Source organism: Triturus cristatus, chromosome 10, assembly GCF_964204655.1.
Source record: "Triturus cristatus chromosome 10, aTriCri1.1, whole genome shotgun sequence".
Classification (NCBI taxonomy): domain Eukaryota; kingdom Metazoa; phylum Chordata; class Amphibia; order Caudata; family Salamandridae; genus Triturus; species Triturus cristatus.
Genome location: NC_140593.1, coordinates 12,027,769 through 12,099,857, shown reverse-complemented (window position 1 = coordinate 12,099,857; position 72,089 = coordinate 12,027,769).

Below are 72,089 nucleotides of genomic sequence, written 5' to 3'. Positions count from 1 at the left end.
TCATGCAGGCCTATTTAAGGAAATGCCGCCTCAGGCTGTGCTATTTTCTGTACTATCCAGAATGGCACTTGCTCACGTCTAGTGGGCATTCTTCCCATAACTGGGTTCAGCATTTGTGGGGCGATTTTTGTCGAAGTCCCTTGCGGTTGAGCAGCATGAGTGACCTTTGAATGTTGAATTGTAAGTGTTCACATTACGAACTGTGTAAGATTTCTGTACAGTTTTACTATCTCTCTGTAAAGTGTACTTACGTCTGCTGCTAGCAATGTACCAATTGCTGGATGTGGTGTGTAAACAGCTAGTATCAGCCAATATGGTTTGTCTCTGCTGAGTGAAACAAATTTCACATTTTCTGTGGTGTGCAGGAGGGCACCTTTAAGCTAATTATTATGCTCTTGCTAAATTAACAGGACTTCTGAGGCCTCATGTGGAGTGTATACTTCAGGTGTCTCATCTGGAATGTAAGAATGAAACAAATGTGTGTGTGCATACGCAGGTGGGAAATCGATCCAAGAATATAATACCTCTCTCCTGAGTGCCTCAAGTGCCTCAATCACAAAGGTAACATTGATGGGATGCCATAATCTACTAATATCATACTAAGTGCATGTCTGCAATTTTCTGAAATGTTAAGAGTACCTTTCTGCTCTGCTTTCTCTGTGCTAGCACCACTCATACCAGCATCCCCATTATCAGACATTATGAAAGGAATTATTTAATAAAAAGAGATAAGGTTTTGCAGAACCTGGGGAACTATAATCTTTCAACCTACAGCCAATACACAGGGTCTACCTACTCAGCTACTTTTTGAAGAAAACCACATGATATTTATATGGCACAAGACTGGGTAAAAGGTCAGCGGTAGAACAGTTATGCTGAGCAAGGTAGGACAAAGGTTATTCTCTACTTAGGCCTAGTTTGTGGCACATTACAATAGAGGTTTGACCAGATTTTTTTTTTAAGTTCTATGGAGGCACTGGCATAATCATTCCGGAGGTAGAGTTCCTCCTCAAACTATGCTGTTTCAGGAATGGTGTAATTGTGTGATATGACATGTTTGATACATTTTGATCATAGTCAACTGGTTTTTCTCACTGTAACAACCAGATCAGCTGCACTGAACTAACACTCAGCATTCATACTGGCTACAGGACAAGCCAGATACTTTATTGCCAACCTGCTGAGATCTGACCATTGGTGCATCTTTCCATATCAATATATCCTGGAACATACTGTGGATGGTCATTGGTGCTCTGACTTATTCAAACTTTTTTGTCATTGCCTCTGCACTAGATGTATGCCCTGCTGATTTAAACCAATACATTACATAGGCTAGGTCCAGTCCTTTGGTTGCTATTGTCGCCGGTATTCTGGTTGATGGTATTGTTAGCTGCTGGGACACAAGAATGCCCTCTCTGGAAGTTGAAGGTGGCACCCAAAAACTGTGGGATGGGACTCTAAGTTCTTCTTCCAGGTCTCTGGCATGCTCAACAATGCACCACTTGTATTTAGAAACATCCCCTTCAGAAAAAGGAATGAAAGTGGGCAGACTTTTTTAGTACCATGGATCAAGTAGTGTGGCACAGATGTACTGTTGGGAATAGAAGATGTCCTATTGCAGGATTGTATTTCAAGTAAAGCAAACAATTAGTCTCTCAACCAAGGCATGTGCTTCTTTGTTTTCGTTCACACCTCCGGGGCAAACCTTTCAGAAACCTTATTTACGTAGTCTTGCAGCTGATGTAACTGTCAGATCGATGGTTGCGATCTCCCCAGGAACAGATGACCAAGCCCTCTATTCCCTCTTACCAAACCCAGTGACAGATGGAGAACAGCTGCCCCTGAATTTAGCCAGGGGGGAAAGGGGAAGTGGATGACAAACACAAGAGAGACTGCCTCAGGACACTGGTACTTCTTGATAGACTTTCAGTGGAAGATACCTGAAATAAAACACATTTATTAAATTCTTCTTGCCTCAAAACTATGTTAGCTTCTTTTTATTTATTTCACCTGCTGAGTATCTTACCCTTTTTTACCAGAGACTTAGCCTCTCTCTATATGTGTTTGCCTTTATTATTTGATCAGTCTTCAGAGCTTTTATGTCCTAAATTAATTACTCTAGCCAGAGTCTTTTCATGTGATGGATACGCCAAACGTCAGGTTGTAAGACGTTGTGCCCAATTCTATTCAACAGAAACTAGCTTGTCTCTTCTGTAATGTAAGGCTGTTCATAAGGGCAACCAAGTCACTCAAATCTCAAAGTTGCTTTTAATGTCAATAGAAAAGTTTCTTGAAGATTGTCATTTAATAGCCAAAAAGCAGTTTCTTTGGTCAACCAGGATTCAGACTTTGAAGTATCTGGAAATGTATATCTGCTGACTCTCAAAAATAATTGAACCTGAACACGCTTACTTAGAAGGGGAGAAGGCTTCTCTTCACAGAAGCTCTTCTCCAACTCGAACGTCTTCTCTCTTTGGGAACTTTAAGGCTGACTGGATGTCCGCTGACTGAAAACGTGCACTGCAAGAACATTGAGAAAATGCACGTAAAAATTCACTCTGAGCATACAAAGGAATAGTCTCTGGATACTTCCCTAAAAGGAAGATAACTCGGGCCTCATATCGCCAATTGAAAACTCTCCTCAGGAAAAATACGGGCGCCTTCAAGACAAGCGTCCGTTACGGAGTTTGAAATCAGTTGAAGTGCGCCGCGCGGCTCCCGCGCAGGCGCATTGTAAACAGTGAAGTGTCTCGCGTCTGAAACAACTAGACCAAGAACACTTCCAGGAAGTCGAGGAGCTGATCTACCGAAGGATGGAAGAAACGCTTAATCCATATAAAATGGATTTTAGAGAAGTCTTCCAAGTTGGGGCCAATCTCAGCCATCGTGGATACTTTACAGGACACTGTCGAACTAAGCATGATTTTACATCATCGGTAGAAATAGTAGTGCAAAACCATGGCGTCTTGACAGTACCCCCCACCAAAAGACGTCCCTTCAATCTTGGCTTGGTAGGGTTTTTCCTGTGAAAGTCTCGAATTAGTCTGGGAGCATGAACGTTGGTATGTGGCTCCCAAGATCTCTCCTCTGGACCAAAATTCTTCCAACTGATCAAATAATATAGTTTACCTTTTCTGAAGGTTGAATCTAGAATCTCATGTACCTCAAATTCCTCCATAGAATCTACCACAACTGGTTTTGGGAGAGGGTGGACTCTCAAATTGGGCGGGTTCTTTTTTAGCAAGGAGACGTGAAACACTGGATGTATTTTGAAATGGGATGGCAAATGGATCTTAACTGACACTGGATTTACCATTTTGCTTTCTTTAAATGGGCCAATGAATCTGGGTTGGAATTTTCGATTTTCTTTTAGTTTAAAATGTTTTGTGGACAACCAAGCCTTGTCTCCAGGTTTAAAAACTGAACTCTCTCTTCTCTTCTTATCAGCCTGAGTTTTATAAGAGTTTTTAGCCTTTTCAATATTCTCTCCAGCTAGAATTACAGATCTTTGAATCCTATTTACAAATTCTTCTACTGCAGGCACAGGACCTTCTTCTTTCTCAAGGATTAAACTGGGGTGTCAACCATAATTTAGATAGAAGGGTGAGTAACCAGTAGTGGAATGCTTGGCATTGTTATAAGCGAACTCCGCTGACCACACTAATTCTGACCACCCAATTTTCTGATCCATCAAATTAAGCCTGAGGTACTGCTCCAATTCTTGATTGACTCTCTCCGTTTGGCCATCAGTTTCTGGATGAAAACTGGTGGAAAAACGAGCGTCAATCCCTAACTTTTTTGTGAAGGACTTCCAAAAATGGGAAACAAATTGCGATCCTCTATCGGAGACCAACACCTTGGGAATTCCATGCAACCTTACAATATGTTGGTAAACAATTGAGCCAGTTCTGGAGCCCTAGGGATATTCTTCAATGGAACAAAATGTGCCATTTTAGAAAATGTGTCTACCATCACCAAAATAGTGTTAAATCCTTGACTAGGAGGGAGATCAACAATTAAATCCATTGAATCTGTATGCCAAGGATGTGGCGGAGTTGGCATAGGCATCAAAAGCCCTTGGGGAGCCCTACGATCAGACTTTCCCTGCAAACATCTCTTGCAGGTGGCAACATACTGTCGTATTTGAGGTTTCATGCCTGGCCACCAAAAATTTCTTTCCACCAATTCCAAGGTTTTTTGTACTCCTTTATGCCCAGCCAATAATTCATCGTGACATAACTTCAAGGCCTTCTCTTGTAGCTCCTTAGTTGGAAGATACAGACGATCTTTTAGATACGGAAGACCATTCTTGATCTCTCTCTCCGACTCTTCGTTAACCCAGTGAATCATCTCTTCATTGGACATTGCTTCTTGGATTTCTTTTGAAAAGTCAATTTTTAGAGTGGACACAATAAACTTCTCTTCCGGAATTATGGCCTGTTCCTTTTGATTGGATTCTGGGTAGTCCGAGTTGATTCTTGAAAGGGCATCAGCTTTAACATTACTTGTACCTGGTCTGACTGTAATTACAAAATTAAAATCTGCAAAGAACAAAGACCAACGTAATTGTCTGGCCGTTAATGTCCGAGCTGACTTGAGAAATTGGAGGTTGCGATGATCGGTGTACACAGTGACCTTGTGCATCGCTCCAAGCACATAATGCCGCCATTCAAGAAAGGCACTTTTCACAGCCAACAATTCTTTATCTGCAATTGAATAATTACATTCAGGAGGAGTTAACTTTTTAGAATAATAAGCCACAGGGTGCAGCTGGCCAGTATCCTTGTGACGTTGAGATAAAATACCGCCGATAGCTACATCGGAGGCATCTGCTTCTACATAGAATGGTTCATCTGCTCTTGGATGTAACAGAATCGGAGCTTGCGTAAATGAACTTTTCAAAAACTGAAAGGCTTCTTCAGCTTCTTCATCCCAAATAAACTTAACTCCTTTTCTTAACAAACGTGTGATAGGACTTACTTTGTGAGAAAAATTTGAAATGAACCTTCTATAAAAATGTGAAAATCCAATGAAGCTCTGAATCTCTTTCACACTTTTTGGGGAGGGCCATTCTTGCACTGCCTTCACCTTGGTATTATCCATGCTTACTCCTTCTGGAGATAATACAAACCCCAGAAATTCCACCTTTTCGACATGGAACGCACACTTCTCCAGTTTCACGAAAAGATGGTTCTCAAGTAATCTAGTTAAAATCAATCTGACATGGGTAACATGCTCTTCAATGCTGTCAGAGAAGATCAAAATATCGTCAATATAAACGACAGCAATTCTGTCCAAAAATTCTCTAAGGACGTCGTTTACAAAATGTTGGAATGCCGCTGGTGCATTGCATAACCCGTATGGCATCACTAGATACTCAAACAAACCATAACGGGTTCGAAATGCTGTCTTCCATTCGTCGCCTGAGGCTATACGAATTAAATGGTATGCCCCACGTAGATCCAATTTGGTGTAGACTTTCGCATTCTTCACTTGATCTAGCAAAACTGAAATTAATGGGAGAGGATATCGATTCTTTATTGTCACTTGATTCAAAGCTCTATAATCAATGCAGGTCCAAAGCTCTCCATTTTTCTTTGGAATGAAAAATAAAGGGGACGAGACTGGAGATTTAGAGGGGCGTATAAATCCATTCGCCAAAAATGTATCCAAATAGCTTTTGAGATATTGATTTTCCGTTTCCGTCAATGCATAAATTCTACTGCAAGGCAAAACAGCCCCAGGATCTATGTCAATCTTACAGTCATAGGGACGGTGAGGGGGAAGTTTTTCCGCCTCTCTTTCATCAAACACTGGCGACAAATCCTTATATTCCACTGGGATCTCTTTAGTTTCTAAAGAGCAAATCAAGGCTGGACGACTAGCTAATTTCCTCGCTCGTGACTCTTCCAACGACTTGTGCTGTTCGCAAAAACAATTCTCTTTACAAAAGGTTAAATCCATTGTAATTGTTCTCTTCTCCCAGTCTATGCGAGGATTATGTTCTGTCAGCCAAGGAAGGCCCAGAATCAGCTGAAATTGAGGAGCATCAATCAGATTTAACGTTAATATTTCAGAATGGCCATTTAGTCCTGTTAATTTAATCAGTTCTGTTTCATGAGTTATTGGTCCAGAAGACAAGTTTGTACCATCTACAGCTCTGACAGCTTCCATAACCAGTTTCTCCACAAATTTGATTCCAATTTGCCGGGCATATTTAATATCACAAAAGTTTCCGGTTGCCCCAGAGTGGATCATCACAGAGACCTCTCTCACTTCTTGATCACGAAATCTTGCTGTTAAGGATACCACTAAATGAGGAGTAGAGGATTGTAAGGTATTTACCACTTGCTGTACATGTGGAGCTGACTTTAAATTCGCTTCCACCTGTGCAACTCCATTTACAGGTGAAGCCGGTCTTTTCCCTGCTGCGTTGATTTTGGTTTTTTCGGGCAATCTTTTACGAAATGACCAGAGAGGCCGCAATAAAGACACAGGTGTCCCGATCTTCGTCTTTCCTTTTCTTCTTTGGATAAAGGACCTCTTATTGATCCTATCTGCATTGGTTCTTCTGAAGATGAATTTTCTGAGGGCTTATTTACTTCTGTCTTCATTCGATCAAAACGAGGTGGAAGCGGGCGAAAGTCTCTTCTTCTTTCATGTCGACGCTCACTCAAACGATGATCAATGTGCAACACCAAGTCTATCAGTTCAGAGATTTCGGTAGGTCTTCTGGGAAATCTGTGCCAGGGCGTCCTTAAGCTCATCTTTTAAACCCCTATAAAATATCGCTGCTCTCTTAGCATCCGGCCACTTTGACTCCACAACCAATTTATTAAATTGGGCCAGATATGCTACCAAATCCCGATTGCCCTGCTTTAACTCCAGTAACTCATTGTCTGTAGCTTGTGAGGCTGAACGCCGATCAAAAATTCATAAAAATTCTCCTTTAAAGTCATTGAAATTGTATAGTATTGGGTCATTTTGCGTGACTAAAGACATTGACCAGGCTGCTGCATCCCCATTCAAATACGACAGAATGAAAGCCACCTTTGATTGATCTTCCACAAAAATGACTGGCCGACACAAGAAATGTAGAGACCATTGTGTCAAAAATATTTGCGCCTTCTGTGGGTCCCCACCAAATCTCTCAGGAGGCGCCAATGGAATAATTGGTGAGACTGCATGTATAACCTGAGTGGATATGTCTGTAGGGGATAAGTTACTTGGCAAACTTTGCTGACTCTTAAGACCCGAACCAGAGGCCATTAATGCATCTAATTTTTGTCTAATTTGCATAGATTCCTGACTAGATCTCCTAACTTCCTCTTTTAATGACTTATTCTCTTCTAACACACCATCTAGTTGCTTCTGCATTCCTTCCAAAATGGAAGCTAGGGCCGTCAAATCTACCCCGTCCACCATTCTGCTCAGGGGGAGATCTATTCTCCTCAATTAAGAGGACGGCACTTCAATCTGTCAGATCGATGGTTGCGATCTCCCCAGGAACAGATGACCAAGCCCTCTATTCCCTCTTACCAAACCCAGTGACAGATGGAGAACAGCTGCCCTTGAATTTAGCCAGGGGGGAAAGGGGAAGTGGATGACAAACACAAGAGAGACTGCCTCAGGACACTGGTACTTCTTGATAGACTTTCAGTGGAATATACCTGAAATAAAACACATTTATTAAATTCTTCTTGCCTCAAAACTATGTTAGCTTCTTTTTATTTATTTCACCTGCTGAGTATCTTACACTTTTTTACCAGAGACTTAGCCTCTCTCTATATGTGTTTGCCTTTATTATTTGATCAGTCTTCAGAGCTTTTATGTCCTAAATTAATTACTCTAGCCAGAGTCTTTTCATGTGATGGATATGCCAAACGTCAGGTTGTAAGACGTTGTGCCCAATTCTATTCAACAGAAACTAGCATGTCTCTTCTGTAATGTAAGGCTGTTCATAAGGGCAACCAAGTTACTCAAATCTCAAAGTTGCTTTTAATGTCAATAGAAAAGTGTCTTGAAGATTGTCATGCAATAGCCAAAAAGCAGTTTCTTTGGTCAACCAGGATTCAGACTTTGAAGTATCTGGAAATGTATGTCTGCTGACTTTCAAAAATAATTGAACCTGAACACGCTCACTTAGAAGGGGAGAAGGCTTCTCTTCACAGAAGCTCTTCTCCAACTCGAACGTCTTCTCTCTTCAGGAACTTTAAGGCTGACTGGATGTCCGCTGACTGAAAACGTGAACTGCAAGAACATTGAGAAAATGCACGTAAAAATTCACTCTGAGCATACAAAGGAATAGTCTCTGAATACTTCCCTAAAAGGAAGATAACTCGGGCCTCATATCGCCAATTGAAAACTCTCCTCAGGAAAAATACGGGCGCCTTCAAGACAAGCGTCCGTTACGGAGTTTGAAATCAGTTGAAGTGCGCCGCGCGCCTCCCGCGCAGGCGCATTGTAAACAGTGAAGTGTCTCGCGTCTGAAACAACTAGACCAAGAACACTTCCAGGAAGTCGAGGAGCTGATCTACCGAAGGATGGAAGAAACGCTTAATCCATATAAAATGGATTTTAGAGAAGTCTTCCAAGTTGGGGCCAATCTCAGCCATCGTGGATACTTTACAGGACACTGTCGAACTAAGCATGATTTTACATCATCAGTAGAAATAGTAGTGCAAAACCATGGCGTCTTGACAGTAACAAAGGGAAAGCATGACCCATTGCCTTTCCCCCTTGGTAACTTCACACTTGAAAACCTCAAAAGTTAGTAGCATCTGTATCAGGCATTTGACTAGGCCCCATGTTTCCACATCCATCGCCATAGCTTTCCCAACTGCATCCCCTCCTCTTTCAGTGACATAGTCATTTATCTGTTCGTACTGCTCAAAAATTGCAACATGTAATAGGTTGAGTTTCAACATGCTGGCACCTCCCATATCAGGTCTTTCACTGTTGCTCTATTATGATGCTGAATAATCAGCAACTTCTTCAGGACTTTAAAAGAATGGCTGGAATGTGTGTAGATTCGTCTGCATTTGGTCAGTATGTTGCTGACTATTTCTTTTTTTTTAGAAAGTCTTGCACCATCAGGTTGATGCAATGGGCCAAACACAGGACCCTGAAATAGAGCCCATTTGCCATGGCCTTGACTATGTTACTGCCATTGTCTGTGACAGCAAATCCAATTCTAAGACCTCTGAGTCACAGCCATTCATACACCTTGCTGTTATATTCATTCAAGATGTTTACGGTTATAGGTGATTTCTCCATGGCGAACAAGGCCAATTTTGCATGATGCCAAACTCAATTAAAACATTCTTAAGGTGCAAGACCTGTAGATATCTTTTGCTCTACCCCCACAAAAGAGATCCAGTGTGCAGTTATACACATGTAATCAGTCACCTGACAACTGGTCCACATAACTATCATCTGGTAGATAGTGTGAACAACACTTTGCTGCAAAGCTTGTCAAACCAACTGCAGCACATTGTGATGCAGCACTGGAGCACCAACTCTGGAAAAATATGTCCATCTTGGTACTTTTTCTTTTGGGAAGATGGCTGCCACAAACTCTAAGAATTGCACTTTTTCCACAAAAGAAAAAGAGAAATGGTCCAGCACTAACAGTTTTTCTAGCTTCCCAATATGCAAACGTGCTATTGGGTGGTTGCACTCATAGGGCCCCTCCTGCCTGAACATGACCTTAATACTTGCCTGTATTTTCTTCTTTTCTGGGGCCACTGACAGACAGTGGAATGTGTTCTTCTCTCTGCTGGACACACAGAGGCAGCTGGATCCCAACGATCCCCAGAAACCATCTGATGAACACTGAACCAGAGACATCAGTGCTCATCCAATAATCTCAAGGGAAGGGGGTCTGGGAACAAAGAATAAACTAAAATAAATAGTTAAATTTAAAAGCTAAAATAAGAAAATAAACAACTAGTGCACGTTCATGATGGTGGAGAAGCAAACTTTGGGTCACAGAACAATCTGGGACATCTGTTCTAAAGCTAGGAATGAGTATGGAGACCAGCTCCTGCAACAGTAGTAAAAAACATCAAAAAGAACACAAATAATCAATGACATAAATCATGCATAAACCTCTGCATTGGGTCACAATAAAAGAAGTCTTTTAGAATGCTTAGAATGAATCAGAACTGCACTCACATCACATGGTGCCAAAAATAAATACACACACAATATTGTGCCAAATATAAATACACTCTCACACAATATTGTGCCAATGAAGATTATACATAAGCACACCATACATTCTTATTTCTATGAGATAAGACATAATCTGTATCCTTCAGCTGAGATATGTCCAAGGCTTGGGAGCATTACCAAGACCTTCTTTCAGCAAGAAAAAACAGACTCAACAGGGTAACTGTAAACACTGCAATAATAATATACACTTCTATCAGCAAGACCTATGCATGTAAGTACACAAATGATATAAGTAACAAAAGACTAAAATCCAGGCAAAGTGCGTAAAATGAGCTGAGTGGGAACGAGAGGGAACTGTGATATAGTAAACACAGTCAGGAAGTCTCTGACTGCGAAGAGTTTCATGCGCAGTTATCCAAGATCTCCCTGATAACCAGAAATGAGCTGGAAGTCAAAACAATGGAGTTCCACTGAGCAAAAGAGTGAAATGTAACCCAAAAAGAATTTAGACTTATCTGCGAGTAGCAGAAGCAAGGATGGAACAGGGCTCGACCGACCAGCACCTGCAGAGAAGAGCCGTCACGCTGCAGGATCTTCAACAGGAAACTCAATGCGAAGCACTGAAAACGACACACTGGCTGAATACACAAAATGCCCATCAGCCTGATGGTCACAACAACCAACAAGAAGGCATAGCCACAACAAAAAACAAACTATCTCAAAAGCACACTGGCTGACTACATAAAATAGTCACCAGACACTTGGTCAAACAACAAGCAGGAGGTATGGAAAACACATGAAGGCCATATGAAGAAAGCATACTGGCTTCCTACATAAATTGGCCATCAGGCACGTGGTCAAACACCAACAAGCAGGTGGCATAGAAAGCAAAGTGCTCATACAGGACTATGGCAAAAGAACAATGACAGGCTACACAAAATGGCTACCAACCACATGGTCACAACAAGAATCAGTAAGTAGGTATTGCCACAACAAAGAAGACATGCAGGCCTATGGAAAAAGCACATTGAAAAGCTACACAAAATGTCCACCAGACACATGGTCGCAACCGCAACCAGCAAGGAGGAATGGAAAACAAAGAACACCTGCAGGCACACGGCAAAATCAAACTAGCTGGGTACAAAAATGGTCTCCGGCCACATGGTCAAAAAACAACAAACAGGAGGCATGGAAAACAAAGAACACATACAAACCCATGGACACTGACTTTATAAAAATTGACCCTGGTGACATGGCATGCAGAACAAAGACAAATGGTGGAGTATGGCAAACACACTCACACACTGGTAAGACAAAAAGAAAAGGCATGGTAATTGGTAGGGGTGGGCGGAATTTTCTAAATCCACTTCCGCAAATTATCACGAAAATGTTTAAAATTATCGCAAACAAGCGGAAATATCGCGAAGATGCGGAAGTTTTTTTCTAGCATGTTCGCAAGATTTTCTGCATGGTTGCGGGTCGCCAACTTACCCATATGGTTGCTCGCGGGCGCGGCCATCTTGTTTTGAGTCGTCTCGCGGTGCATGATCGCGAGAAGAAAGACGTGATCGCGCGACGCATGACGTCACTGCGGGCGCGAACTGTCGCGAGACAGCGCAAATGGCTAAAAACAATACAACATCTCATGGAGAACGCGACCGGATCAAGAAAACTTGTCAGCGAACGCAGGGATTCAGTTAAGGCGATTGCGCGCGCGCGAGAATGTATTATTTTACAGCGCGAGAAAGAAACAAATTATCGCCAAGCTGCGGAAAGCGGAAATTTTGACATTTTCGCGCTCTCCGCGGAACGCGAAAATGTCAAATTATCCCAATTTCCGTGACCGGAACTAAATTTTTGCCCAGGCCTAGTAATTGGTACCATGGGCGACAACAGCATGCATTCAGCAATGCAAAAATTATTATTTTTTTTACAAAACACATCCTCGAAAGACATCAAATGTATTAGTCACCTATACACTTTTTGCAGAAAACTAAACATAAAATTCCCCAAACTACACATTTTGTAATTTATTCCAATGCCTTCCACGGCCTAAATTATGTTTCAATTCACCAGACACCACAGAAACAGTTCTTTCATGCACCCATAACTAGTAGTGGGCCTGCTGGTGGAAAGGCCCATTGGCAGACTAGGCCACATAGTAAACTAAATGAATTTTACAGATTCATTAAAAAAACTTTGAAAAAATGTACTAGACTGTGTAACATTTTTCCTTTACAAAAGAAGAAAACATTTTTCAAAAACATAATCAAAATAAATGTACAAATAATTCTTGGTGCATGCCCCAATAAAACAAATAACACCCTTATGCAACAGTTGATGAATTTATTTGTGAAATCTCAAATACAAAGTTCTTAAATCCAATGGTATATACTCAGCAGACAAGGAGAGTGATCCTTTCAGCTCCGAATGCAATTGAAAAGTGACCAGGAGATAGACAAAGCACTGGGAGGAGCCTGTGGACAGGAAGAGGAATTTGGACTTTCTGGGGCAGTTCCTGCCTGCTGGAAAAAAAAGCTTAAAAAAAGGCTTCTCTCACAAAAATAACAACTCCAACAGGACATTGGAGAAGCAAATCCACTCAAAAAGATACTCAGCTGCTTTTCAAGCAAACAATCTGCTTGAGCAGTTTGCAATCAGCACTACATTGGCGCCATCATGGCTGGAAGTCGTACAAGCAAGCGTGAAGTATCGCACAAGCTTGCTAGCATCCCGAGTTTATCCTGGAAATTGTGAGCAAACGCTAAAACAAAACTTTAGCATGCGTATATTTTTAAAAATTACTCTTCCTGGCCGGAAAGGCAGAATTTAGAAACTGTGCATTGCTCCACGGGGTGTGGAGTGCCCAAATTCACCAACAGTACCCAACAACCCATTCTCACACTCATACAATCCTGCATCTACCCACACAACGCTTCAAACTCTTATGCCCAACCATCTACTACATAGAGTTCTTGTACCTGCTGCACGACAATCCACTGAACCTACTTTTTCTCATTGAAAACTGACTGAATCCCACATCAGTACCTGACATAGCCACAGCCATCTCCTCCTGCTACAAGATCACCATTGAAGCAGATTTCACAATTCCATCTGTAGGATCATCAACCTCTACAGAAACTTCATTCTCCAACATGAAACACCATTGTTCATGCGCCAAATTACAGCCAGCTTCAACATAAATGGCACTTTCATCTACATACCGACAGGACTGTGTACCAACCATCATAGCCTCTAGGGGAGAGGTGTGGCGCTGCGGCCAGGGTGACTGATGCTGGAATCTGGGGATCACGGTTCGATCGCCAGCAGCAGATTAGCCCAGCACCATGTGACTCTGAGCAATGGCTTGCTTAATCTTCCCGACTGACCCCGGCGACTTGAGACCCTTACGGGTGATTGTTCGTGCTTTACAAATGTGGATTATTATATTATTATTGTTGCACCTCACACCCCCTTTAGGCTAGCAAATATTTCCTATTCAGAAACCTGAACTTTCACCTGAGAGACCACACAGATACCAACTCAAAACCACTCATCAAAGACTTTGAGAATGCTCAGTCTCACCCAGCAAGTAAAGGGACGTATCTACGTTGATGGACACTGCCTGGATCCTATTTTCACCACTTTTGACAACATTTGAGTTGGCAAGCCCACACCAGGCTCCTGGACAGCCCACACCCATGTCAAGTTCAGCATTCCTGTTGCGGTCCAACACACAAACATCACCATCAGACCAGCGTCAACAACTGAAACAGCATTACTGACAAGAACTGGAACACAGCTCTCAACTCCCCAAAGTCATCAAGAATTACAACAGTTGGTTCATCTTCTATGCCGACATCCTGTACCTCCTCAAATGAAGCAATACACAAGATCTAGACCACAGGCCAGTTAGTACATGGAGTAACATAGACTGATGAGTCACCACTGCAAATAAGTGGAGAACAAATGGAGAATCAGCCAGGACAATGCAGATAGAAGCACGTTCAAAATTTCCCTGAGATGCTACCACCAAATGATCCAGACCAGCAGACATGGCAGACTGCATTAAGGTCAGCACCAACAGTAGTAATGAAACCTTTGCCATCATGAAGAATTTCCTCACCAGCAGCTCCCTCCAGGACCACTGAAACAAACTCTGTCACTTCTTCAGCAATGAAATTACCACCATTTACAGCAACTTCAATCCATCACTGGACCCAACAGACCTAGCTAAATGTCTCCCAATCTTATCCAAAAAACAATGCTAAATACATAATATAAAATCACCCCAGAATAAACCACAGCCACAATGAAGTCTATTCACTCGGAGGCATCATCTCACCTCTGCCTCACCACACCTACTGCAGAGGACTGCATTCCATCAGTGCAATGTTCACATCCATTTTCAATGCCTCCACCTCTTCTGCAATCATCCCAGATACTTGGAAAAATGTAACTGTCCTCCCATTGCTTAAGAAACTTTTGGAGGACCCGTCAATGCTCACAAACTACAGACCAATGTCCTTGCTAACATTCCTTGCCAAAATCTTAGAGAAAATCATTACCAGACATCTCACCAAATATCACAATGACCACCAACTCCTCAGACCCACCCACAGCACAGAAACTGCCCTGCTCCACAGCACAAATGACATCAGCATAATTGTGAATAAAAGAGACAGGGCAGCCCTCATCCTCCTGAACCTCTGCACAGTGTTTTTTACTGTATTTTACCCCATCCTCATCCAACACCTATTACACTTTGGAGTCCCAGAACACAAACTTGATGTATCTGCTCCTTCCTAACTGGAAAGTCCCTGTCAGTCAGCCTGGCACCATAAACCTCAGATGCCCTTATCTGTGGATTTCTGCAAGTATCCTCCCTGAGCCTGGCATTTTTCAACACATAAATGATCGCTCTAACCAGCATCATCTGATCTCATGAGATACGTCCTCTCCTATGCTGACAATGTGCAACACATTCTCCTCCTTACAGACAAGACACACAGTACCAAGATCAAGTACAATGCCTGAATGAAGACCAGCTGTTTGAAGTTGAACATAGACAAGACTAAAATTATGATCATTGGAAAAAGCACTTCATGGTTTGGAATCCACCTGGTGGCCAACAGAGATAGGACCAACGTCCATCCACACCACCAATGCCAAGAATCTAAGGATTGTTTTCAACATCAAGCTCGACAAGACCACCAAAGTCAAAAAAGTTACTGTCTCATGCTTCTATACCCTCCAGATGCTAAGGGAGATTTTCAAATGGCTCCCAATCAGATCCCTAGTCACAAACTATGGAACAACCTCTATGCTGCCATCAACAAAAAACTCACCAGCTGCTGCAAACCATTCAAAACTCAGTGGCCAGAATCATTCTCAACCTCCCATGCTGAACTTATATCATACCACACCACACCTGAAGGAACTCTACTAGCTTCCCATATACAAATGAACACAATTCAAACTCTTCAGTCCCAAATTCAAGGCACAACATAACATTGGGCCAGCAAAACTCCCATCTGTTTTGACAAACCTTCCACACTTCTCGGCTCAGCCAGACTCCTACTTGCACACATACAGGAAGCCAGATCTGGCAGCCAATCCTTCTCCTACATTGCTCTTAAAGCACAGAACGACCTGCTGCTGCACATAAGCACCTCCTTCTCACTTCTTGAATTCCACAAGAAACTAAAGACATGTCTTTTCCAGAAGTCCGACTAAGACCTAAGTTTGGCTAGACTCTGACCTGCTCGGTGCCAGGATACCCTCCTGGGTGACACTACACTAAAATATTTTCTTGCTAACACGTCAGAATTTCCAATTCTGTTAAGGACACAGAGGTGAGGATTATGCTTCTCCTTCTTTGCTGTTTATTATTGCAAACTGAACATCAGCCAAACAACATAGGCTTTTTTAGTAAACCACATAACATAAACCTTAATCATTACATCATATCTCCTGCAGCAATCAATTTATCTGATCGTATTAAGTGTGTCAGCTCCATTTTAAAGTCCTCTATCTTTACCTCATTGGCTAACCATAACTTGGAGATCCGCCGTCCATCAACTGGATACCACTGTGACACTGTAACTGGAATGGAACTTTGCATATGCAGACTCAGTAACTGGAGTCAACCATGAGACCAGGGTCTTAAAGAACATGAGAACCTGGAAGTTCCATTTCATCTCATCTTGTTGTGCTTCTGATCAGAATCTGGAAAGAGACAAATAAATAATACCCATGACAAGTAGGGTGAAAGGCATCAAATGCATACACCATTACAATGAAATAGGATAAAATTGTCATTTAATAATACACCATTACATGAGGGCGGGATACCATAACAACATTTGGTAGGAAATGAGGATGGAATAATCCTCACCTCAGTGTCCTTAACAGAATTTGAAAATTCTTGATGAATTAACTAGAACATTTTTTATTCTATGTCAGGACCGGAAGCCTCGGATTTTGCATGTTTAACGCTGCTGTAACACTATTTAGGGTACATCTAGAAGTGGCTTGTAATAAAATGTTTTAAACTTAGAATCATCAGACCATTCCGCTACTCTCATTATGTCCTGGAGGTGTGTATATATGTGAGATTTGAAAGCTATGGTGCCTCTTACTGAGTGAGCTTCAAATCTGGACATATTGATTCCAGCTTGGGAAAAAATCAATTTTACCCAGCGTGCCAAAGTAGTAGAAGAAACTATATGAAAAGGGTTCTGAAGGGCAATTAATTGTTGAACTCCACTGGATTAATGAAGATCCCTCGTATGGTCTTCGTACGCCTTTCGACATTGCACAATGCACAACTTGGTATTGCCTGGAAAACTAGGGCAAGTTTTCTGCCTAGAGAGCATCTTTGTCGGTATTGTTATTGTAAAGCATATCCCTTCTGTGGCAACAACTCAATCTCATATGTCGAGTGCTTTCACAACCAACACTTTTCTGCAGGAAACTAAATATAGAAGGATTGTCAATTTGGTAAAGAAATGTTTTCTAGATAAATCTGAGTTGGTCGGCCATCTCTGTAGAAATGTTAGGATAATGTTGACATCCCACCCAGAGGATTGCATATTTCAGATGGGGAGGATTAGCTAACCAAAACCCTTGCACCAATTAGTTTACCCCCTTTGAGGGAGTGACCTACTAACATTTCAAACTATTTGTTATTCACAGAATGATGGGATAGGCTACTGGAAGACAAGTCTGCTAAAAAGCTGATGATAGGATCCAAACCCTGTTTGTTTCATCAAACCAAAAAATTCCTCCAAGTTGAGGCATATCATTTGTGAGTAGAGTCCGACCAGGATCACGATTTGAAAGACACAGCTTGGTGATAGATCTGGCAGGAACCAGCGTTTCCTGAGATGGACCATGCCATGAGGCGTAGTTGGCCCTGGGGAAGAAGAGGGTGTTGTAGGCCCACAGAATTTAGAAGAAGATCTGGGAGTGAGGTAATCTGGATTGGGAAATCACAGACATCTCTAGAAGGACCATGAACCAGGGCTAGCTTTCCATAGCGGGGTGACTAGAATCAGTACTGCCTTCTGATGGAACATTTGTGCTGACACTCTTGGGATCATCAGGAATGGAGTGAAAATGGCAAGTATGGGAACTCTTCAAAGTTGAAGGAAAGCATCCAAGGCTAGGGCCATGAGGTCTGTTCTGTAAGAGAAGAACCTCTCTAACTGAGTGGATAGCCAGATGCAAATAAATCCTTTTGACGCAGACCCCAGCAATCATGTAGATTACAGGTTAAAATGCCTGTAGTCTAAAACTAGATGGTATGAATTGTCAGGTTTCATTATGGGAATCAAAGGATTGTTCATGGAAGAGGTGCAATTTTCAATAACACCTTGGTATTAAAGTTGATCTAAGATCTCTCTGACTTGTTTCTTTGCATCATCTTTTATTTGGTACTGCCTCTGAGGAGTTGTAGTAGTTTTTAATGGGGATTTCATTTTGAGGTGACTCAGCATCCCACCCTAAATGATTGCAGTATAATGCGGGAGCTAACGCTAATGCCTACTCCTGCGCCTATGTATGTTTAGGTGACTATGGAACGAGAACGGTAAAGGCTAGTAATAGTACATCTTGTATCAGTTGTTTTCACAGTCATGTGTTCATTCAACGTTGCTGACATCTGAAATTCCATCAGGTTCTGGTGAGCTATTGTTACTTCTGCCTCACTATCTAGCATCGTCAGAGCCCATTCCATGTTCAATAGTTGAGTCCTCAGTAGCCTGGGCATTTCTAATTTTAAGTCCAGCTCCTTTCTTATTTTTAAATTGAGGTTTAGTTTTGGGTTTTTCTTCTTGTTTAATAATGTAGTCTGAAGTGTGATATGTCTCTCTTGGCTCGACTCACTCTTCTGATCTGTGTTCTGACCGTCCTCCCCTCTCCGACTTTTTCGATGAGCACTGAAAGCAATGAGAAGAACTTGTAATAGTATCCTGATACCTGTCAGGTTTTTTTAATATTATCACTGTTCCTTTTATTGTATTTTTTATTAGAGGGCACCTGTTGAGGAGACTCACCCCATACATGTGATGCATTCTGCTTATTAATTTTTCATTGTTTGTTATCTCATTTTGTTTCTGAAGAATCTGGTGCTTGCTTTGAGTTATCCTTTTCAGAATGCCTCGCTGTGTATGGTTTTCCAGGTCTAGCTCCCAAGTTATCGTTATGCAGTGAAGCATCTGTTTCTTTGATAATCTTTGGTAGTTATCCATCCTGTTGTGCAGGAGTGACTTCCCTCAGGCGTTGGCATATAGCCACTGCTGTTGCCTCCCCTTTTATGTTAGGTAACATAATTGTGGATACCTAGGCAAAATTGCCTGTAAATATCATCACTAAGTCCAGGGCAGGTTCTGCCCCGTACTCATTCTGTTTTTGTTTCAATACCTACAGTATAACTTCTATTGAGGGGGTACCATGAATTCTGGTATAAACAGCAGCAAAACCTGTACCCCAATGGGTACAATCCTCCATCAGGGGACCTATTCCCATTGGCAAGCAGGTCATTATTATTCTATGTTTTTGATGCAGGCCTATTTTAGGAAATGCTGCCTCAGGCTGGGCTCTTTTCTGTACTATCCAGAATGGCACTTGCTCACGTCTAGTGGGCATTCTTCCCATAATTGGGTTCAGCATTTTTTGGGTGATTTTTGTCAAAGTCCCTTGCGGTTGAGCAGCATGAGTGAGCTTTGAAGGTTGAATTGTAAGTGTTCACATTACGAACTGTGTAAGATTTCTGTACAGTTTTACTATCTCTCTGTAAAGTGTACTTACGTCTGCTGCTGGCAATGTACCAATTGCTGGATGTGGTGTGTAAACAGCTAGTATCAGCCAATATGGTACATCTCTGCTGAGTGGACCAAATTTCACATGTTCTGTGGTGTGCGGGAGGGGACCTTTAAACTAATTAATATGCTCTTGCTAAATTAACAGGATTTCTGAGTCCTCATGTGGAGTGTATTCTTCAGGTGTCTCATCTGGAATGTAAGAATGAAACAAATGTGTGTGTGCACACGCAGGTGGGAAATCGATCCAAGAATATAATACCTCTCTCCTGAATGCCTCAAGTGCCTCAATCACAAAGGTAACAGTCCCACCCATTGATGGGATGCCATCATCTACTAATATCAAAATAAGTGCATGTCTGCAATTTTCTGAAATGTTAAGAGTGCCTTTCTGCTCTGCTTTCTCTGTGCTAGCACCACTCATACCAGCATCCCCATTATCAGACATTATGAAAGGAAGTATTTAATAAACAGAGATAAGGTTTTGCAGAACCTGGGGAACTATAATCTTTCAAGTTTGAATAAACCTACAGCCAATACACAGGGTCTACCTACTCAGCTGCAGCGGCAGCAGATTTTCCCTTTCAACTCCAAACGTCTCTGGTTTTAATGTGAGTAGGAGTCTCTGAGAAAGCAAGACAGATCTACACAGATTTGATCTTTAAATAAGACCCAAACCAAAGTTGGCTGTGCCATGTCGTGTAGTTCCTAAAAATACTTAGGATCTGTGCGTTTAGACAACATAAACTAAGGGATTGGTGTCCATACTGATTCCAGACATAACCAAAGGGTATTTTAGCCTTTAGACCAACTAGCTCACAGAGCCACTATAAGCCCCCTACTTTACCAAGGAGCGGATAGTTTCTGGCAACTATCGAACATGACAAACCTTGATCCTTCAGGGATCATGGAAACAGTACAGTACTTTTCACTCAGTCACTCGTGCTCACTTGGTCTCATAGAGATACACAGAATAAACGCCGGGGACTTTTTCAATAAGCATTTATTGAACCAGCGTCATTTTAGTATAAAACATATGTGTTGCAACAATCAATAGACAGAAGCTAATGTATGACATTACAAGCACCAACAAAGTAAACAGAAGGTAGAATCCTACAATGGTGCTAAAATCGTGAATATATTCAGGCATATATAAACATGCCAATGATCCAACATACTCCTATTATGTGGAGCATATCTAAGTATACCTAAGTGTACCCAGCATGTTTGTGGGTGTAAAGCCAAGAATCCCCTAGGAAATAGCCGACCCCATTATCTGATGGGAGCAAATGAAGGACCCCGTCTTGGTCTTGAGTTGGACATCACACAAGGGATGTCAGACCACTGCATGCTGGTGCTTTGCATGCTGGGACTTCAGCATCATGTGTCAGTGTCGAAGCATCTCCTCTGGTTACCCAGTGAAGATGTGGTTATTTTATACCCAAAACGTACCCTCAGGTAGGGGTGGGCAGAATTTGCGTAATTGCGTTATGCAAATCTTCGCGAAAACATCACAAATCTCCACAAACACGTAGAAATATCGCGAAGACGCGGAAGTGCTTGTCTCTCCTGTTCGCCATGTTTTTTGCATGATCGCGTTGGAAATGTGTCGTTAACTTGCCCATGCGGTTGCTAATGGGTGGGGTCATCTGTTTTTCACTTGTCCTGCCCGCTCGCGATTCTATTTCCTGTTCCGGGTCGCACAATGCATTCTCGCGCCCGTTTGCGATAAGTATTTCCTGTTCGGGAACGTGTATTACATGTTCTTGACGCTTTCTGCATGCTCGGGGGCAAAACATCGAGCTAACTTGCACATGCGGTCTCAATGGGCACGGCCATCTTGTTTTTCACTCTATTGCTATGGTTCTGGGGCCTGCTTTTCAATCCTCCCTCTATATTTTCAATCCTTTGTTTCTGGAAACTTTTTTTAATCTTTTTTATTTATTATCTCTCTCTCTATTTTCCTGATTCTATATTTTTTGTTTTTGTCTACTTACCTGTTTTTTTAATTTCTTCTACTTACTTTTTTAATTTTTACCTTTTCCTTTCCGCCCCCCACCTACCCCAGAACCATGGCAAAGGGCCACAGGGCTCATCGCAGCCAGAGCCGCGACCGCCTTCCTTGCGGAAGGCGGCGCCCACAAGGGGTGCAGGCACGGGCCTTATTTGGGGACGTGGAGTTTGTCGCACTGGTTTTTTTTGTGCAGCGCCACCTCCCCTTAACCCTGGCAGCAGGCGGTAGGCCTGGGTCCGGGTACGGGCTCCGGGAGCATCAGCAGCGGTGGGGAAAGGTGCGCCAGGCAGTGTTTCGCTGCTCTGGTGTCCGGCGCAGCCAAAACCAGTTGATGCACCGGTGGTCCGATATCCTGGACTGGGAGCAGGACCTGCTTGACCTGCTAGGAGTGGAGGTCCCGGGTCTTGGTGAATAGCTATTTAATTATTACTACTTTGTGTCTGTTCTTCTGCTCTGTGTTATATATTGCGAAGATATTTTATTAACGACCAGCTAGAATGCTGCAGCTTACATTACAGGTAAACTATGTTTAAAAGTCTTCTGTGATTGTTATGACACAGGTGCTCTGCGCTACTATTCTTACTTATTTGCAACTTTGTGTTTGCGCTCATTTTGCATGATTATGTTAGAGTTTATTTTAGAGAACTTAAGTTAGGTAATGCTAGAGTGACTCTAGTCCTTCCCTTGTCACTAAGAGAAAGGGGTGGAATGATACTTAGGTTTAGTTACTTATTATGAGTTTGTAAATTTTTAGTGGTCTGCGTGACGCCCCCTTTGCAACATCACGTGCTGCTGAGTGCTGCTAGTGCTTACCCCAGTCCTTAGTAGAACCTTTGTAGTTTGTTCAGTGAGTGGTAATAGACTTAGCAGAACATCAGCATCAACCAACCAACATTTTGGTCTATGCAAAAATGTAGGCATGTGTCCTCCATTTATGCATTTTTGAGGTCAAAAAGAAGTGGAAATGCTAACTTAATGAACAATTGGCACACATGGAATAGCTGGGCTTGGTCAAGTGGTATGTGCTACTTAGGCTTAGTTAGTATTCTGAAATCAGAATGGAACACTGGATTAGTGTTGATAAATAATAACTAGTCGGTCCGCGAATCCCCCGATACTACTTGTCGACCAGATTAGATAGGTCAATTTTAGTGCAATGGTTGTTTACATAAATGTTTTTTTGACCGCCTTTTAAAATTATTTTATTTGTTTCACACCAATCATCAATGTTTGTCTCTTTCTTTCTTATATCTTTCATGATCAGCACCCAGGGGCAAGAAGACGGGGTCAGAGTCGGCGGGAGCAGTTGAACACCAGGGACAGGAGAACCAGGACGAGGGATCTTCTGCTGGTCCCAGTAAGTCTTCCTGTTTTTAATATTAATAATTCTTATTCACTAACTTTTACTGCACCGTATTTTTTCCGGACTATTGTTTCCATTTCCTAATGCTATTTTTTACCAACAATTATCCTTCGATCTAGACTATCTGTTTCTAAATTCTTGTTATCCGTGCCTCTAACTAGAAAATGCGAGGTGGGTCGCACACCGCTCGTCATACTAGCAAATAGCCCCATAGGATTCTGGAGGATGTAGTGACAGCGGCGGGTACACCTATGCCACGAGTATATAGTTAAAATGCCATCCCTGGACACGTGTTTCGAGGTAATTGCCTCTCGTCAGCAGGGAGCAGGTAAGTATGCGGGGTGCCAAGTAGACTGACAAAAAATTATCAGGTATAGTACCTCTCACGGCGCGCGGGTGCGGGATCCGGGCTCGTCAACCCATGGCTCAGGGAGCTTTAAATACAAAATGCGAGGTGGGTCGCACACCGCTCGTCATACTAGCAAATAGCCCCATAGGATTCTGGAGGATGTAGAGCCTCTAACTGCCTCTGCAATGACTCTCTGTGCTACTACCATTAGTCTGTCTATAGCTACGCTTGCCCAGTTGGCCACTCTTTATTTAAAAGGTTTTAAATAAAACTCAGATTCACCAGTAGCTCCAGTCATTGGGTACAGTCCATTAGATTGTCCTCTTGTACTCCTTCTAATCTTCTTAATATTGAGGCTTTCTTAATCTTGAGGCTTTTTGACAATTTCCACCAACAAAATGCCCAACCAGATTTTACTACTTTGATAGGATAGGACATACTACTACTGTTGTAGGGATTTTGCACATACAGAACTTTGCACAAGAAAATGCGATATTGGTGATGGGAGATTGGACCTTCCTCACACCTCAATCAGGACCTACGATAATCCCCTGCCCGACTAGTTTTAGTAGTGTCGCATAACAATTAGCACTGCGAACCCCCCTCAAGATATCCAATGAGTAGACAACCCAGAACATAGCACTCCCGACCTCGTAGTCGTGAAAGCAATGCACATGCACACCCTTCCTTTCGCTCGCTCACTCCTGTAAGTCCATCCACACCAAATACCACCGTGTCTATGTAAGTTCAAAAGATTTATTTGCAACTGACAAGCTCTGTACGTTGTTCTATAATGTAGCACCAATAGCAAAAATGCATAAGATTAAAACAATAAACATTGTTACACGTAGTTACACTTACAACAACTACAAGTCCATAGAACAAAGAAAAAAAAATGTGAAATCAAGATAACTGAACAGTGGTGGAAGCACCACCATCCCCTTGGTAGGAACATAGTTTATATAAAATTATAAATGAGGATCCCTGAGCGAATTCTGGGGACCCCTCACCTTAGAAGAAGCTAGTACTGGTTACATCATAAGCTCTTCAAAGCTCTGGTTCGTAGAAGGGGATCTTCCATCTGTTATGAGAACAATGTTGCGCGTTAGTATATTGCAAGCATTTCTCAGTCATGCCAAACAGTGTAGCATATAACTACTAATGTCTACTCTGCTACTACCTGATTTGTACTAGTGATGTATGTTGTATATATATGTGTTACTATTAACTCATTTTTCAATCTTGCTAGTGAAAAATAGGGGAGATATGACACCTAAAAAATTGTGTAATGTTTTTTCAAAGCGCACTACCAACCACCAGTGCTGGGGCCAGCGGCAAAGGCGACGCGGCTGCTGACGGAGGAGAGAATTAAGCAGTTGCAGGAGGAGCTACAGGGTTGAGCCAGCAGCAGTGGCGGGCAGTGGTAAGTTAGATTCCTAATCCTTACTTATTGACATTACACTCACTGCTAGGGTGTACTGTATACTGTACAGTTGAGACTTGCTAACTAAGAAGTTGTTGTGGACGGTTGCAGACACCCTTTACTTAGCATTAGTAAAAGCATTAGCCGTGGGAGTGTTGAGTAACCAATGGCCTCCTCTATCTGATTTCAACTCAGCTGTGAAAGTTTTATCAAGAAGACTAAAAGTCAGATCAGATTACCTTGATGGATGGGTTGAACGAAAAGGGAAAGAAGAGTGGAAGGAAGAAGGACAGGCGAGATTTAATATTTATATCTGGCAGAGAAGGATACATGGGATGTATGCATGCATAGGTGGCTGATAGGAATCAGATGCATGGTTGGTTGAATGCCTGAAACTCCCACAAATGTTAAATTCCAAGAAAGTGGGAGGATAGATACATACCACAAATGTTATGTACTGTGCTTGCAAGTGCTACCGTGCCACTATGTGTAGAATTAATTTGTCTCACTGCTTTGCTAAGAGTATATTTTACAACAGTCTTGTTTTTTCTTCTTGATATTTAGCTACTCCTTCCAAGGGAAAACCTGACAGTAAGGAGTTGGCAGCCAAGGCCCGGCGCCGGAAGCTGGAGGCCATACAGAGTGAATACCATCGGCTGGTGGTTCTGGAAGAGGAGGAGGAGGAGGTGGCAGCAGCTGCAGCCTCCTCCAATGCCCTGGGCCCCAGCCACCACCCTCCAGTGTTACGGCTCCACCGTCTGGCAGCTGCCTGCCGCCGCCCCTCCTTTAACATCACTGCTGCCCCCCTGTGGATGCAACTGCTGCGCATTGTAGCGCCGTGTTGCCCGCCTAGAGGAGCAAGTATGTGTCCTCCAGAGTCGAGCCTGCCGAGCATAAGACCCTGTTCATTGCCCATTTTTTATTTATTTTTTTGGTGTGTGGGAATCGGGTGTTGGGGTTTCTTTGGACAATTGGACATTAGGTTGGACCTTTTCTTTACATACATTGGTTGGGGTTAGGGAGAGGGGTGGGTCAGGTGTTGTGGAATTTTTTTACATAGTTTATTTTTGTTAGGGGATTAAATAATATATTTCTACTTTACATACAAGGTTGTTAATATTTTCTGGGTGGGGTTACTGTTTTACATCACACTGGTGCAGGGCCGCCCACAGCCAATGTTTGATTTAAATAATTGGCTGACTTTGTAAGACACAAACAGATAGATGCAGCACCCCTCACTGAGTGACTTGTCCTACTAGTACTGTCAGTCTCTTCTACTCTATGCATTCTGCAACTGGACTCAAAGGGGTGTGTGAAATTAAATTAATGAAAACATGTCCATTATTAACCCCTTCAGCGCGGCACGGATTTCCGCGCCACGCTGAAGATTCTGAGAGCGGACGGGGCCATGACGGAACGGTTCCGTCATAAGCACAGCCAAACCGACGTGCATGACGGAACCGTTCCGTCATGCGCGTCGAAGGGGTTAATTATGCCTCCCTTAAACTTCTCTTTCGTTTGCTTGATGTTTAACTTAGGCACAGAGATGGCTGCATGGTGATAATGGTTTTCTTTCTTAACATGCCATTGTTGTGGTGTTAGTAGTAGTAGTAGAAACTGGCAGCAGCATTTGCGAAAAAAGAAAATGAGACAGTCAGTAGCCTGAGAGAGACTCTTCGAGGAATTGTAGAATGAAGTACAGTACAGAACTTACTGCCAAACAATAATATGCCAAAATACAACAAAACATAATGGTGGTGGGGATAGCCTAGTAGTACATAGAGTTATAAACTCTAGTGGTGTCGAGTCACTTGACTAGGCCTACAGTACAGTGGACACAAGCGTAACTGTTAGTGCTGTGTAGGAGGATGACAACAAATCCATTAATCCAATTGATGCTGGCAATTAATGCTGATGTATTAGGTTCCTTTGGTAAAAAAATTAGCTCACAAATATATTGCTCATGGGTGGGCAAGCAGAAGAAGATCCTCGCGCTGCCTTGAAATTGAAGTACTATTGCTTTTGCCACATCCGCCCCAGCAAGCGGGTGATAAATTATTGGTGACCATTTAATTAAGTCACACCTCAATAAGTCACACAGCTCGGGGGAAGAGGGTTAGGGTTTGTTGAATGGTTGGGAAGGGGGGTTTGGGGAAAGGTTTGAGAAAGATAAACAGTACGCATGGACAAACAACAAATGACAGAATCTTTGTAGACTACCATATCCATATCAATATGTTAAGGGAGAAAAAGAAAATGCATGCATGTTGATGATAAGGAGACCCGGATTACATACAGTTTGTGTTCAGTTTTACCAGGCTTACTTTTACAGATAGCAAAGAACATTTTCAAATATCTGTAGGGATGAATTATAAACAGAGAGCAAACCTAATGATAATAATAACAACAAGAACACACTGTTGTAATGATTGTAGACAAAAAAATGAATAGAATTATTTAAAAGATTATGTAAGTACTGTTACTGTGTTATCCTGGTCAAATGGGAAGTTGCATCTCGGCATTTCTCTTGGTCCACCCTTCCATGGATGCTCCGTCCATCAACCTTGGGCGATGCCACAGCCTGCCTGGCAGATGTAGATTCATTGGTAAGGTAAGTGTGCATTGATTTCCCAAGTATAGCACAGGGTAAGGCTTTGCCTGTAATTTTAGATGGAAAAACAAAAGGGATATTGAGAAACCAAGTTGAAAAAAATGCACACATTATGGTGTAGTGCAACACGAACACTTTCCAAGGCAGCATGGATGCATCATTTCTACTCTAGTCTGTTTCCAGCATTAACCTACAACACCAACAGGACAGAGCAGGCCCACAGTGATGGCACCCTTTGCACATCCTCCATTTAGCATACATTTTTTTAAAGAGTTGGACAAAGCACGTATACAGCAACATAGCATTTTACAATGTAAGTGACTAAATCAATGCACTGCAGTCATACCACCGCTACACTCGACTCCACCGCTACACAGACATTTAGGTGTGCTGTGGTTGTTGTTTACTTGTTTACCTTTAATGCAACTCATGAAATGCCCTGACTTATTCCATCAATCATGTCCGATCCTTGTACTGAGTGACTTTGAAGATACTATGTCACTGGGTCATCATGATGGTGTTGTTCAACTCAGTTTGCAGTGTACCGAATGAGTCCAGATTCCATATTCAAAAATGCAATGGATAGGCCTGCAGTAGAAGTACAATTTTGTTATTAAACAACAAGAGTGGAAATATTGACTTAAGTCACTGTTAGTGTGTAGAATAAATACTAGTACATTTTGACTTCACTTCATGCACAACAAATAACAAAAACACAAACACCAATCACTCAGAGTCGGTGTCCAATGCATGCCATTCATTACCTGTTCCTTCTTATCTTAAGTGAAGGGGCCGTCTCTCCCGCTATCATCATCATGGTGTTGTCCTACTCAGTGTGCAGTGTACAGAATGAGTCCCCTTCCTATATTCAAAATGCAATGTATCGGCCTGCAGTAGAAGTACAAATTTGTTATTAAAAATACAAGAAGGGAAAAATTGCCTTGAGTTACTTTTAGTGTGTAGATTATTACTTATAGTACACAATGAAGTAACTTCATGCACAACAAACAACAACAAAATCACTCAGTCAGCATCCAGTGCATGGAATCATTCATTACCTGTTCCTTCTCATCTTCAGTTAATGGGTAGTCCATCTCGGATCAGAAAGGATGATAGCTATAGTAGTCATCATCCTGTTCCACTACTTCTGGAGGGACTAGGAAAGATTTTCTTTTTTCCTCTATTTTGCATCATCCAATCATCGTCTGTCTTCTTGAGGGCAATGGATTTAGGGAGATTCAGGAGGATGGAGCAGCAGGATTCAGAGCAGTGTACTGTGAAATGCAGACATCTGAAACTCGTATATGGCAATAAAAAGAGTAGAAGACGTGGTGATGGATTTGTTGTGATTCGAAGTTTCTAACCAGAAAGACAGACACACAAATACAAGAAAATTAGGGAGGAAGACAGTAAGAAGTACAAGACTTATTGTCAGGGAAGTATAGCTCCTCCTCAAACTCTGAGGTTCAACCAGAAGTAGGTAATCATCATCTAACCCACCACTTCCATAAACTGAGCTGCTGTCCTCATCTTCCTCCCTTGATTCATGTATTGTGTAATTCAGTGGTATAAAGTGCTGATTCATTTTGTTCATGGTTAACCTCTCCACGTTTTTGGGTGAGAGACTGGTCCTTCTCACTGTTACAATGGAACCAGCAGCACTGAAAACACGTTCAGAAGAGATACTTGCAACATGGCAGCCAGATAGTTTATCGCCAGCCTGCTGAGCAGTGTCCATTGGCCCCTTTTCCCATACCAATACCGCAATGGGTTTTTATCAATGTACACCTATGTTGGGTCATCCAGATAGGCCTGGACCATCCGCTCAATGTCCAGGGGTGCTTACCAATGCCTTGCTGTAAATACCAATTGTTTAATGATTTTCTGGGCCTAATGATTAGGCCTGGGCGGTAAATTCCATTCCGTTCGCGGAATTTGCGAAATTTGGGTAATTTCGCGTTACGCGGAGAACGCGAAATTGCCCAAAAATCTGCGTTCCGCGACTTCGCGAAATCTTTTGCTTGTTCGCGTTCTCAATATGCGTGTTCGCGAGATATTTCACCCCGAGCACGCAAACAGCGATCGCGAACAGGAAAAAAGTATCGCGAACAAGCAATTCCGCGTGTTCGCGGAATTTCTGCGTGTTCGCGGAGATTTTTTACCGTTTCGCGGAGATTTGCGTAACGCGATTACGCAAATTCCGCCCACCCCTACTAATGATCCAGTTCTTGCTGTAATTGATAGTGGTGGTGAGTGTTCTGAGCCAAACACACTGCCCTCAGGCTCTGAAGTTGAACTTGATGCTGGATGCCCTGCTGCAGTACTTGTTGTGGGTTTATCTAGCGGGCTTTAAATTAGCAGCCGTTCATTTTCCAACTTACTTGCTGACTCAGCTATCCAAGTTTTGTACCGGGCAACATCCATTTCTGAAAAAGTAATTAATGTCTTCAGTGCCCATTTTGTCAGTGGATCCAGAATTGTGGCACAAATTTAACGTTTTTGTGACAAAATCTTAATTTGCACCCTTGTATTATCAGCTAAGCGACGGGCTAAGCTCTCCACCAACTCATATGCTTCTTTTTTTTCCAATACACCTTTGTATGCTTCAGATACCTCCTTCAGCTGATGCTCTAGCACTTGCAACAATGGGATAGCTTGACCCATAGTACAGTCCTCCTTGCTGACTTCATGTGTGAAGACCTCGAAAGGAAGAAGCATCTCAGTCAGGCATTTAACTAGGCACCATTGGTCCATCTGAAGGGTCATGCATTTCACAGTAGCATCCCCTCTTTGCATGACATATTCATTGATTGGCCTGTACTGATCAAAGAGACTGTCAAGCATGTAATAAGTTGAGTTGCAACGTGTTGCCACCTCCTGGATGAGTGCTTTGACTGGAATTCTATAGTCACGTTCAATGATCCTCAGCTACTTCCGAGCTTTAAAAGAATGGCTGAAATGAGTGCATATTCTTTGGCAGGTGGTCAGTCAGTTGCTGAGTATGGCTTCTTTTTTCAGAAAGTCTTGAACTATAATGTTAATGCAGTGCGCAAAACACGGGACCCTGAAATAGGAACCAAGCTCCATGGCCTTAAGTACATTACTGCCATTATCTGTGGAAATTAAACCAATCTTAAGCCCTCTTGGGCGCAGTCATTCAAAAACCTTGCTGTGAAACTCTTCCAATATGTTTACAGCAGTATGAGATTTCTCCATGGCGAACATGGATACAGTTGCATGTTTCTGAGTAGCTTTGAAAATCTCAGCTGTGTCAACAGTACCTACTTCAGATAGCTTATCTCTAACCTCCGCAAATGAGACCCAGTGTGCAGTGATGCACATGTAATCAGTGGCTTGGCAACTGGTCCACATGTCTGTTGTCATTTGGATATTGTGAACTGCACTCTGCTGCAAAGCTTGTCCAACCAATTCCAGCACATCATGATGAAAATGAAAAAGGGAGAAGGTCCAGAACTAACATTTAAGCCAGCTTCGCATTGTACAACCGTGCCGTTGGGTGGTTGCGTTCGTACTGCCCCTCCAACCTAAGCATGCTCCCAATAGTAGGCTGGATTATTTTCCTTTGTGGTGCAGTTGTTTTCTTTAACCCAGTTAGGGTCAACAAAGCACTTTGTTTCATTGCAGTACTACTCGGTCGCCTTTGTGTCTCAGCCTGACTCTGACTCTTCCTGCGGTGTCACTGAGATGTTGCTGAGGATGTGGGTGGTACCACTACACTACTGGGGACAGGGCTAGAAATGTCTCCCTCTTGTTCACCTTCCACAGCGATAATATCGTCCCCTGATTCTTCATGCCCAACAGCAATGGGTTGAGTTTTACTTTGTTCTAAGCGAAGTAGGTGAGCCTACCACACGATAGTGTGGTGTATTTTGAGAGATGACTTGTTTGGCTTCCGGTACCATAGTTTGTACCAAGCTTACGCCACCTAACAGCATGTCAACAAATTGAGCATATAGCAATGTTCTCCTCCTTACTGCTAACCGAAAAGAAGTCCCAAACTGGGAGGAGAACTTTCTGGTGCTGCTGAATGTGCCACTTTCACTACCAGATGAATTGGAGGGTGTGCTTGGAATGTGACTCTGTGCAGCTACACTGTGACTTCTACCACTACCTACTGAGGTGGTGGTTGAGCTGGATGTAGGTCCCTGCCTTTCCTTTGCATCTGCAAATATGGAAGCTGAAGGTTGTGGTGGTGTTACCTGTGTTGGTGGTATCCGTGATACATCCCTTGCAGCCATTTTGGATAGGGTAATAATGTTGGTCTCCATCTCCTTTGGGCCGGGAGTGATGTCCGTGATGACCGGCTCATCATCATCATCATCCCCCTCTTGTACATCTACCTCCATAACTCTAAGGCTTTCTGGAACCTTCCTTTTCACTAGCCTTGTCTTGTGGCGTGCATCAGTCTCAGGCTGAGCTGGTGGCTTCCAAGTGGCATCAAGATAATCAGAAGCGGGGCTTGAAGAAGAAGATGATGGACTAACCCTCCTTTTCCTTTCTGGGGGTCTGGAGGACAATGGATCTTCTGAATCAGTGGTTTGCTCCATTTTTACTGCAGGAAGCTCGATTTCCTGAAATACCCCTACTTCAGGAGGATTAAGTACTATTGTGGGCTGTTGTTGTGGCTGTTCTTGCCGCTGCTGCTGTTCTTGCGGCTGCTGCTGTTCTTGTGGCTGCTGCTGTTCTTGCTTCTGCTGCTGTTCTTGCAGCTGCGCCTGCTGCTGCACACTTATCTGCTGAGTTTCCGCCTGTGTTGATTGTGTACTACTTTATGATAATGACATTTCAACATCGCTGCTCATTAATAGACTGGCTACCTATGCGACACTCATGGGCTTGGGTCTAGGGTGGTAGTGTTGGCCCACTGGTACGGAGGGGCTGCTCCCAGCTTGGTTCCCGGACAACGCTACTGCAGGCGTAATTTTTTTGGTCCCAAAAAACACATTGGCCGACACACCAGTCGTGGTTAGTGCCAGTTTCTTTTTCTGTCCCTTCTTCTCACCGGCAACTTTCTTGGTACTGGAGGTCCAATGTTACCTTTCTTTGGGGCCATCTTCTTCAGCTGTCAGGCAGGACGCAGGTGCACAAGTTGCAGAGATGTCTGTGGTCACACATAGATGTGATGTGGTGCACAGCAGGACTTCTGTCTGGCAGTACAACGGATGATGTTGATACCTCCCCCTCTGTCTTTTTGTGCACCTAAAAGCAAATAAGCCAGGAGAAGAACATCAGTGAAATGTTGCATTTGTTGTTGTGGTTCAATTACTACTATTACAAACAAACAAATAGAAGATATAGTGTAGCCATTTGTGAGACATTGGCAACAAGGGCTATGGTATACTACTTACTGTGTACAGTATACACACACTACACTCTCAGGAAGGGTAGGAAAGAATAATAACAACAGCCAAAATGCAAATGTAATGGAAGGGAGCTGCTGCTGGCAAAGGGGATGGATGGAAGCAGTAAGCCAATAGGAAAACCATGCAGGCCCATATTAACTCCCACCAGAAAAGGCCACAAGCCACATGGACACTCACAAGCAACAAGCTGGAGGCCTGGGAAACAATGAACTGCCAGAAGCCCTATAAAAAAGTCAGGCAAAGGATGCATGCTAAACCACACTGCTTTGCCTTTTTAATGAAATAAAATGCAAAATCGAAAATACACAGGGCTAAACAAGGTTTGCAGGGTGCACACCAACACACCAGGCACACACAACAAAGGCATTTCTTTCACACACTCCCAAAAACAGAATTACCCCCCAAAAAACACATATTCCAACTCAATTCAATGCCATACATGCCCTAAATGATGTTTAAATTCAACAGAACACGCAGATACACTTATTTAATGCACCTGTGGCTACCTGCTCTGAGCCTACTCATGAAAGCAGGCCTGTGGGCAGACAAGGCCACACAAGCTTGCGGGCCTCGGCTTCAAAATGACCACCAGCCACATGGCCAGGCCCACCCAAAAACATGAAACAGAAGACCGACAATACAGGCCTATTGCAAAAAGCAAACTGCCTGCCTTCACAATGGCCACCAGCCTCATGGCCAGGCCCACAACAAGAAGCCTAGGCCACAAAGGAATACCATGCAGGCCTATATGCCAAAAGCAGCACACTAATAACTCCCACCAGAAAACGCCACCAGCCACATGAAAACTCACAAATTACAAGCAACAAGCAGGAGGCCTGAGAAAAAATGAACTGACAAAAGGCCTATAAAAGAAGCCAGGGAAAGGATTCATGATAAACCACACTGCTTTTCCTTTTTATTGAAATAATATGAAAGAAAACGAAAATCCACAGGGCAAAACAAGGTCTGCAGGGTGCACACCAACACACCAGGCACACACAACAAAGGCATTTCTTTCACACACACCCAAAACAGAAATACCCCGCAAAAAGCACATTTTCCAACTCAATCCAATGCCATTCATGCCATAAATGATGTTTACATTCAACAGAACACACAGAAACCCTTGTTAAATGCACCTGTGGCTACCTGCTCTGAGCCTACTGATAAAAGCAGGCCTGTGGGCAGACAAGGCCACACAAGCTTGCAGGCCTAGGCTTCAAATTGGCCACCAGACACATGGCCAGGCCCACCCAAAAACAAGAAACAGAAGACCGTCAATGCAGGCCTATTGCAAAAAGCACACTGCCTACCTTCAAAATGGCCGCCAGCCTCATGTCCAGGCACACAACAAGAAGCCTAGGTCACAAAGGAATACCATGCAGGCCTATATGGCAAAAGCAGCACACTAATAACTCCCACCAGAAAAGGCCACCAGCCACATTGACACTCACAAACAAATCACAAGCAACAAGCAGGAGGCCTGGGAAACAATGAACTGACAAAAGGCCTATAAAAGACGCCAGTCAAAGTTTGCATGCTAAACCACACTGCTTTGCCTTTTAATGCAATAAAATGCAAAAACGAAAATCCACATGGCAAAGCAAGGTCTGCAGGGTGCACACCAACACACCAGGCACACACAACAAAGGCATTTCTTTCACACACAACCAAAAACAGAAATATCCCCCAAAAAACACATTTTCCAACTCAATCCAATGCCATCCATGCCCGAAATGTTGTTTAAATTCAACAGAACACACAGAAACACTTGTTTAATGCACCTGTGGCTACCTGCTCTGAGCCTACTGGATGAAAGGAGGCCCGTCGGCAGACAATGCCACACAAGTTTGCAGGCCTAGGCTTCAAAATGGCCACCAGCCACATGGCCAGGCCCAGCCAACTACAAGAAACAGAAGACAGACAATGCAGGCCTATTGCAAAAAGCACACTGCTTGCCTTCCAAATGGCCACCAGCCTCATGGCCAGGCCCACGACAAGAAGCCTAGGCCACAAAGGAATACCATGCAGGCCTATATGGCAAAAGCAGCACACTAATAACTCCCACCAGAAAAGTCCACCAGCCACATGAAGACTCACAAACCACAAGCAACAAGCAGTAGGCCTAGGAAACAATGAACTGACAAAAGGCCTCTAAAAGAAGCCAGGCAAAGGATGCATGCTAAACCACACTGCTTTGCCTTTTTAATGCAATAAAAGGCAAAAACGCAAATCCACAAGGCACCCCCACAAAAGAGATCCAGTGTGCAGTGATACGCATGTAATCAGTCACCTGATAACTGTTCCACATGTCTGTCATCACGTGGATAGTGTGAACAACACTTTGCTGCAAAGCTTGTCAAACCAACTGCAGCAAATTGGGATGCAGCACTGGAGCAGCAACTCTGGCAAAATAGGTCCATCTTGGTAATTTTCATTTTGGGCAGATGGCTGCCACAAATTCCAAGAATCCTACTCCTTCCACAAAAGAAAAAGGGAAGAGGTCCAGCACTAACAGTTTTTCCAGCTTCCCATTACGCAAACGTGTGATTGGGTGATTGCACTCATAGGGCCCCTCCTGCCTAAACATGACCATAATACTAGCCTGTATTTTCTTCTTTTATGGGGCAACTGACAGACGTTGGAACATGTTCTTCTCTCTGCTGGACACGCAGAGGCAGCTGGACCCCAACGATCCCCAGAAACCATCTGATGAACACTCAACCAGAGACACCAGTGCTCATACGATAATCTCAAAGGAAGGTGGTTTGGTAACAAAGAATAAACTAAAATAAATAGTTAAAATTAAAAGCTAAAAGAAGAAAAGATACAACTGGTGCGCGTTCATGCCAGTGGAGAAGCAAACTTTGAGTCACAGAACAATCTGGAACTTCTGTTCTAAAGCTAGGAATAAGTATGGAGATCAGCTCCTGCAGCAGTAGTAAAAGACATCAAAAAGAACACAAATAATCAATAACATAATCACGCGTAAACCTCTGCAATGGGTCACGAAAAAAAGGTATTTTAGAATGCTTAGAATGAATCAGAACTACACTCACACCATATGGTGCAAAACTAAATACACACACAATATTGTGCCAAAGATAAATATACACTCACACAATATTGTGCCAACGAAGATTACACATAAGCAGACCATACATTCTTATTTCAATGAGATAAGACATAATCTGTAGCCTCCAGCTGAAATATGTCCAAGGCTTGGGAGCATTACCAAGACCTTCTTTCAGCAAGAAAAAATAGAGACGTGACAGGGTACCTATAAACACTGCAATAATAATATACACTTCTATCAGCAAGACCTATGCATGAAAGTACATAAATGATATAAGGAAGAAATGACCAAAATCCAGGCAAAGTGCGTAAAATAAGTAAGGGTTGGTGGAAATTGCGTAACCGCGTTACGCAAATCTTCGCAAAAATGCTAAAAATCTCTGTGAACACGCGGAAATATCGCAAAGACGTGGAAGTTTTTGTCCCGCCTGTTCGCGATGTTTTTTGCGTGATTGCGTTGGAAATGTGTCGCCAACTTGCCCATGCGGTCACTAATCTGCGCAGCCATCTTGTTTTCACTTGTCCAGCGCGATGCTATTTCCTGTTTCGGGTAGCGCAATGCATGCTTTCGCCCGTTCGTGATAAGTATTTCCTGTTCGGGAAGGTGTATTGCGTGTTCACGACGCTTTTTGCATGCTCGGGGTGTAAATATCTCGTGAACTTGCCCATGCTGTCGCAATGGGCGCGGCCATCTTGTTTTTCACTCTATGCTATGGTTCTGGGGCCTGCTTTTCCATACTCCCTCTATCTTTTCAATCCATTGTTTCTGAAAACTTTTTTTTGATCTTTTTTATTTATTATCTCTCTCTCTATTTTCTCTGTATTTTCCTGATTCTATATTTTTTGTTTTTGACCACTTTTTGTATGTTTTTACCTTTTCTTTTCCACCCCCGCCTGCCCCAGAACCATGGCAAAGGGCCACAGGGCACAGGGCGCATCGCAGCCTGAGCCGCGACCGCCTTCCTTGTGGAAGGCGGCACCCACAAGGGGTGCAGGCACGGGCCTTATTTGGGGAGGTGGAGTTGGCTGCACTGTTTTTTTTTTTGTGCAGCGCCACTTCCCCTTAACCCTGGCAGCAGGCCTGGGTCCGGGAACGGGCTCCGGGAGCGTCGGCAGCGGTGGGGAAAGGTGCGCCAGGCAGTGTTTCGCTGGACCTGCTAGGAGTGGAGGTCTTGGTGAGTAGCTATTTAATTATTACTACTTTGTGTCTGTTCTTCTGCTCTGTGTTATATATTGAGAATATATGTTTTTCTGACCATCTAGAATGCTGCTGCTTACATTACAGGTAATTTACGTTTAAAAGACTTCTGTGATTGTTATGACACAGGTGCTCTGCGCTACTAATCTTGTTATTTGCAACTTTGCGTTTGACTCTAGTCCTTCCTTTGTCCTGTCACTAAGAGATAGGGGTGGATTGATACTTAGGTTTAGTTACTTATTATAAGTTTGTAATTTTTTAGTGGTCTGCGACGCGTGACTCCCCCTCTGTTACGTCACGTGCTACTGAGTGCTGCTAGTGCTTATCCCAGTCCTTAGTAGAACCTTTTGTAGTTTTGTTCAGTGAGTGGTAATAGGCTTAGCACTAGCAGAACATCTGCATCAACCAACCAACAATTTTGTGTATGCAAAAATGCAGGCATAGGTCCTTTGAGGACTAAAAGAAGTGGAAATGCTTACTTAATATACAATTGGCATGCCTGGAATAGGTGGGCTAGGTCAGGTGGTACGTACTACTTAGTTAGTATTCTGGAATCAGAATGGAACACTGGATTAGTGTAGATAAATAATACCTAGTCGGTCCGCAAATCCCCAGATACTACTTGTCAACCAGATTGGATAGGTCAATTTTATTGCAATTGTTGTTTACACAAATGTTTTTTGACAGTATTAGAGCAGTTCCAGTCGGACAGGAGGACCAGAACGAGGTCTTTTCTGCTGGCCCCAGTAAGTCTTACTGTTTTTTATATTAATAATTCTTATTCACTAACTTTTACTGCACCGTATTTTCTTCCCGAACTATTGTTTCTGTTTCCTAATGCTATTTTTTACCAACAATTACCCTTCGATCTAGACTATCTGTTTCTAAAATCTTATTATCCCTGACTCTAACTGCCTCTGCTATGACTCTCTGTACTACTACTATTAGTCTGTCTGTAATTAAGCATGCCCAGTTGGCCACTCTTTATTTAAAAGGTTTTAAATAAAACTCAGATTCACCAGTAGCTCTAGCCATTGAGACCAGTCCTTTGGGTTGTCCTCTTGTACACCTTCTATTCTTCTTAATCTTTGAGGCTTTATTAATCTTGATGTTTTTTGACAATTCCCACCAACAACATGCCCAACCAGATTTTACTATTTTGCTAGGATAGGACATACTACTACTGTTGCAGGGATTTTCCACATACAGAACTTTGCACAAGAAAATAGGATGTTGGTGATGGGAGGTTGGACCTTCCTCACACTCACACCTCAATCTGAACAGAACCAACCACAATCCCCTGCCCGACTAGTTATAATAGTGTTTCATTACTATTAGCTCTCCGAACCCCCCCAAGATACCCAATGAGTAGACAAACCAGAACATAACACTCCCGACCTCTCAGTCGTGGAAGCAATGCACATGCACAGTTTGCACACCCTTCCTTTGGCTCGCTTACTCATGTGAGTCCATCCACACCAAATTCCACCGAGTCTATGTAAGTTCAAAAATTGTATTTGCAACTGACAAGCTCTGTACGTTGTTCTATAATGCAGCACCAACAGCAAAATGCATAAGATTAAAACTATAAACATTGTTACACTTAGTTACATTTACAACAACTACAAGTCCATAGAACGAAGAAAAACAAATACAAAATCATGATTGATAACTGAACAATGGTGGAACACCACCATCCCCTTTGTAGGAATAGGAATATAGTTTATATAAAATTATAAATAAAGATCTCTGAGCGAATTCTGTGGACTACTCACCTTAGAAGAAGCTAGTACTGGTTACATCATAAGCTCTGCAAAGCTCTGGTTCATAGAAGGGAATCTTCCATCTGTTAGGAGAAAAATGGTGCATGTTAGTATATTGCAAGTATTTCTCAGTCGTGGCAAAAAGTGTAGCATTTTGGATAAGCAATATGGACTAACACCAGAACTCCATAACAAAGTGGCTTGTTTTGTTTGACCTTGTACGCAGCGCTTAGACAGTAGCAGTGTGAGCTCATGTGGGCTCAAAGGCGTCACTCTTTATACAACAAGCTGCGAGGTAACGACACGTGTGGTAAAAAAAAGACACAAAGGTATAATGGTAGCATGGCTCGGGCTAACTAAGCAAAGACTAGAATGACCGTAGGGACCACATAACTACTAGTGTCTACTCTACTACTACCTGATTTGTACTAGTGATGTATGTTGTATATGTATGTATTATTATTAACTCATTTTTCAATCTTGCTAGTGAAAAATAGGGGTAGGTGGATATGACACCTAAAAAATGTGTAATGTTTTTTCAAGGAGCACAACCAACCACCAGTGCCGGGGCCACCGGCGAAGGCGATGCGGCGGCTGACGAAGGAGAGGAAGGATGCAGCAGTGGCAGGAGGAGCTGCAGGGGGTGAGCCAGCAGCAGTGGCAGGCGGTGGTAAGTTAGATTTATAATCCTTACTTATTGACATTACACTCACTGCAAGTGTGTACTGTATAATACTGTACAGTTGACTTACTAAGTAAGAAGTTGTTGGGAACGGTTGAAGACACCCTTTACTTAGTATTAGTAAAAGCATTAGTGGCGGGAGTGTTGAGTAACCAATGGCCTCTTCTATCTGATTTCAACTCAGCTGTGAAAGTTTTATGGAGAAGACTAAAAGTCAGATCAGATGACCTTGATGGATGGGTTGAACGAAAAGGGAAAGAAGAGTGGAAGGAAGAAGGACGGGCGAGATTTATTATTTATGACTGGCAGAGAAGGATTTGTGGGATGCATGCAGCATGCATAGGTGGCTGATAGGAATCAGATGTATGGTTGGTTGAATGTCTGAAACTCCCACAAATGTTAAAGTCCAAGAAAGTGGGAGGATAGATTCATGCCAGAAATGTTATGTACTGTGCTTGCTAGTGCTACCGTGACGCTATGTGTAGAAATAATTTGTCTTACTGCTTTGCTAAGAGTATATTTTACAATAGTCTTGTTTTTTCTTCTTCATATATAGCAACTCCTTCCAAGGGGAAACCTGACCGGAAGGAGTTGGCAGCCAAGGCCCGGCGCCGGAAACTGGAGGCCATACAGACTGAATATCGTCGGCTGGTGGTTCTGGAAGAGGAGGAGGAGGAGGTGGCAGCAGCTGCAGCCCCCTCCAATGCCCCGGGCCCCAGCCACCGCCCTCCAGTGGTACGGCGCCACTGTCTGGCAGCCACCCGCCACCGCCCCTCCATCAGTGCAGCCCCCCCTGTGGATGCAACTGCCGCGCAGTAAAGCACCGTGTTGCCCGCCTGGAGGAGCAAGTTCGTGTCCTCCTCAGTCAAGCCCGCCGAACTTAGACACTGTTTATTGCCGCTTTTTTAATTATTCTTGGGGTGGGTGGGAATCAGGCGTTGGGTTTTCTCTTTTGAACAATTGGACATTTTCTTTATGGACATTGGTTGTGGTTAGGGAGAGGGGTGGTTCAGGTGTGGGATTTTTTTAACATCGTTTATTTTTGTTAGGGTATTAAATGATATATTTCTACTTTACTTACAATGTTGTTAATGTTTTCTGGGTGGGGTTACTGTTTTACATCACAATGTATCCTTCTTTCCTTGCTGGGCAGCGCCGCCCACAGCCAGTGTTTGATTTTAATAATTGGCTGACTTTGTAAGACAGAAACAGATAGATGCGGCACCCTCACTGACTGACTTGTCCTACTAGAACTGTCAGTCTCTTCTACTCTAGGCATTCTGCAACTGGACTCAAAGGGGTGTGTGAAATAGAATTTATGAAAACATGTCCATTATTAATTATGCCTCCCCCAAACTTCTCTTACCTTTGCTTGATGTTTAACTTAGGCACAGCGATGGCTGCATGGTGATGATGGTTTTCTTTCCTAACATGCCAGGGTTGTGGTGGTGGTAGTAGTAGTAGTAGACACTGGCAGCAGCATTTGCAAAAAAAGAAAATGAGACAGTCAGTAGCCTGAGAGAGACTCTTCGAGGAGTGGTAGAATGAAGTACAGTACAGAACTTACTGCCAAACAATAATATGACAAAATACAACAAAACATAATGGTGGTGGGGATAGCCTAGTAGTACACAGAGTTATAAACTCTAGTGGTGTTGAGTCACTTGACTAGGCCTACAGTTCACTGGACACAAGCGTAACTGTTAGTGCTGTGTAGGAGGATGACAACAAATGAAATCAATTAATCCAATGAATGCCGGGAATTAATGCTGATGTTTTAGATTCCTTTGGTAAAAAATTACCACACAAATATACTGCTCATGGGTGGGCAAGCAGAAGAAGATCCTGCCCTGCCTTGAAATTGAAGCACTGCTGCCTTTGCCACATCCGCCCCAGCAAGCATGTGATAAATTATTGGTGTACATTTAATGTAGTCATACCTCAATAAGTCATACAGCCTGGGGGAAGAGGGATAGGGTTTGTTGAATGGTTGGGAAGGGGGGTTTGGGGAAAGGTTTGAGAAAGAAAAACAGTACGCATGGACAAACATCAAACGATAGAATCTTTGTAGACTACCATATCCATATCAATATGTTAAGGAAGAAAAAGGAAATGCAAGCATGATGATGATAAGGAGACCCGGATTACATACAGTTTGTGTTCAGTATTACCTGGCTTACTTTTACAGATAGCAAAGAAAATTTTAAAATATCGGTAGGAATGAATTATAGACAGAGAGTAAACATAATGATAATAATAGTAATAACAACAAGAACACACTGTTGTAACGCTGTAGACAAAAAAATTAATCAAATTATTTAAAAGATGATGAAAGTTGATACTCTTACTGTGTTATCCTGGTCAAATGGGAGTTGAATCTTAGCATTCCTCTTGATATTCCCTTCCATGGATGCTCCGTCCATCAATCTTGGGTGACACTAGGCCTGGGCAAAAATTTCGTTCCGTTCGCGGAAATTGCGATATTTTGACATTTTTGCGTTCCGCGGAGAGCGCGAAAATGTCAAAAATTCCGGTTTCCGCAGCTTGGCGATAATTTGTTTCTTGCTCGCGCTGTAAAATGATACATTCTCGCGCGCGCGCGATCGCCTTACCTGAATCCCTGCGTTCGCCGACAAGTTTTCTTGATCCGGTCGCGTTCTCCATGAGATGTTGTATTGTTTTTAGCCATTTGCGCTGTCTCGCGACAGTTCGCGCCCGCAGTGACGTCATGCGTCGCGCGATCACGTCTTTCTTCTCGCGATCATGCACCGCGAGAACAACTCAAAACAAGATGGCCGCGCCCGCAAGCAGCCACATGGGTAAGTTGGCGACCCGCAACCATGCAGAAAATCGCGCGAACATGCCGGAAAAAAACTTCCGCATCTTCGCGATATTTCTGCTTGTTTGCGATAATTTTAAACATTCTCGCGATAATTTGCGAAGGTTAATTCCGCAAATTCCGCCCACCCCTAGGTGACACCACTGCCTGCCTGGCAGATGTAGATTCATTGGTAAGGTAAGTGTGCATTGTTTTCCCAAGTATAGCACAGGGTAAGGCCTGGCCTGTAATTGTAGATGCAAAAACAAAAGGGATGTTGAGAAACCAAGTTGAACAAAATTCACAAGTTATGGTGTAGTGCAACAGGAAAACTTTCCGAGGCGGCATGGATGCATCATTTCTACTCTAGTCTGTTTCCAGCATTAACCTACAATACCAACAGGACAGAGCAGGCCCACGGTGATGGCACACTTTGCACATCCTCCATTTAGCGTACATTTTTTGAAAGAGTTGGACAAAGCACATATCCAGCAACATAGCATTTTACAATTTAGGTGACTAAATCAATGCACCACAGTCATACCACCGCTACACTTGACTCCACCGCTACACAGACATTTAGGTCTGCTGTGGTTGTTGTTTACTTGTTTACCTTTTATGACACTCATGAAACGCCCTGACTTATTCCATCAATCATCTCCGATCCGTGTTCTGAGTGACTGTGAAGATTCTATGTCACTGTCGTCATCATGATGGTGTTGTTCAACTCAGTCTGCGTGTACTGAGTGAGTCCCCTTCCTATATTCATATGCAATGTATCGGCCTGCAGTAGAAGTACACATTTGTTTTTAAAAATACAAGAAGGGAAAAGGGACTTGAGTTACTTAGTGTGTAGATTATTACATAAAGTACATAATGAAATAACTTCATGCACAATACACAAATAAAAAATCACTCAGCGTCCATTGCATGCCATCATTCATTACCTGTTCCTTCTCATCTTCAGTTAATGGGCAGGCTCTCTTGGATCACAAAAGAGGATAGCTAAAGTAGTCATCATCAATCATGTTCCACTTCTTTTGGAGGGGCTAGGAAATATTTTCTTTGTTCTTCTATTTTGCATCATCCAATCATCATCTGTCTTCTTGAGGGCAATGGATTTAGGGGGATTCAGGAGGATGGAGGAGCAGGATTCGGAGGAGTGTACTGTGATATGCAGCCAGCCGAAACTTGTATATGGCAATAAAACAATTAGAATACGGTGGTGATGGAGTTGTTGTGATTCAAAGTTTTTAACCAGAAAGACAGATACACAAATAAAAGAAAATGAAGGAGGAAGAAAGTAAGAACTGGAAGTGCAATCCTATTTTTCAGGGAAGTATAGCTCGTCCTCAAACTCTGGGGGTTCAACCAGAAGTAGGTAATCATCATCTAACACACCACTTTTGTCACCTGAGCCGCCGTCCTTATCTTCGTCCCTTGATTCATATATTGTGTATTTCGGTGGTATAAAGTGCTGATTCATTTTGATCATTGTTAACCTCTCCACGTTTTTGGGCGACAGACTGGTCCTTCTCACTGTTACAATGGAACCTGCAGCACAGAAAACACGTTCAGAAGAGACAATTGTGACAGGGCAAGCCAGATAGTTTATCACCAGCCTTCTGAGCACTGGCCATTGGGCCCTTTTCCCATACCAATACCTCAATGGGTTTTGATCAATGTACACCTCTGTTGGGTCATCCAGATAGGCCTGGACCATCTGCTCAATGTTCAGGGGTGCAAAACTTTTCTCGTTGCATCAGCACTGGACTTACCAATGCCTTGCTGTAAATATCAATCCTGTAACGATTTTACTGGGCCTGAAGATCCAGTTCTTGCTGTTGTCGATAGTGTTGGTGAGTGTTCTGAGCCAAACGCACTGCCCTCAGGGTCCGAAGTTGAACTTGACACTGGATGCCCTGCTGCAGTACTTGTTGTGGGATTATCTAGCGGGCTTTTAATTAGCAGCCGTTCATTTTCCAACTTACTCGCTGACTCAGCTATCCAAGTTTTGTAGCGGGCAACATCCATTTATGAAAAAGTAATTAATCTCTTCAGTGCCCATTTTGTACATGGATCCATAATTGTGGCACAAATGTAATGTTTTTGTGACAAAATCTTATGTTGCACCCTTGTATTTTCAGCTAAGCGACGGGCTAAGCGCTCCACCAACTCATATGCTTCTTTTTTTTTCTCTACATCTTTGTGTGCTTCAGGCACCTCCTTCAGCTGATGCTCTAGCATTTGCAACAATGGGATAACTTGGTGCATAGTACAGTCCTCCTTGCTGCCTTAACGTGTGCAGCGCGGGGACACTTAGTTTGGTTGAAACGCTGCGCTTCTTAGACGCGCTAGGAGCTATTCGCCTGCATCGCTTTTTAAAAATTAAAAGTACTGTATTTGTGTTCTCCACTGTGTTTTAAAAATGAATCTATCTCGTTCCTTTCACCTACCCACGCGCTCTCCCCCGGTCCGCAGCTGCTGGCTGTTACACCCTCTCCTCAGCCTACCAGCGCGAAGGGAGGCGGAGTCAAGACTGCCACCGGCTATTTCATGCCGGCTGCAGCGCGGGAGCGCAGCGGACGCGCGCAGCGGGCGCGCCTAAGGCAAGCCCGTCTGCACCCGTCCGGGCCCTTCCGGGCCCTTCCGGGCCCTGGGACCTGTCACCATGCCCAGAGACTCATTTATACTTTTGCCGAGTTGCTGGCACTGCGTACAGCCTCGACCCACCTCGCACTCAGTCCCCTCATTCATTCCAGCTTTCTTGAACAGGGTATCCTGGTTTCCAGGACTACCTTCCCTGAAACTGGTGGTGCTCACATGAATGGACCTTCCACAAGGCAATACAGCCAGGCCCACATCGATCGTAAATTCTCTGCAATTTACCTCAACACTCGCTCACTGGCGAAACACCAGTCTGACATCTTCCTTCTACTCAAATGTGAACAGCCCGATCTCCTCCTGCTCACTGAAACCTGGCTGTCCCAAGAGTCAACCCCTGATATTCTCGCGGCACTACCCTCGGACTACCGTATTGCCCAGGCTAACCGCCCCCAGGGGAAAGTGGGTGGAGGAATAGCCATTATCACCCGCCACAATCTCAGCTACAAGGCTCTCACTCCACTTGACTTGCCCCTGGTAGATAGCCTGGTAATAAAACTTGAGTTCGAACCTTGCGCCTCGCCACTTGTATGTGTCCTGCTCTACAGGCCCCCTCAAGGCATGCCTCACTTCCCCCACTCCTTGGCCGAACAAATGGCCCACCTGGTTACTAACTACGGGAGGGTTCTGCTCATCGGCGATTTCAATTACTGGGCCAACGACATTCTCGGCGGCCCTAAATCAGCTGAGCTAACAGACCTACTCACCGAGTTCAACCTTACCCAACACATCTCCACGCCCACTCAAACTAAAGGACACATTCTCCACCAGGTCTGGACAACAAACGTTTCCTTGTCCACTGCTTCCGTATCACCTTGCACTTGGTCTGACCACTGTTTGATTCATTTTTTTATTTTTAATGACGTCATTAATAAAACTTCCAGCTCAGCTTCCCATGCTCGAAGAAATTGGAAAAAACTTGAGAAATCTTCCTTTCTCGAATTCCTCACTCACTCAGTTTTGCTGGACAATCTCACTCTTGACCCAGCCAATGCTCAGCTCACCAGCTGGCTTGTGACTGCCAGTAACAAGTTTGCTCCGCTCAGGAAGTCGGCTGCCCCCCGCCCTCATGACGCTCACAGACGGTTCTCTAATGAACTAAAACTCCGCAAACTAGCCCTCAGGCAACTCGAACGGAAATGGTGCAGCAACTACAAACCTGAAGACAAACTGTTCTATCTTAAATTTCTTAATTCTTATAAAAAAATTTCAGAGGTCAAAGCTGCCTACTTCTCTACTCTAATCCTGTCTGCTACCAACCGCTCTAAAGAGATCTTTCGCATTGTTGACGATCTTTCTAACCCTGAAAGAACTCTTCATAGGCCCCTCCCTTCTCAAACCTTCTGCAATGCCTTAAACACCTTTTTTATTGATAAAAAAATCAAGAAAATTAAGTCTAGCATCCCAGCTATTCATAATCTGTCTCCTCCTCCCCTATATAGCACCAACACCAGCTCTTTCACGCACTTTCCCTTATTAACGTATCACACTTTCGCTAAACTCCTTTCAAAAATCAAATCTGGCTCGCCCACTGATTGCTGTCCCCCTAGCATTTTGAAAGAATTTTTCACTGCACTCCCTCGCCCCGCTATTAATCTTTTAAACAATTCCCTATCTCAATGCATTGTCCCCACTACCTTCAAAAAGGCCATTGTTCTACCCCTCCTAAAGAAGATTGGATCAGACCCCACAATACTCACTAACTATCGCCCCATTTCCCTTCTTCCTTTTTTGGCCAAGCTACTGGAAGCCCATGTCACCAGTTGCCTCACTGACTTCCTGGAGAAATCTGAATTCCTTGACCCCCACTAAGCTGGCTTCCACCCGGCACACTCCACCGAAGCAGTTATCCTCACTGTGTTGGACACTCTTCGCAGTGAGGCCGACAAGGGATCTCCTCAGGCTTTGGTCCTACTTGATCTCTCTGCTGCCTTCGACACGGTCGACCATCATCTCTTGGTCGACCGTGTCAGGGAAGCTGGTATCTCAGGCCCCGCCTTAAGCTGGATCATTTCCTTTTTGGCAGATCAATCTCAGGCAGTTCAAACGGCTCAGTTCACTGCCCCCAGCGTTCAAATCTCCTGTGGCGTCCCTCAGGGTTCCTCTTTGTCACTCTTGCTATTCAATCTCTACCTTCTTCCCCTTGTCCGAACCTTGCTGGAGCGCAAAGTTTTCACTTTTAATTACGCCGATGATTTTCAACTCATCATTAGCAACACCCCCGAGTCGGTTCACGCATTTAAATCCACCATGCTATTTATCAGCACATGGATGAACAAAAACCATCTGAAACTCAACCCGGACAAAACGGAACTCATCCTAACTGGTGGCATTGCTAAAAACCCTTGGGGCCCCACTTCTGGCCCAGTGATCTGGGCCAGCCTCCTGTTCCCATAGCTAAAAGTCTAGGGGTGATCATTAGTCAAGACCTTACTCTGAAGCCCCAGATTAGCTCTGTGGTATCCACCTGTTTCTTCCAACTCCGGAAAATAAAGAAGATTTGTAAATACCTTACCTATGATGCTCGCATCCAAGTAGTCATTGCCATGGTCATGTCATATGTTGACTACACCAACTCCTTGTACTTTGGCATTCCCCTTCATTTATCTAAACGGCTACAGCTAATACAAAACCAGGCAGCACGCCTAATTACTCACCAACCTAGGCATTATCATATCACTCCCATCCTTAAGCATCTTCATTGGCTGCCTGTCGCCCAGCGGAGTGCTTTCAAAATCGGCTGTCTTATCTTTAAATCACTCAACAGCTCTAGCCCTACATTTGTCAACAACATGATTAATAAATACGTCCCCACCCGTCACCTATGCTCTGCTCATAAAAATTTCCTTTCAATCCCTTCCTTCAGACTCAAACGCACCGGGGGAGCTAGATTCTCCATACTGGCCCCCACGTTTTGGAACTCTCTACCCTCTGAAATCCATCTCTCTTCCACTCTCCTCGTTTTCAGAGGCCTTTGAAAGACCTGGCTTTTCCGACAGGCCTTCTAACTCTTTCTTTGAACCAGACATCTGCCAAACCAGCGCCATGAAACCTCCCCGGTGTACGAGCGCTTTATAAATTCTCATTGACATGACATGACATGACAAGACCTCGAAAGGAAGAAGCATCTCAGTCAGGCATTTAACTAGGCACCATTGGTCCATCTGAAGGGTCATACCTTTCACAGTAGCATCCCCTCTTCGCATGACATATTCATTGATTGGCCTGTACTTCGCAAACAGACGGTCAAGCATGTAATAAGTTGAGTTACAACGTGCTGCAACCTCCTGGACGAGCGCTTTGGCTGGCATTCTATAGTCAGATTCAGATTTTAAAGTCTTTATTTCGATAATAAAATCACAAAAGACAACGAGGTTTACACAAACAGATAAATTCATACATTATAAACACCACATGCTGACCAATTTACACACAATAAAAACTATACATTTAAAAATAATCCCAGTTAAACATCCCAATTGTATTAAGACGATCCGTTTGTGTATACAGTTCCTTATTAAAACATAAAATCAATAAATAAAACCATCTTAAGATACTGTACAATATCCAATTTTAGATTAAAACTTTTAAAAATGAATCGTATGATCAAGCAACTCCTTACTATTTTTGGGCTCTAATAATCCAAGCCCAACCCAAAAATTTCGCTGTGCTCACCACAAACAACTCTGAAGTATTGGTCTTTAGTACCCGAATAGCCTCAGCGGACCTGCCACAAGTAAAGCGTAGGAACAAAGGTTTTAACCATTTTTTGCGAGGGTCGTGGTACTTGGGGCAGGCAAATAAAAGGTGGCCCTCTGACTCCTTGTGGCCAGGGCACCATTTGCAAAATTCGGTTGTTCCCGTGCCCCAATTTTTAACAAATGTGTTCAGGGGCAGAGAACCCACCCGAAACTGGTGGTAGAGTTTCTTATCCAACGGCCTGGTAATAATGTCCCAATAGTTCTCGCGGGAAGGGTCCAGCTTGTTAGCCAGGAACCTGCCAGTTAGACTAGTGGAGCTGGAAACAGACACTAGGGTTTGTCTGACCGAGGCCCAGTACAGTGCTTTAAATTCTGGTTTGGAGGGAAACACATTAGTTCCAGGAGACAACCACAACTGTTCCAGACCCATTTGGACCAAAATGGTTCTAACCGTACATAGCCATGGAATTCTCCCGGAACCCTCCAGGGACCTAACCTCGGCAAGCTCTTTAGCAAATGAGGCAAGGTCGGGGGAAGACCAAATCCGTCTCCAAAGGGCCACCAATCTGTACCTCGCCATCTCGTTGATTGGATTACATCCCAAGTCCAAACAAAGGGGTATAGATGGGGTTGATTGAGGAAGCCCCACTAAATTCCGCAGGAACTTGCACTGTGCTTTAAACAGGCTAGATAGATCCGTGTACGCCCAAAGATCCGCTCCATATAAAATAGCAGCGTTGATCTTTGCATCGTAGATTTTTAGCGCGGGGTGCACTCGTTTAGTGATGGATCTCTTTTGTTCCCTGACAAGACAGCCAGTTAGGCGGGCCAGTTTAAGCTGCTGTACAACTACCTGCTCCTTCCATCGCAGGCGAAAATCTAATGTAACCCCTAGGTAGGACATATGGTCTACTTGTTCCAGGTTGGCACCACCCATCATTACTGAGCTCCGAACCGGAGTATTCCTTGTGAATACCATGAACTTAGTTTTGCTCACGTTAACCTTCAGGTCGCTGATGACACAAAACTCCTCGAAGCGGTTCAATGCCCGTTGTAAACCGCTTCTGGTCTTTGAGAGGAGCAGAGTGTCATCAGCGAAGATGAGCATGGGGAACTTCTTCCCGGCCAGGGAGGGAGCGTCTGTTGGAAAAGTATTGAAAAAGTTTACTACCTGGTCAATAAATAGCAAAAAGAGAGTGGGCGCCAGGACGCAACCCTGACGGACCCCGCGTGTTACTGGGAAACTGTCCGTCACTTGACCTTGACTGCCCCATCGAACCCTGGCAAAATTGTCCTCATGCAATTTGACGATTAAATCCAGAAGTTCCGGGGGTAAACCTAGGTCTCTCAAGACACACCACAGTTTGGCCCTCGGAACCATGTCAAAAGCAGCCTTTAGATCAATGAAAGCGGCGAAAATCTTCCCCCCACCTAACAGCACCACCTTCCAGTACATCAGGCAAAATCTAAACACCTGGTCGATAGTACTGATACCAGCTCTAAAGCCTGCTTGCATAGGGGACAAAATGCACTCTGAAACCATCCATCCCTGAACTCTGCCTAAGATCATTCGAGCGCACATTGAATGATCCTCAGCTGCTTCCGAGCTTTAAAAGAATGGCTAAATACGAAAGTTAAATAAGGAATACAAAAGAAAATTAAAATAATAACAAAGATAATATATGAATGATAAAGTAAAATAATCTATAATTGCCAATGTGCCAATGTTTATATGGAAGAATGAGAAGAAAACCTACTGGAGGTGCAAAATAAATAAATGCAAAAATACATGTAATATAAGCGCTGTTCATTTAAATCATTTATATTCTTATATACATACTGCAACAATCCCCAAGCAGATTATGAATCGTATATATCATCCATCCATGCAAGTCTATGGTATGGTACAGCTTCCAGCCAGTGCCACATGCTCAAGAAGGCATGGACACAAAAAAGACATGCAGGCCTATGACAAAGACACACTGGCTGAATACACAAAATGCCCATCAGCCTCATGGTCACAACAACCAACAAGAAGGCATAGCCACAACAAAGAAGACATGCAGGCCTATCTCAAAAGCACACTGGCTGACTACATAAAATGGTCACCAGACACATGGTCAAACAACAAGCAGGAGGTATGGAAAACACACGAAGGCCATATGAAGAAAGCATAGTGGCCATCAGGCACGTGGTCAAACACCAACAAGCAGGTGTCATAGAAAACAAAGTGCTCATACAGGACTATGGCAAAAGAACAATGACAGGCTACACAAAATGGCTACCAACCACATGGTCACAACAACAATCAGTAAGTAGGTATTGCCACAACAAAGAAGACATGCAGGCCTAGGGAAAAAGCACATTGAAATGCTACACAAAATGTGCACCAGACACATAGTCGCAACAGCAACCACCAAGGAGGAATGGAAAACAAAGAACACCTGCAGGCAGACAGCAAAAGCAAACTAGCTGGGGACACAAAATGGCCTCCAGCCACATGGTCAAAAAACAACAAGCAGCCTCGAAAGACATCAAATGTATTAGTCCAACTATACACTTTTTGCAGAAAACTAAACATAAAATTCCCCAAACTACACATTTTGTAATTTATTCCAATGCCTTCCACGGCCTAAATGATGTTTCAATTCAACAGACACCACAGACACAGTTATTTCATGCACCCATAACTAGTAGTGGGCCTGCTGGTGGAAAGGCCCATTGGCAGACTAGGCCACATAGTAAATTAATTGATTTTTACAGATTCATTAAAAAAACTTTGAAAACATGTACTAAACTGTGTAACATTTTTCCTTTACAAAAGAAGAAAAATTGTTTTAAAAAAAATTCTGGGCCCCTACTGAAACTGCAGGCCACCCACCACAATCCATTTTAAAATCAAAAGAAATGTACAAATAATTCTTGGTGCATGCCCCAATAAAACAAATAACACCCTTATGCAACCGTTTTTTAACTTATTTGTTAAATCTCAAATACAAAGTTCTTAAATTAAATCCAATGGTATATACTCAGCAGATAAGGAGAGTGATCCTTTCAGATCCATATCCAATTGAAAAGTGACCAGGAGATAGACAAAGCACTGGGAGGAGCCTGTGGACAGGAACAGGAAGTTGGACTTTCTGGGGCACTTCCTGCTGGAAAAAAAAGTTTAAAAAAAGGCTTCTCTTGCAAAAATAATAACTCCAACAGGACATTGGAGAAGAAAATCCATTCAAAAAGACACTCAGCTGTTTTTCAAGCAAACAATCTGCTTGAGAGTTTGCAATCAGCACTACATTGGCGCCATCATGGCTGGAAGTCGTGCAAGCAAGCATGAAGTATCGCGCAAGCTTGCTAGCATCCCGAGTTTATCCTGGCAATTGTGAGCAAACACTAAAACAAAACTTTAGCATTCGCATATTTTTAAAAATTACTCTTTCTGGCTGGAAAGGCAGAATTTAGAAACTGTGCATTGCTCCACGGGGTGTGGAGTGCCCAAATTCACCAACAGTACCCGACAACCCATTCTCACACTCATACAGTCCTGCATCTACCCACACACCGCTTCAAACTCTTATGCCCAACCAACTACTGCATAGAGTTCTTGTACCTGCTGCACAACAATCCACTGAACCTACTTTTTCTCATTGAAAACTGACTGAATCCCACATCAGTGCCTGACATAGCCACAGCCATCTCCTCCTGCTACAAGATCACCATTGAAGCAGATTTCACAATTCCATCTGTGGGATCATCAACCTCTACAGAAACTTCATTCTCCAACATGAAACACCATTGTTCATGCGCCAAATTACAGCCAGCTTCAACATAAATGGCACTTTCATCTACATACCAACAGGACTGTGTACCAACCATCATAGCCTCTAGGGGAGAGGTGTGGCGCTGCGGCCAGGGTGACTGATGCTGGAATTTGGGGATCACGGTTCGATCGCCAGCAGCAGATTAGCCCAGCACCATGTGACTCTGGGCGATAGTTTGCTTAATCTTTCCGACTGCCCCCAGCGCCTGCAGACCCTTACGGGTGATTGTTCGCGCTTTACAAATGTGGATTATTATATTATTATTGTTGCACCTCTCACCCCCTTCAGGCTAGAAATTATTTTCTACTCAGAAACCTGAAATTCCACCTGAGAGACCACACAGATACCAACCCAAAACCACTCATCAAAGACTTTGAGAATACTCAGTCTCACCCATCAAGTAAAGGGACATGTCTGCGTTGATGGACACTGCCTAGATCCTATTTTCACCACTTTTGACAACATTTGAGTTGACAAGCCCACACCAGGCTCCTGGACAGCCCACACCCCTGTCAAGTTCAGCATTCCTGTTGCGGTCCAACACACAAACCTCACCATCAGACCAGCCTCAAAAACTGGAACAGCATTACTGACAAGAACTGGAACATAGCTCTCAACTCCCCAAAGTCATCAAGAAATACAACAGTTGGATCATCTTCTATGCCGACATCCTGTCCCTCCTCAAACCAAGCAATACACAAGATCTAGACCACAGGCCAGTTAGTACATGGAGTAACGTAGACTGATGAGTCACCACTGCAAATAAGTGGAGAACAAATGGAGAATGAGCCAGGACAATGCAGATAGAAGCACGTTCAAAATTTCCCTGAGACGCTACCACCAAATGATCCAGACCAGCAGACATGGCAGACTGCATTAAGGTCAGCACCAACAGTAGTAATGAAACCTTTGCCATCATGAAGAATTTCCTCAACAGCAGCTCCATCCAGGACCACTGAAACAAACTCTGTCACTTCTTCAGCAATGAAATTACCACAATTTACAGCAAATTCAATCCATCACTGGACCCAACAGGCCTAGCTAAATGTCTCCCAATCTTATCCAAAAAACAATGCTAAATACATAATATAAAATCACCCCAGAATAAACCACTCCCACCATGAAGTCTATTCACTCAGGGGCAGCATCTCACCTCTGCCTCACCACACCTACTCCCGAGGACTGCATTCCATCAGGGCAATGCTCACATCCATTTTCAATGCCTCCACCTCTTCTGCAATCATCCCAGATACTTGGAAAAATGCAATTGTCCTCCCATTGCTTAAGAATCCTTTGGAGGACCCGTCAATGCTCGCAAACTACAGACCAATGTCCTTGCTAACATTCCTTGCTAAAATCTTAGAGACCTCTCACCAAATATATCACAATGACCACCAACTCCTCAACCCCACTGATTTTAGACCCGCCCACAGCATAGAAACTACCCAGATCCTCAGCACGGATGACATCAGCATAATTTTGAATAAAGAAGACAGGGCAGCCCTCATCCTCCTGAACCTCTTCACAGTGTTTGGTACTGTATTTTACCACATCCTCATCCAACACCCATTACACTTTGGAGTCCATGAACACAAACTTGATGTATCTGCTCCTTCCTAACTGGAAAGTCCCTGTCAGTCAGCCTGGCACAATAAACCTCAGATGCCTTTATCTGTGGAGTTCTGCAAGGATCCTCCCTGAGCCTGACATTTTTCAACACATAAATGATCCCTCTAACCAGCATCATCTGCTTTCATGTGAAAAGTCCACTCCTATGCTGACAATGTGCAACACATTCTCCTCCTTACAGACAAGACAGACAGTACCAAGATCAAGTACAATGCCTGAGTGAAGACTAGTTGTTTGAAGATGAACATAGACAAGACTGAAACCATGATCATTGGAAAAAGCACTTCATGGTTTGGAATCCACCAGGTGGCCAACAGAGTTAGGACCAACAACCACACACAACACCCATGCCAAGAATCTAAGGATTGTTTTCAACATCAAGCTCGACAAGACCACCAAAGTCAAAAAAGTCACTGTCTCATGCTTCTATACCCTCAAGATACTAAGGAAGATTTTCAAATAGCTCCCAATCAGAACCCTTGTCACAAACTATGGAACAACCTCTATGCTGGCATCAACAAAAAACTCACCAGCTGCTGTAAACCACTCAAAACTCAGTGGCCAGAATCATTCTCAACCTCCCATGCTGAACTCACATCATACCACACCACACCTGAAGGAACTCCACTAGCTTCCCATATACAAATGAACACAATTCAAATTCTTCAGTCACAAATTCAAGGCACTACATAACATTGGGCCAGCAAAACTCCCATCTGTTTTGACAAACCTTCCAGACAGTTCGGCTCAGCCAGAATCCTACTTGCACACATACAGAAAGCCAGATCTGGCAGCCAATCCCTCTCCTACATTGCTCTTAAAGCACAGAACGACCTGCTGCTGCACATAAGCACCTCCTTCTCACTTGAATTCCACAGGAAACTAAAGACATGTCTTTTCCAGTAATCAGACTAAGACCTAACTTTGGCTAGACTCTTACCTGCTCGGTGCCAGGATACCCTCCTGGACGACACTGCACTAAAATATTTTCTTGCTAACACGTCAGAATTTCCAATTCTGTTAAGGACACAGAGGTGAGGATTATGCTTCTCCTTCTTTGCTGTTTATTATTGCAAACTGACCATCAGCCAAACAACATAGGCTTTTTTAGTAAACCACAAACCATAAACCTTAATCATTACATCATATCTCCTGCAGCAATCAATTTATCTGATCGTATTAAGTGTGTCAGCTCCATTTTAAAGTCCTCTATCTTTACCTCATTGGCTAAACATAACTTGGAGATCCGCCGTCCATCAACTGGATACCACTGTGACACTGTAACTGGAATGGAACTTTGCATATGCAGACTCAGGAACTGGAGTCAACCATGAGACCAGGGTCTTAAAGAACATGAGAACCTGGAAGTTCCATTTCATCTCATCTTGTTGTGCTTCTGATCAGAATCTGGAAAGAGACAAATAAATAATACCCATGACAAATAGGGTGAAATGCATCAAATGCATACACCATTACAATGAAATAGGATACAATTGTCATTTATTCATACACCATTACATGAGGGCGGGATATCATAACAACATTTGGTAGGAAATGAGGATGGAATAATCCTCACCTCAGTGTCCTTAATAGAATTGAAAATTATTGATGCATCTGTGGATGGCATTAGACGCGGGGCAGACGTCGGCACTGATCCTTTTGGATCTTAGTGCCGAGTTTGACACGGTGTCTCATGTCATTTTACTGAATCGCCTGTCTGAGGCTGGAGTCACTGGTTCAGCTCTTAAGTGGCTGTCCTCCTTCCTCACTGATAGGACGTTTCAGATGGTTGCCCCCCTTTTGCTTCTGGTACTTTTCCTATAGGCCAAGGGGTCCCACAAGGCTCGTCCCTGAGCCCTCTGCTCTTTAAACTTTATGTTCAACGTCTGGCGGGTGTAGCCAGGAGCAGAGGGCTGACCATGGTCTCTTATTCCGATGATACTCAGTTGGTGGTGGCTCTCTCGAGTGACCCCAAGCAGGATGCCAGGAAATTTCAGGGAGACCTCTCGGTGGTTGCCGAGTGGATGAACGCCAACTGTCTCCAACTGAATACCAAAAAGTCAGAAGTGTTGTTGGTGGGAGGGAACCATGATTGTTGGAGCGAGCTGTGGTGGTCCAAGAGCTTAGTTACGGCTCCCATCCCTAAGCCTGTAGTGAAGAACCTGGGGGTCTGGATGGACAACTCACTTGATTTTCAGATTCAGACAAAAAAGGTGGGGGGAACATGTTTCTGTTTGTTGCGCGGGCTCCAACCCATCCTGGCCTTCTTCGATGCTACGACCAGGCAGATCATTATTTAGGCCTTGATCTTGCCTAGGCTCGATTATGCTTGCTCGCTGTATTTGGGAGCTAATAAATCTGAAATACAGAGGCTTCAGAGAGTCCAGAACGCAGCCGCAAGATCGCTTCTGGGCTTGCGCAGAACTTGCACAGTGACCAGTGCCATCCGTCACCTCCATTGGCTGCCTGTGGCCAGGCGAATTAAGTTTAAGGCACTGTGTATTGCCTTTAAAATTTTGAAGTTGGCATCCCCACAAATTCTGTCTGATCATCTTTTACCTTACACTCCTACACGATCACTTTGATCCATGGGACAATGTCTGGTAGTGATCCCCCGGGTGAGAAGAGTCCGTTCCGGCGGGCGCTCTTTTCGTAATAAAGCTGCCATTCTGTGGAACTCTTTGCTGGCCCACATTTGTGGGCTTACTAACTATCTTCAATTTAGGAAAGCCATTAAGACATTTTTGTTTCATCCCTTGTAGGCCTCCTGCGCTTTTGTGTGTGCTACTCTCTTGCTGCTTAGCGCCGGGATGCCTCTTAGCTGGAGCAGCTGTTGCGCTTTACAAAACTCTTAACATAACATAACATAACATTAACTAGAACGTTTTTTATTCTGTCAGGACCGAAAGCCTCGACCTTTGCATGTTTAAAGCTGCTGTAACACTATTCAGGGTACATCTAGAAGTGGCTTGTAATAAAATGTTTTAAACTTAGAATCAGCAGACCATTCCGCTACTCTCATTATGTCCTGGAGGTGTGTACATATGTAAAATTTGAAAGCCATGGCCCCTCTTACTGAGTGAGCTTCAAATCTGGTTGAATTGATTCTAGCTTGGGAAAAAATCTATTTTACCCAGTGTGCCAAAGTAGTGGAAGAAACTATATGAAAAGTGTTCTGAAGGACAATTAATTGTTGAACTCCACTGGATTAGTGAAGATCCCTTGTATGGTCTTTGTACGCCTTTAGACATTACACAATGCACAACTTGGTATTGCCTGGAAAACTAGGGCAAGTTTTCTGCCTAAAGAGCATCTTTGTCCATATATTTATTGTAAAGGATATCCCTTCTGTGGCAAAAACTCAATCTCATATGTTGAGTGCTTTCACAACCAACACTTTTCTGCAGGAAACGAACTATAGAAGGATTGTCTATTTGGTCAAGAAATGTTTTCTAGATAAATCTGAGTTGGTCGTCCATCTCTGTAGACATTTTAGAATAATGTTGACATCCCACCCAGAGGACTGAATATTTCAGATGGGGATGATTAGATAAACAAAACCCTTGCATGACTCTACTTACCAAAGGGTGTTCACCAATTAGTTTACCCTCTTTGAGGGAGTGACCTGCTAAAATTGCAAACCATTTGTTATTCACAGAATGATGGGTTAGGCTACTGGAAGTCAAATTTGCTAAGAAGCTGATGATAGAGCAACAGGGGGTCCTAGGGGATCAAACCCCTGTTTGTCTCACCAACCCAAACAATTCTTCCAAGTTGAGACATATCGTTTGTGAGTAGAGTCCGACCAGGATCAGGATATGAAAGAGACAGCTTGGCAATGGATTTGGCAGGAACCAGTGTTTACTGAGATGTGCCATGCCATGATGCATAGTTGGTATTGGGGAAGAAGAGGGTGGTGTAGGCACACAGAATTTAGAAGAAGATCTGGGAATGAGGAAATCTGGATTGGGAAATCACAGACTTCTCTAGAAGGACCATGAACCAGGGCTAGCTTCCCATAATGGGGTACTAGAATCAGTAAGGCCTTCTGATGGAACATTTGTGCTGACACTCTAAGTCACTCCCCTGAATCTTATTCCACCGCTGAGTCCTTACCCTAGAAGATCTGCTTGGGATCAAGAGGATAGGCTTTATAGTCCACATCTCTAAGTAGATCGTCCAGGGTAATGGCGAGGTCTTACTCAAACTGATATCTGGGTTGTTGGTAAATATGCCATCTAATGTATGGCCGGCTGAATGGGTGGTTTCAGACACTAATTGAGTGAGACCTAATGCTGCTGTAATATCCAGGAGACTGGCGGTTTCTGAGTTGGTACTGAACTCCAGGAAATAGTTGAAGTCACCTAACATCATGAGTGTGGGGAAGTTCAGACAAGACTGTAATAGGGTCCGAAGGGCTTGGGAAAAAGCCGCTCTGGGGCCCGGTGGCCTATAGATGAGTAGGCGTTGGAACGTGGAGGTGTTATTTAGCTTGAACGAAAAACACATCACCTCTGCTGGAAGCAGTTAGATTGCTTCAACTCGCACCTTTAGGAGCTCTCGGTGAATTAAGGCAACTCCACCTTCTTTATTTCCAGTCCTGTCCTGTCTGGTCAGTATATAGCCTGAGGGGAGGGCCATATCCAAGTCCGGGTCAGAGAACTCATCAGTCCAGGTCTCGGTCAGAAAAACTATATCTGGATTGGCAAGCTGTAACAGACATTTAGTGCTTGAAAAACTGTGGGATGCAGTTTACACTCACTGGAATCCCAGAGATATATTGAATTCCAGTTGGCCACCATGTAGCACTAGCCCAGAAGATATTCTGCTGTCACTGAGATGCAATGCTGAAGGCAATAATGCCACGATGTCTTTACAATTTCCACACAAACTCAGTATCCCTTCCCTCCTAGCTTGTTTATGTAGTAAACTGCAAAGATATTGCCCCTTCTCAGCAGTAGGCAACAGCTAGAGTGAGAAGCTAGGGTTTGTATGGCAAAGGACCCTGATCAGAGTTCTAAGCAATCTATTTGGAGGTTGGGTTCTTCCCTGGACCACCGGTCTCCGAAAGCGATGTTTCAGCATCTGGATCCCCTCTGGGCCTGTACAGAGTTTGTGTAGTTGCAAAACAAATCTGCTGTGCTACACGGAGTTCCGCTAGCAGGCAGAGTTTGCCTACGCACCCATTCAAATTGCAATTGGAACGCAAAGTGTGTCCCTGCATGACAAATCATACTAAATCATTTGCATTCTAAATCTTGTGCAAATGGCACCATGTGGTTCGCAAGGGAGCAGTAGTCCTGTTTTTCTTCTCTCTGTATGGTGCTGGCCCTAAAATTTGATCTCTATTTTATCTGTGTAACCCTTCCCCTCTGAAACTAATCTACCCTTCATTTTTATTTTTTATATTAGCATGTGTCTTTATGTTTGTGTATTTTACGTTTTGGGGAATTTTTCGTTTTACATGAATTTCTGTTTATTTCCCCTTACTTCCTTATGTTTCTTCTTTCCTTTCCTTTTCCTTTTTTTCCTGAATCTACCCAGTTCCATGGCAGAGGTAGGATGGCTACATAGCGGGTGGCACTGCTGATCCAGTGTGCAGCCCCGGGCAATCTTCCATGAGGAGGAGATGGCAGCACTGTTTTTTTTGTGCAGCACCACCTCCGCTCCATGCTGGCAGTAGGCCCAGTAGCAGATCCCCTCTGCGAGAACATAGGCGGCTCAGGGGGTGGGTAAGCCAGTACGTGCGTCACGCTAGCCAGACTTGACGAACTTTTCAGCAGCTGACGCACCGCGGAACAGACATCCAGGACAAGGAGCAGGACCTACTGTCACAATTCATCGGAGTGCCCACCACCTTCCGCTCTCCAGCAGTAGTGGGGGTACTATTCAGGCTGCACCCCAGGATGCTAGGTGCATTTCACTCACATCCTACCTAGGAAGACTACCTGTCGGGTGGGGGGTCCTAGCAGGTTCTCAACACATGCCTCTCACCCTTGACTCGTCCCCTCTCTTACTCCCAATGTTCCCTGAGGAAGAAAAGCTCAATTATATTTCTTTAATTCTCTGCTCCGGTATGTGGTAATGTTTTCATTATTTTTGTTTCCAGGCCACGTCAGAGCTCGACTCAGCAACCTCCATGACTCAGCAGCCTCCGTGCCTCAACAAGCCTCTGTGACTCTTCAGCTCCCATGACTCAACAGCCTCCATGACTCAGCAACCTCCATGACTCAGCAGCCTCCGTGACTCAGCAAACCCATGACTCAGCAGCCTCCATAACTCAGCAACCTCCATGACTCACCAGCCTCTGTGACTCAACAAGCTTTCATGACTCAGCAGCCTCTGTGACTCAGCAAACTCCATGATGCAGCAGCCTCCGTGACTCAACAAGCCTCTATGACTTAGCAACCTCCATGATTCATCAGCCTGGCAAAAGGTATTTAACTCTCACCCAGGCTCATCTTCAGTGCTTCGCATTGATTTTCCTGTTGAAGATCCTGTGGCGTGACAACTCTTATCTGCAGGTGCTGGTCGGAAGAGTCCTGTTCTATCCTTGCTGCTGCTACTCGCAGATAAGTCTATATCCTTTTTGGGCTACTTTTAACTCTTGCGTTCAGTGGAATTCTATTGTTTTGACTCCCGGCTCATTTCTGGTAATTGGTGAGAATCTTGGGTAACTGCGCACAAATCTATTCGCAGTCAGAGACTTCCTGACTTTGTTTCCTATAGCACATTTCCCCTTTGTTCCCACTCAGCTTACTTTACGCTACTTGCCTGGATTTTGTCATTTCTTCCTCATATCATTTATGTAATTCATCCATAGTTCTTGGTGATAGAAGTGTAGATTATTATTGCAGTGTTTATTGTTATCCTGTTACGTCTCTGTTTTTTTACTCTGAAAGAAGGTCTTGGTAACGCTCTCAAGCCTTGGACATACTTCAGCTGAAGGATACAGATTATGTTTTATCTCTTTGAAATAAGAATGTATGGTGTACTTATGTGTAATCGTCATGGGCACAATATTGTGTGAGTGCATTTCTGATGTATTCTAATCCTTCTAAAAGACCTCTTTCATAGTAACCCAATGCAGAAGTTTATGCATTATATATGTCATGGATTATTTGTGTTTTTATTGATGTCTTTTACTACTGCTGCAGGAGCTGGTCTCCATACTCATTCCAAGCTCTAGGACAGATGTCCCAGATTGTTCTGTGACCCAACATGTGCTTCTCCACTGGCATGAATGCGCACCAGTTGTTTCTTTCTTTATTTTAGCGTTTTGTTTTAACAAACAATTTTTTCACTTTATTGTTTGTTCTCAAACCCCCTTCCCTGGAGATTATTGGATGAGCACTGGTGTCTCTGGTTCAGGGTTCATCAGATGATTTCTGGGGATTGTTGGGGTCCAGCTGCCTCTGCATGCCCAGCGAGAGAAGAACACATTCCAATGTTTCTCTTCCAAGATTGGTTCCTGCCACCTGCTCGACCTGCTAGGCAATGAGATTACGAGACTTAGTGAGTATTAATTATTTGTTTTGTTTGTGTTCTACAATGTTAATATTTTATTTCCAAATAGCAAGCTTCTCACACTCAGAGGTAAGTTACGTTTAGTTTACACAGGTATGTTATTGTGTAATCCAGTTTCTAGTTTTTGCTAGGCAGGTGCTCAGCGCTACCTAATCATACTTGTCATTGGCATTCGCTGATTTTTTAAGCAGATATTGTCGGCTGTTCTACTGTCACTATAGTGAATCAGTGAGTAGTGCATATGCTCTGTGCCTTTGTTTATGTAGCTTCTACAGTTCCAAGTTATTTATTTTGCAGCGTTGCATAGTATGCAACTTTGCATTGCAAAAAAGGAGACTGAGTTGGTCCATCAAGGGATTTGAGGAATGGGAATAGAATTAAAGGACATTCACTGCTATAGCCTTATAGCCCGCCATAGCGGGCTATACCGGCTGTTAAAGGCCCGCTGCAGCAATAAAGGCCCGAGCCGAAGGCGAGGGACTTTAACAACAGCAGCGGGACTTTAAAAGCCGGTATAGCCCTGCTACGAAGGGCTATAAGGCTATTAGAACATTTTGCCACTAGAGGGCAGAATGTTCTAACAAAACGAAGACTTCAGGGAGCGCGAGGGGATTCAAATCCCCTCCGGCTCCCTGAAGTCTTTGTTCACAGCCAGAGCTGTGAACAAAGACACATTGGAATGTTGGCGCTCCGGGCTTCTACCAGCCATTATAAGCCCGGAGCACTCCATTGTTTTCAATGGAGCTCCCAACATTCCAATGTTCTAAAATGCATTAGTTTCAAATGCTTTTGTTAAGGACATTTTGACTAGGTATGTAAGGATCTGTATGTGCAACTCAAGGATATTCACTAGGCTTGAAAGTAGTGCTGTGGGCGATCTGTTCTAGAGAAGTGCAATGTGACTGCGTTTGTTGTCACAAAAAGTGTGTGGAGATTAACTGATTCACTGATCTATTTTTTTAATCGTCCTCATTTCTTACATCAGCACCCAAGGGCAAGAAGAGGGATATTCAGGAGGAGAAAAAGCAGGGAGTAGCTGGTCAGGTGGTCAGCTGGCACGCACTACCAGTAAGTCCTATTTTTTATTATTATTATTTCCCTACTGTTGGGTTTTTGGATTGTTGTGGGCTCCGGGTAGAATCTTGGGCTATTCGTTGTTGCTGTCTATCATGAAATTGCAGGCACAAGTAAGCTAGTATTACAAATAATATTCACCCGGTATGAAACAGCTATAGACAGAGGGATCGAGGCAATGCAATACCGTGCTTAGCAAGCAAATAAGTTGGTCAAGTTATTAGTCTATAAGTGGTGCACCGAACCAGGAGTACAACCCCTCTCTACTATATTTTGACAGCAACTTTCAAAACAACATTTATCAATAGTGGGCCAGCACTCACAATATTATAAACAATATGTCCAGTCAGTGAGAGTTTGGCATATGTTCACCAATGATTTGTGCTGATGGTACATCTGAAAGTATGATTCACAACACACATCACTGCATCTGACTAAAGTATCTCAGTTCAAATATTCTTTATACATTTTCTTCATTTAAAAAACATCATTGCACTGTGGTTATAGTAGCCAACGAGTTTTATCCTACATGGACTTCTTCAGGGCTCCAATATGTTGACCCATGAATATGCCAGAGACATTTCTTGCAAATTGAGCACCAAACTCAAATTATCATACTACACAGAAGGATTCAATACTGAAAAATCTCAGAACATATTCCCAATTTGTAATAAAAGACTTTTGTACACACATTGGCTGTGTGTGGGTGGGTTCATGGGGCCAGTGTGGGCTATTGCTTAGAAGATCTTGAAGTAAGTTGATGTTGCTTTCAACACGTTTGCCCCACCAAGTGTGGCATCAATTTATGGTGTAAATTGAGAAACACCTCAATAAATCACACACCAGGGGAAGAGGGTTAGGGATTTGATGAATGGATGGGAAGGGGGAGTTGGGCAAAGTTTTGCTAAAAACAAACACTACACAATCATCTGGACAATGAGCAGCACATCATTCGATATCAATCTGTTGTGGAAGGACACAAAGGAATGAGTATAACAGAGTATAGATAAATGTAGTTCACACAGTCCTTCTTCCCCCGAGAGCTAAGTTATCAGATAGCTAAATGTTGTGTCTTCTAGGTTAGGGAGTGAACCCACCCACCCAGTTCTCCAAATATGATTGTCAAAAGAAAAGTTATACTGTATGGCAAAATTAGGAGGTGCATCTGCATTCTCCTTGGGAATGTCCTCTTTTTGGTGCTTGTCTGGACTGTCCCGCAGGAGTGTTGTTGAGCTCAGCTTTTGCCTTTAATTTATGCAGGAGACTAGAAGAAGGCCTGTGGATTGTAAAAGAGAAAGTGTATTTTAGAGTCAAATGAGAAGGAAAGAAGAAGGGTAAGTTTCATAAGCAGTGTTTCAAGAGGACTGAGAGGCAGAGCAAAAAAAACAAGAGGGGGACTCAGAGTTTTACTTTTCCCACAAGCTCAATACACACACACACATACACACCACACACACACACAGCAGCATTACATAAAACACCTCTCTCTATCGAACATAGCTGAGTAATAGGCTTTAAAATCTAGGTTTATCTTAGAGCTGAAGTAATAACGTCTTGCTTAATGCTATTGATGAGGTTGTCCCTAAGTTATTCCCTCATCCTACTAAGTCCTCACTCTGAGTAACTCAGGTTCAGACCAGTCATCATCATGACCCATGCAAGATAGATGTTTAGTGCACTGCTGTTGAAGAATGAGTAAAGAAACAGAGTTGCAGTATTTTGCATAGGTTTTGTTTCTTACCTTAAGTGACTGTTCTGGTCTTTAAAGAACCAGAAAAAGGCAGAGGATCCTGCAAATAAATCTTGCTAAATGTGAAAGGGACGATTACCTACAGGGAAAGAAATGTTCACCCAAAGCCAGGCCCCAAGCATTGCAAACCAATAATCACCTAAAGAAATTTCCTGAATTACAGTTCAACACACCAACCCTCACTGTTAGCCTCCACATCAATCATCACTCACAGTCACTCGATATTCGGATTACTTACTGGTGCAATGGTTGCCTGTTCGAATCCATGCATGGTGGAAGGTGCACTATCTCCCCTTTAATATAAGCAACAGAATGGAATTTGGCAGTCTTGCAAATCAAATGGTTGTCTGGGACAGCCATCCTAGACAGAGAAAAAGCCAAAGGGATCATAGAGGTGGGCAATACAGGTAAATTAATTTGTGCTAACTAAGTTTGTGAAGACAAATCTCCTCCATGGAAAAATGATCAGAAATCACTCAGGCCCCAAACATTGCAAATCAATCAATCAATCAGGGGATTTTGTATAGCACAGTTACTCACCCAGGAGGGTTTCAGGGTGCTAGGGTCGAGGGGGCACCTCCGCAAGTTCCCATGTTACAGTTCAACACCCTACCTCACAGTCTGCTACCATCACATGAATCATCAATCATCATTATCACTCACACAATCACTTACTCACCATTGCATTAGTTGCAGCTACCTCTTCCAATCCAATCATGGGTACTTTATGTATTAGGTATTAATGTCTAATGCTGGCAACACATTGGAATTTGGTATTGATGGGTAATCTTGTAAATAATCAATATTTTCTGGGGCAGAACATCTAGTGCTAAGTAGGGGTGGGCGGAATTTGCGAAAGCGACTTTCACAAATTATCGCGAAAATGTTCAAAATTATCGCGAACAAGCGGAAATATCGCGAAGATGCGGAAGTTTTGTTCCCGCATGTTCGCGAGATTTTCTGCATGGTTGCGGGTCGCCAACTTACCCATGTGGTTGCTTGCGGGTGCGGCCATCTTTTTTTCAGGTGTCTCGCGGTGCATGATCGCGAGAAGAAAGACGTGATCGCGCGACGCATGACGTCACTGCGGGCGCGAACTGTCGTGAGACAGCGCAAATGGCTAAAAACAATACAACATCTCAAGGAGAACGCGACCGGATCAAGAAAACTTGTCGGCGAACTCAGGGATTCAGGTAAGGCAATCGCGCGCGCGCGAGTATGTATTATTTTACAGCGCGAGCAAGAAACAAATTATCGCCAAGCTGCGGAATGCGGAAATTTTGACATTTTCGCGCTTTCCGCGGAACCCGAAAATGTCAAATTATCGCAATTTCCGCGAGCGGAACAGAAATTTAGCCCAGGCCTAGTGCTAAGTGATGGAAAAAGGAATAGGCAATAGGCATGCGAGTGGCATGTCTATTTCATGACATCGTCCCCACTCTCATGAAGGAATTGAGGAGGCTTCTTTAATGCACACTGGTCCAGCTGCACTCCGGCAATATATGTGACTAACAAAATGGTGGTGCAGCATAAATCTGTTAAAAAAAATAATAATGTTCCACTATCTTTTTTTTTACGAAGTTAGAAGTTTAAAGATAAATAATTCAAAAGTTCTATGGGGCACTGACATTCATTTTTGGGAAAGTAGAGTTTGTCCTCAATTTCAGGTGGTTCACCCAGAGGTTGATTAGCTAAAACATTTGATTGCATTTTAGACCAACCAACCGCCTCCTCCTGTGCTGCTCTTTCAGGAATGGTATAATTGTGTGATATAACATTTTGGTTTAGTTTGATCATAGTCAATCTCCCCACATTTTGAGGCAAGAGACTGGCCCTTCCTACTGTAACAACCACACCAGCTACACTGAAAACACACTCAGAATACACACCGGTGACAGGAAAAGGCAGATATTTAATTGAGCTCTGGCTATTGGCATATCTTCACATACCTATACATCAGTGAGTTTTGATCTACATAGACCTCTTTTGAATCATCCACAAACTCATGTAACATCCTGTGAATGGTCATTGGTACTGCCACTCTCTCAACCTGTTTTGCTATCACTACTGGACTTGAGACCTGCCAATTGAAACAAATAAAATGCAGAGGTTGGGTCCAGGCAATTCTATTGTTGTTGTTGCTGGTGTTCCGGTTGATGGTGTTGTTGAGTACTGTGAGACAAGACTGCCCTCTCTCGAAGATGAAGGCTGCACCCCAGAACTGCAAGGTGGGACTTAAAGTTCCAGCTGTTCTTCTTCCAATTCTCCAGCTTGCTCTACAATCCACGTCTTGTATTTTAAAACATCCCCTTCAGAAAAATGAATAAAAGTGGGCAGAATGTTTTTGTACCATGAATCAAGTAGTGTGGCACAGATGTACTCTTTGGATCTGATGATGTGATGTTGCAGCCATGTATTACAAGTCTTCTGAAGGAATAGGGCCTCAATCAAGGCATGTGCTTCTGCGTTTTCATTCACACCTGCGGGTTCAAACCTTCCAGGCACCTTCAGCACATGGTTGTGTAGGAGACGCAACAATGGGATAGCTTGGCCCATCGTACTTTCCTCCTTGCTAACTTCCTGTGTCAAAACTGCAAAAGGGAGTTGCATCTGTGTCAGGCATTTGACTAGGCCCCATTTGTCCGCATCCATGGTCATCGCTTTCCTAACTGCATCCCCTCCTCTTTGAATGACATGGTCATTGATCTTTTGGTACTGCTCAAACAGATGTTGTAACATGTGAAAGGTTGAGTATTGAACGTGTTGGCACTTCCTGTTGCAGGACTTTGACTGGTGCTCTATTATTACCCTGAATAATCCACAGCTGGTTCATCATTTAAAAGAAGTGCTGAAATGAGTGTAATTCTTCTGCAGGTCGTTAATATGTTGCTGACTGTGTCTTCTTTTTTGAGGAAAATCTTTTAACAACAAGTTGATGCAATGGGCCAAACACAGGACCCTGAAATAGCCTCCATCTGACATGGTCTTGATTATGTTACTGGAGAGTCACAACCAAACTTTGGTTGGTAAGAGGGAATAGTAACAAGTGGTCAGTCTCAAAGAAGGTTGGGTTTATAAATAGTGGTGGAGGAATCCCTCCTTTTGGATATAGTGCCTTCACATACCCTTGCGAGTGTCATGCCGCATCATTGGGCGTTGCTCCTAGAGGGGCGGCGCTGCAGTCCACAACAGGTCCCGCGAGAGGGCTCTTTAGTTGAGATCTTTTAAGAAGATGCCGCAGTTGTGCATATGGGTGTGTGGTTCTGCGAAGGTAAGTGAGTGGGTGAATTAAAATTACCAAACGGTACCTAGAACCTGTATTTATTCAGGGGTCTGAGTGGTAAGTTTAAAATAGGTGTGAATCTTGGAGCTCTTCTTAAAAAAAAATATAGAGGGCAGATGTATGACTAACCGCGGCTCTGAGAATAGGTGCCAGTGTGAATAAATCACATAAAAAAGGGTCAATATGTTTTTCGCTCTTAATTGGTCCTTAAGGGATCCATAGGTGCTTTGTCAGGACTGGAAAGCTGGTGAAGTGAACAAGAAGACGAAGACAGGTCCCAGGAAGGAGAAAATCCTGTGAACCTGTGATACCTTATTCTTAAGGTGTGTAAGCGTCCTTGCGCAGATAGGAACTCTCAGTGTAGGTACCTATCGCCAACCTGGTGAAACAAAAATAGAGAGAGACACACAAATATGTATAAGGATATAAAAATGCATTTTACATGTAGGGCAATCATCATTTCCATGCGGTGTGCTGTGCCGCTATTGCATGCACACAAGGTATGCATATTATAGTATTATGCCCGGGTGTATTAATAATAGTGACAGACAGGACAAGTATCACAGGGAGAATCTGACAATTGTGCAAAATGGTGGAGCTTATAGTCTGAATCTGTAACTGGATACCCTATAGTTCCCACATGCTCATTGCCGGCTGAGAATGGTTCCAGCGGAATGAAACCAGGCGAGGTTTAGTGCATATCTTTAAAACATCGATAATAAATGTAGATGGTGGTATGGATTTCAGAACACAAGCCAAAGGTCAAGTTGGCCTGCTTTGCACTGCAATCAAGTGAACATTATAGTGGCTAAGGTCCATATAATACGAGAGCCAATGAGGCGTAGTGGAAATTTCTGCACACAAACACACACACTTCCTGTGCTTTCCGTGTTTTTAAAAAAAGGGTCGCACAAACTTCAAACACGCAACTGCGCTCCTGTACTCCTATCTCTCATTAAGGAAATCGGGCTTCGTCGTCGCGCTCTTGTTGAGTGGCTGAGTTTCTGTTAAGTGATAGAAAAATGCGTGGTTAAAATGCTGCCATGAGTAAGAGCGCGATCGAGTCAGTACACTCAGTCATTAATGCCGCCCTGATCCAAGCACAAAAGACACACAATTGTGGACGGAATGCAGAACAAATCAAAACATTCACCCCCAGTCAAGAGATCTGGGTTAAATCCATCATTCTTTTGCTCACCATGCTACCCGGTTTAGACCTGGCCATATGCAAATCAATCTTGACCCTGTGCCTCATGGGAACATTCCAACCCGAACTGCCAAGCCAGGTCCTCCCTGAACCGGAAACAAGCATCATATGACCGGTTTCGGCCTTTCACCCCTCTTCAGCCAGGATAGCTTGATTCCAGTGGCACAGTGAGCCCAGGACTCATGTGTGAGCATACCTGGCGCACTTAGGGTGAGAAAGCAAAAGACACACAATTGATGGACAGAATGCAGAACAAATCAAAACATTCACCCCCAGTCAAGAGATCTGGGTTAAATCCATCATTCTTTTGCTCACCATGCCACCCCAGTTTAGACCTGGCCGTATGCAAATCAGTCAGGACCCTGTGCCTCATGGGAACAGTCCAACCCGAACTGTTAAGCCAGGTCCTCCCTGGACCGGAAACAAGCATCCTAGGACCGGTTTCGGGGTCTCACCCCTCTTCAGCCAGGATAGCTTGACTCCAGTGGCACAGTGAGCCCAGGACTCACGTCGGAGCATACCTGGTGCACTTAGGGCGAGAAAGCAAAAGACACACAATTGATGGACGGAATGCAGAACAAATCAAAACATTCACCCCCAGTACAGAGATCTGGGTTAAATCCATTGTTCTTTTGCTCACCATGCCACCCCAGTTTAGACCTGGCCATATGCAAATAAGTCTTGACCCTGTGCCTCATGGGAACAGTCCAGCCCGAAATGCCAAGCCAGGTCCTCCCTGGACTGGAAACAAGCTTCCTAGGACCGGTTTCGGTGTTTCACCCCTCTTCAGCGAGGATAGCTTGACTCCAGTGGCACAGTGAGCCCAGGACTCACTTTTGACCATACCTGGCGCACTTAGGGCGAGAAAGCAAAAGACACACAATTGATGGACGGAATGCAGAACAAATCAAAACATTCACCCCCAGTCAAGAGATCTGGGTTAAATCCAACATTCTTTTGCTCACCATGTCTCCCCAGTTTAGACCTGGCCATATGCAAATCAGTCTTGACCCTGTGCTTCATGGGAACAGTCCAGCCCGAACTGCCAAGCCAGGTCCTCCCTGGACCGGAATCAAGCATCCTAGGACCAGTTTCGGAGTTTCACCCCTCTTCAACCAGGATAGCTTGATTCCAGTGGCACAGTGAGCCCAGGGCTCATGTGTGAGCATACCTGGCGCGCATAGGGCGAGAAAGCAAAAGACACACAATTGATGGACGGAATGCAGAACAAATTGAAACATTCACCCCCAGTCAAGAGATCTGGGTTATATCCATCATTCTTTTGCTTACCATGCCACCCCAGTTTAGACCTGGCCATATGCAAATCAGTCCAGCCCGAACTGCCAAGCCAGGTCCTCCCTGGACTGGAAACAAGCATCCTAGGACCGGTTTCGGGGTTTCACCCCTCTTCAGCCAGGATAGCTTGATTCCAGTGGCACAGTGAGCCCAGGACTCATGTCTGAGCATACCTGGCGCACTTAGGGCGAGAAAGCAAAAGACACACACTTGATAGACGGAATGTAGATCAAATCAAAACATTCACCCCAAGTCAAGAGATCTGGATTAAATCCATCATTCTTTTGCTCACCATGCCACCCCAGTTTAGACCTGGCCATATGCAAATCAGTCTTGACCCTGTGCCTCATGGGAACAGTCCAGCCCGAACTGCCAAGCCAGGTCATCCCTGGACGGGAAACAAGCATCATAGGACCGGTATCGGGGTTTCACCCCTCTTCAGCCAGGATAGCTTGATTCCAGTGGCACAGCGAGCCCAGGACACACGTCGGAGCATATCTGGCGCACTTAGGGCGAGAAAGCAAAAGACACACAATTGATGGACAGAATGCAGAACAAATCAAAACATTCACCCCCAGTCAGGAGATCTGGGTTAAATCCAACATTCTTTTGCTCACTATCTCTCCCCAGTTTAGATCTGGCCATATGCAAATCAGTCTTGACCCTGTGCTTCATGGGAACAGTCCAGCCGAACTGCCAAGCCAGGTCCTCCCTGAACTGGAAACAAGCATCCTAGGACCGGTTTCGGGGTTTTACCCCTCTTCATCCAGGATAGCTTGATTCCAGTGGCACAGTGAGCCCAGGACTCACGTCTGAGCATACCTGGCGCACTTAGGGCGAGAAAGCAAAAGACACACACTTTAAAGACGGAATGTAGAACAAATCAAAACATTCACCCCCAGTCAAGAGATCTGGGTTAAATCCATCATTCTTTTGCTCACCATGCCACCCCAGTTTAGACCTGGCCATATGCAAATCAGTCTTGACCCTGTGCCTCATGGGAACAGTCCAGCCCGAACTGCCAAGCCAGGTCCTCCCTGGGCGGGAAACAAGCATCATAGGACCGGTATCGGGGTTTCACCCCTCTTCAGCCAGGATAGCTTGATTCCAGTGGCACAGTGAGCCCAGGACTCACGTCTGAGCATACCTGGCGCTCTTAGGGCGAGAAAGCAAAAGACACACAATTGATGGACGGAATGCAGAACAAATCAAAAAATTCACCCCCAGTCAAGAGATCTGGGTTAAATCCATCATTCTTTTGCTCACCATGCCTCACCAGTTTAGACATGGCAATATGCAAATCAGTCTTGACCCTGTGCCTAGCCAGTTCCTCCCTGGACCTGAAACAAGCATCCTAGGACCGGTTTCGGGGTTTCACCCCTCTTCAGCCAGGATAGCTTGATTCCAGTGGCATGGAGAGCACGGGACTCATGTCTGAGCATACCCATCCCACTCAGGGTCACTTTAGATGTGGAGGCTCTATGTACGAACATTCCCCATGATGCAAACCTGGATATGCTAGAGTCAACCCTGCGGACCATCGAACCATGGCCTTATGAGACACCGATATACTTCATTTGTAAATGCGCTTCCATAGCACTTAAAGGAAATGTCTTTGCCTTCAAGTCACAACTATACCATCAAGTACAGGGCACCAGCATGGGAAGCACCTTCGCTCCCAGCATGGCCTGACTTTACATGGCAGATTTCGAGGAGAAACACATCCCAGGGGAGTCGGACCCCTACCAACAGAACATTTTGTTGTGGCGTCGATATAGCGACAACATCATCCTCTTCTTGAAAGGGGATGAGGAACTTTGTATTACATTCTGCGGATGGATCAACACTCTAGACTCCTTCTTAAAATTCATGAGTACAAGATCACGGGACGATATCCCATTCCTAGATTTGCTCATAACTCTGGATAATGGTTCCTTATATACAACCAACTACAGGAA